The following is a 72,089-nucleotide window of genomic DNA, read 5'->3' on the forward strand; positions in this document are numbered from 1 at the left end:
GACTCGCCGCAGCCACATCACACCCCACCTGAGAGACCTGCACTGGCTCCCCGTCAGCAAGAAAATAACATTAAACCTCCTCACCCACGCACACAAGGCACTCCACAACACCGGACCAGCGTACCTCAACAGACGACTCAGCTTCTACACCCCCACCCGCCAGCTCCGCTCTGCCGGCCTCGCCTTCGCCACAGTCCCCCGCATCCGAAGAGCGACCTCCGGCGGCAGATCGTTCTCCCACCTCGCCGCCCCCACCCACCTACGGCAGACCCAAGACCTGCTGACATTCAGAGGACTCCTCAAGACCTGGCTTTTCAAGCAGTAGCATTCCTCACCCCCCAGCGCCTTGATACCCTCACGGGTAAGTAGTGCGCTTTACAAATGTTATGATTGATTGATTGATTGATTGAGGTGGGGGTGATGGGGGTCCATTTGGGCAGGTCCAGGATGCCCATTGGGGCCTTCAGCAATGTTTGATTAGTGTCCAGTGAGTATCCACTCATTCTATAAATTGGAATCAGATACTATGACCTTCTCTACTATAACACTATATTTTCTGTGCTCTCTTTCTTTCTTCTATTTTTCTTGGACTTGGTGTATTTTTAACTCCTGATGATGATGATCCTTCTATCTGTCTAAAGGATTTAAATGTTGTTGAGTAGTTCTACAGACCCAATTTGGTTGTACATAGAATAAAATAGGTTGTCGCTGCAGGCATGACTCGCGGGTAGGGCGAGGGGGTAGTGCGAGGAGGGGATCGCATGGGGGGGGCGTTAATTTAAATTTTGAAAAACATTAAAACTTACCTTAGCCTCCGGTCCCGCGTAACGTCTACTCTCTCTACTCCTCACAGGAAGCAGGCAACCTCCCTCTCCTCCCCTAAGCCAATCACAAGGCTGCAATGGCAGCGTTGTGATTGGCTGGGATGCCGACCGCACAGGCGTCTATGGGGAGGCTGTTTTCTCTATGCAGGCTGCATGCAGCCTGCATGTTGAAAACGGGAGAGTGCGTATTGGCTGGTTCGGTCGACCCTGGGGCCGACCAAACAGTCAGCGCCCACAATAGTGGGCAAGCCACTCCTCTACTGCATGGAGCAGTGCCGTGCACCCACCCGCCCCCATCCAAACCCTTCTGATTTCCTGCAGTGCGAGAAGCAGAAACATAAAATGGTATTCATAATACCATATTATCTTTCTGCTTCTCGCACTGCGAGAAAACAGTGGGACGATGCTCCTCCACCCACATGGAAGAGCCGCCCCTGGTTATTAGGATAGGATAGGATGTGTGTTTGTAAAGCGCTCGTATGCCGTGGCGTCTTGGCGCTATGGGGAGAGTACCTATGTTAAAAGCCCATAACAGTCGTCTATGTTATAGCAATCAGCCAGGTCTTTAAGGCCTTCCTGAAAACGAATCTGTCTGGTTGGAGACGCATGGCAGTAGGCAGTGAGTTCCATAACTTGGCTGCACAATGGGAGAAAGCTCTACCACCCCATCTTGCCTTCTTGACCCTGTCCAGATGGAGAAGACCCAATGTACTAGACCTTAATGATCGAGTAGGGATATAAGGTCTAAACAAAATACGCATAGCCTTAGCGCCTCCTCCGTGAAAGGCTTTATGGACCAGACATAGGGCCTGGAAATCGACTCGACGCTGAATTGGGAGCCAGTGCAGAGTTCGAATACCAGCAGAAGTAGATTTTCCCCTGGGTATGTCAAGGAGCAATCTGGCAGCAGCGTTCTGTAGTGATTGAAGCCTACTCATTTGGGCCTTATTTATTCCCAATAATAGACCATTACAGTAGTCTAACTTGGAAAGTACAAGAGCCACTACCACTGACTTCTGTAATTCCTTCTTAATGAAAGGAAAAATCTTCTTCAAGGTTTTAATTAAAAAGAAACAAGAGGAGGTGATACTGTTAACTTGGACAGAAAAAGTTAAATTACAGTCAAAAATGACCCCTAGATTTCTGATCTGAGATGCCGGGGTGGGACATTCCCCAGCTGTCGTTGGCCACCAAGATGCAACCCATCGAGGTTGCCCCTGGACAAATTCCATGACTTCTGTCTTGTCAGTATTTATCTTTAGGAAGCTATGGTTCATCCATTATTCTTGCTTAATAGACAATCTTGATCATGTATTGTCACATGTGTGTATCACTTGTATGAGGGCACCTAGCACATTTCTCACCAGACAGCCACTGATCTGTCAGATTGTTTTCAATGTTTTTATACACAATAAAATTGATCATTTGATGTATTTTTACACTGATTGGGATATCTATGGTCTTTGGACCACTGTTGTTCACGTATAAACTTACCCAAGGTCCCTGAAGACACCCGGGTTCCCTTGTTACCTATAACGTAGTCACCTTTGTGCACAGCATTTCACACTCCAGTCAAGTCCTGTGCTAAGGGCATGGCACTGCCTTTGGAGATGGCATACACTGGCATAGAGTGCTTCTCTTCCCTGTGCTGATTCATCCCACTGAAACAATGGATAATGAATGTTGTCTGATCTATGGATGAATGATACAGTCCTCAATGTCTGAGGCGGTGACCTTTTGGTATTGGTATATGGTGTGGAGTGTGTATGACCGCCAGCGCTTCCTCCAATCACAGCCACAAAGGCAAGCACTGGATGCAGGGCTTTCAGTACAAAGGACCGAGGTCTGGAATACCCCACCCGGCTTCGCTATCACAAACTCACAATTCAAAACACTAGAGGAGATCCACTACAAAATGTCCTATTCACAAAGATCTTTTTTAAACTCGTTCTCACAAAGCCCTGGACACATGTTAATATTTGGAGGAAAATTCTAACAAGTTTGGTGGGAAATTCAGAAAGGTTTGTAGGAATGCTCCTGGGAAGTTGTGGCTGTCACGGTTTTCCATGACTACTTCTGAAATTATATTGTGTATTCCAAGTCACTCACAGATTTTAAATTGCTGAAATATACAGGGTGCATTCTGCATAAATACCTCGCAACAGTGCAGTGGCACATAAAAGTATGTGTTTTCACTCAAACAACATTTTTCCCAGTAATACATTTTTTTTTACCGTGTGCCCATAAAAATTCAGAAATTTCCATTCCCCATTCCTTCCCTGGATATGGATTTACGCCCTCTCTCGAAAGCAGCAGCTTTCTGACTGTAACGCAAGAGTCTGGACCATGAGAAGGTTTGTGAAGCCCTCAATAATATGTTTGTTTCCAAACCACTCCTGCCCTGGAAACCCACTCCTTGCTCCTAAAAGCACAATTACTCACACAGGGCAGTGCTTATTGGTACCTTTCATACCCCTTTTCCTTTTTTTTTTTTTTTTAAATTTATTGAGCAGATTCAAGAAATACAAAAGAGAGATATAGTGCTGGACACCACAGCAGGGGGTAGCACAAAAAACGAAAAAAAAAAAAGCAATAATAATCGAAACTTTGGGGTGGCAGGACAGATAACAAGTACTAGGCAGTTAAATAATAAAGTCAGCATAAATAAGATTCCAATTACATTTCTTGGAAAAAAGAAAAAGAAAAAGAAAAGAAAGCCGATTTTAAAGATGAAAATAACATTGAAAGAGCGAAGTTCTCTTGAAATACAATAGGGCATTTAAGATGAAGGAAACCTTCATATGTACGTATGTCCGTGTGTTTAACAGGAGAATCGAATTAGTCCCTCAGCTGCTCATACCAATTAGCTATTGGTGACCAAACTTGTTCCCCATAAAGTCGAGACTTTTTCCCTCTGGCTCCATAGATTGCTATTTCTTGCTTGTATATTGCTAATAGTCTATTTAGCCATCCCTGGAAAGTTGGTGCTTCGGGATCTTTCCATCTTGTTGCTAAAGTTATTCTATAGACCGCAGTACCTATGTAAATAGCAGGAATTTCTAGGTTGGTGAGGCCAAGAGAATCATCGTAACCTAACAGAAACAGAGTGGTTGATGTTTTTATCTCGTGCCCAAAAATTTCGGCCCAATACTTAATGATGGCATTTTTAAGCTGTTCTAGTTTAGGGCAGTCCGAAAGCATGTGTATAAGGTCAGCAGGACCTAGAGTACATCTGGGACACTTATCATGTTCTGTCTTACCCCAGGAGAACAGTTTGAAGGGCGTGTAATATAAATTGAATGTAGTTTTATAAATTTGGGCCTTTAAATTAGAGGCAAGTAGGACTTTAGAAGACAGGTATAGAGTCATATCTATATCTACATTAACATTATTCAATTTATAAGCCCAGCTGGTTTCTATATATTCAAGGTCATCGGGGTGATTTCTTATGAAGATGTCATATAAATTACTTATTCTGGTAGAATATTTTCCTATGAGGTCTAGAAGTGGTATGGGTTTTAGTTCTATGTCAGATTTAATTTGTCTAAGACTTGTGTAAATTTGAATAAATTTTAAGTAGTCTGTGGGTTGGATATGATATTTCACGTATAATTCATCAAATGTTGTTTTGCCCTCACTATCCAAGAAATCCCCAATGGTTATGATGCCCAGCTTCGCCCACCGCCTTGTTATATTATCATTGAGGTATTGCGGTATGACTGCACTGTACCATAATGGTGTATATTTGGTATATTTTGAAATTGAAAGCATTTTAGTAATTCTATTCCAGGTTTTACGGGCATCTATAAAGGTCTTAAATTTAATTTTTTTAAAGTAAGAAGGTTCTACTTGTCTCAGTAGCAGACCTCTTGCTTTACTGCCCAGCATCAGCTCATAAATTGAGGGTATATGTTGATCATGATTGTTGTTAATGTTGGTGCCGGGTATAAGCAGAACCATCATTTGTTGTAGGAAAGCGGCCCATAAATAGTAAGTTAAATTTGAATTGCTAAGCCACCTCTAGAAGATGATAATGTTAGTTTTGCTAGGGCTCTCCTTGTCTTCCCATAGCTCCAGATAAAGGATGATATTGCACGATCTAGTATTTTGATTGTGTCATTACTAGCAAGAAGGGGAATAGCTCGAAATAAATATAGAATCTTTGGGAATACCACCATTTTAACGTAATTTCCTCTGCCAATTATGGAAAGATGAAGGTTATTTATTCTGAGTAAATCTGCTTTTATTTTTTTAATTAGAGGGTCATAGTTTATTTCATTAATTTCACTAATTTTTGGCGAAATATTCACTCCAAGGTATTTTGCCGTATTGACTCTATATGGACTTATGAAGGGAGTATTGGCAGTAGATAGCACCATTGTTTTATCTTGGTTCAATGAGTATCCAGAATATAGACCAAAAGTTCGGGTGATTTCTTCAATATCAGTTAAGGCCTCGGTGGGATTAGTTGTTAAAACCGCAACGTCATCGGCGTAGGCAAGAACTTTAGTGCTATAAATGCCAACATTGATAGGTCTGATCAATGGTGATGTTAATAATTTGAGAATTAAAGGGTTAATATATAAAGCGAACAATAATGGAGAGCACGGGCAGCCTTGTCGTGTACCCCTTTGGATATTAATAATTGCAGACTCACAACCGCCCGTCATTACTTTTGCCTTGGGGTCAGCATAGAGGGCTTTAATAGATTTTATGAAGACCGGGCCAATGTTGTTAATGGCTAATATTTCCCAAAGAAACTGCCAGGAGACCCGGTCAAAGGCTTTCTCAGCATCAAGCAAGATCATCGACATCCGGCCCCCCCCTACTCCCATGATGTCAAAGAGGGAGATCACTCTACGTGTATGATCTGTAGTACTCTTACCAGGTATGAAACCATGCTGCCAGGGAGAGACCAGACGTTCGACAATCCTGCTCAAGCGATTAGCAAACATTTTAGCATATGTTTTTGAGTCTGAATTGATCAGGGATATTGGCCGGTATGATGTTGTTAATTCTGGTGGTTTGTCTTTTTTAATAAAGATGACTATGTTCGTTTGCTTCCAGGATTGGGGAGGTTTACCATGCCATTGTATCCCAAGAAAAAGATCATGCAAGAATGGGATGATTAAGTTGCCCAATATTTTATAAAGATCAGTAGGTATTTTGTCTGGACCCGCCGCCTTTCCTGCGGCTAATTCGGCTAAGGCAAGTTCTACTTCAGTTCTGGATATGTCTTTATCGAGCTCATCTTTTGTATCATCATCAATGCTATTAGTCAGATTAGTCTCTTCCAACCAGTTCTCTAGGAAATCCTTAGTATCCTTAGTATCAGCTGCTGAACGCTGATCTTCATTTTGATACAGTTTTTGATAATAATCATGAAAGCATGTAGCTATGTCCTCTTGAGTGGTATATTCCATTCCCCCATATTTGATACTCTGGATGGAGTTACGAGACTGTGATTGCCGAGTTCTAAGGGCAAGATATCTCCCTACATTCTCTCCGGTCTTATAGATCTTACTCCAATTCGCTTGGAGAATTTCGGCCGCCTTACGAGTTAGGTCGTTGTTAATCTCGGCTTTAAGCACTAAGATTTTACTTAGAGTGTCCTCGGCCGGAATCCCCAAATGTAGCTGATTAGCATGTAAGTACTCTAATTCTATAAGTCTATTAGTCAATTGAATTTGCAGTTTTTCCCGCTCTTTTTTTCGACTGGCGACAAAGGTAGCGGTCTCACCCCTTAATGCAGCCTTGAAGCAGTCCCAAACATTAAGCCGAGAGGCACTATATTGATTAATATCAAAGAATTCTTGAGTCCATTGCCTGATATGAGTGATGTATTCTTGATTAACAAGGAGTGTGCGGTCGAATGTCCATTGTGGGTAGGCCCTCTTAAAGTTGGGGACGTCACATATTAAACAGAGTGCGTTGTGATCCGATATTGTCTTTGGAGCTCTAGCAATAAAAGCATTGGAAGCAATATCGGTGGTCGTGTATATGTAATCTATACGTACATATTTCCTATGAGGATAGGAAAAATATGTGTATCCAGGATCCCCACTATTCTTTAAGGACCATATGTCTCGAAGATTATAACTATGAATCAAGTTTTGTACTGCCCTGAACACTCTTGGTTTTCGACCCATATAAGTATGTTGGTTTTGATTATATTGTAGTTGGTCTATTGTTGAATTAAAATCACCACATAAGATTAGAGAGCCTGTCCATGATGCTAATTCTAACTCTAGCTCAATAAATAGTGTAGGGTCATCAATGTTGGGGCCATAAATAGAACATATGACGATTCCTATATTAAGTTGGGCAATGGCCCATCTACCATAAGTGTCAGCCTTTTTGCGTGTTGGAGTACCAAGTCCTGTTCTTGCAAAAATAGTGACCCCCCTGTTTGTGTGGTTGCAACCAATAGGTTAAAGCCCGGAATGATTAACTTATCAATCTCACCTATCGGAATATGGGTTTCCTGTATACATATAATATCCCATGAGTTTTGATTCACTAATTGATTAAATTGAGCCCTCTTTCCTTTGTCGTTAAGTCCTGCCACGTTCCAACAACCTATTTTTAGCTTCCCCGTTTTATTGTTTTATTTTTTAAACAATGCACATGAAACGTAAATAGTGATTTAATGTTCATACATATTCTTTTAGTATTCTCAGATCTGCTCATTTTACAGCACATTTCCCCCCCCCCACCCCTCCCAACCAAAAACCCACCCAGAACCCTCCCCTGCACACCCCCCCTAACCCACCCCAGCACCCCAAAAAAAAGGCAACAAGACTCCATAAGAGTCTATTGTGATGGGTTAGCAATAACTGACCGACACCGGGAAAAACATACAACCCCGAATAAAGAAACAGAAAAAAAACAAACAAGCAGAAAAGGAAAGAAGAAAAGGAAAGAGGAGAGAGAGAAAAGGGAAAACGGAGAGAGAAAGCAAAGCAAAGCCAAAAAAAAAAATTGAGGAGAGAAGAGTGACCAGAAATTAATTGTCCTTTTCTTTACAATATTGTAGAGCAATTAAATAGTCGTGAATCGCCGTGGATCGCCATCTCTCTAAATTTTGCATAACAATTGAGGTGAGGTAGTCCGATAATTCTGAAAGGATAAAGCTTATTAAAGTGGTTTAAGCATTTACTTTAAGCTGTCTAGGTACTCTTTAGCCTTAATCTCGGATGTAAAAAACTTAATTTGCCCACCATTAATCACTTTTAGTTTAGCCGGATTGTTAAGATATACCGTTGCATTCTTTTCTTGAAAGGGCTTAATTAGCTGTCTTAATCTCCACCTCCGTTCAACTGTGTAATGACAAAAGTCAGGGCGCACAAAATAGGAGATGGAATCTTTGCTGCGAGGTTTATCAGGCGTAACTTTATCGGATATGGCTTGTCGAAGCATAAAGTTTCCAAAATAAACTAAAATCGCTCGTGGGTATTTCCCGACTGCAGCTGTAGATTTTAAGGTTAAGGGGACTCTGTGTGCTCGCTGTACCTCGTAGCTCCAATCCCAGGCAGTAAGTTCAGGTAGTGTGTCACGCAGCAATTGTATGATGAAGGATCGACAATCTTCCCCCTCGATTTTCTCTGGGACACCAAGAACGCGGAGGTTATTTCTGCGAAGCCTATTTTCGTAGTCCTCCAGTTTCCATCTAGTATCCTTAAGTTCTGCCTCATGTGCTTCAAGTCGATCATTTACTCTGGTAGCTTCGGTTTCATTCTGAACGATCCGTTCTTCTATGTCGTGCAGCCTTTCTGTAAAAGCGCCCATCGTTTTTGATAGTTTTCGTACAACCCCTTGGACCTTCTGTAATGCTGCTCTTGCTTTGCGACTGTCTCTTGAGGTCTCTTCACGATGGGAAGCAATGGCATGTAACACTGTTTCCATGACTTGTGACAATGTCGCCCCAGTTACACCAGAGACACCAGTTTGTTGACCAGTTTGTTGACTATTTACAGTTTGGTTTAAATTTGATGCCTGTGGCGTAACAGTGAAGTTCTGATTTTGACTTGAATTCAAGACAGTCGGAGTGTAATCCCAGGTTAATTCATTTGTTCCATGACAGCCTGCTTTCATCTTTTTAAATACTGTCCGTTTTTTATCACGTAGTTCCTTTGGAGGGTTAAAATCTGAGTCTGTACTGGTGTACGAGTCAGAATCATTCTCAACTTCATCAACTTCATCCTCTGTGTCGCCTGATAAACTAAAGTCTTCTGATAATGAATAGAAGTCAGTTATATCTTTGTCTTTATCCTTGTCCGTCTCAGTTACCTCAGTATGGTCAGTTTGGTGGTCAATTGTCTCGCTGTTGATTGTTTTAACTATTTTAAGTTCTCCATTCCGAATTAACCTTAGTTCAGCAGTCTCTTCCCTCTCAGTTGTTGGCTGGACCATAGTATAGGGTGATTGAGTGGCAGGATCGATCGAAACTCCCCTGGCCGGCTCTAATGGACAATTACTGCCACTGTCGATAGAGGGATTAAGACTAGGACTATCCGGCCCTACGATCATAGCGAGGGTAACTAGAGTCTTTGGCTGAGCGACTGAGAGATCTAATGTCTCTAAAGTCTCGCAGGTAAGTGCGGAGGTATCTCGACCATTGGTGATGTTAGTAATATTAGAAGCAGAAGCAGGAAGAATCACTAGATGTTCGCAGTATCAGACCCCTCAGAGGTGGGCAGAGCATCTTGTCCTCCACTGCATCTTTTGTTATGCTCGGGTGTATCGAAATCAGGAATCTTCTTCATCTGCTTGATGACGGGCACCGAGCCGTCAATATTCTCGATATCGATATCAGTTCCAACAACTGCTGAGGCATCCGCTCCTGCCCTGGAAACCCACTCCTTGCTCCTAAAAGCACAATTACTCACACAGGGCAGTGCTTATTTTTTTAAACTGATTCTCACAAAGCCCTGGACACATGTTAATATTTGGAGGAAAATTCTAACAAGTTTGGTGGGAAATTCAGAAAGGTTTGTAGGAATGCTCCTGGGAAGTTGTGGCTGTCACGGTTTTCCATGACTACTTCTGAAATTATATTGTGTATTCCAAGTCACTCACAGATTTTAAATTGCTGAAATATACAGGGTGCATTCTGCATAAATACCTCGCAACAGTGCAGTGGCACATAAAAGTATGTGTTTTCACTCAAACAACATTTTTCCCAGTAATACATTTTTTTTTACCGTGTGCCCATAAAAATTCAGAAATTTCCATTCCCCATTCCTTCCCTGGATATGGATTTACGCCCTCTCTCGAAAGCAGCAGCTTTCTGACTGTAACGCAAGAGTCTGGACCATGAGAAGGTTTGTGAAGCCCTCAATAATATGTTTGTTTCCAAACCACTCCTGCCCTGGAAACCCACTCCTTGCTCCTAAAAGCACAATTACTCACACAGAGCAGTGCTTATTGGTACCTTTCATACCCCTTTTCCTAGGCAGAAATTCCGCATGATATTCCCTTTTCCATGATGATTAGCAATCCCGCACTACAAATGGCAGGGAGGGGTGGTGGTGTGGGATGGGGTGTGGGAGGGGTGGGGGTGTAGGAGGGGTGGTGGTGCAGCATGGTGTCTGGGAGGGGAGGTGTGTGGGAGGGGAGGTGGTGGTCCAATGGGGTCTGGGATGTGTGGTGGTGCGGGATAGGGTCTGGGATGGGTGGTGGTGTGGGAGGGGAAGTGGGGGTGGGATGGGTGGTGGTGTGGGATGGGCGGTTGTGCGGGATGGGGTTTGGGGTGGGTGGTGGTGTGGGATGGGGTGTGGGATTGGTGGTCCAAGCTTTATTTTTGCATTCTGGGAGTTGTAGTCTTCTTTGTCCCATTATAAAATTAGCCCTACAGTCCCAGAACTCATGCTAACCGTATTTAAGGTAAGAAGCTGGTTTTCTTCTATAGGACTTCAGGACACCGGCCGGCCTTCAGTCTGAAACCAAATACCCGCCCAAGGCTCTCCCTCGTGACTGGAGGCCAGGCACTCTAGGGGGGTGGGGGGTGCACGGAAGGATTCCATCTGTCCATCACAGAGGGGGGTCGTTACTCCCAGAGAAGAAGAGATTAATGCATTTCTTTGATAAGCAAACAGAACTAGTAAGTACCAGAAAAACAAGCAAAAGTCCCACAGCACACCCACGGGTTGCTCTTTGTCTTTTAAGGCGTGGTCGAGAAATTCCATCCTCGGGTGATAACGGATAGGTCGACAAACTGCCCACACCATTCCAAAAACAATGTGAGATCACAAAGAGGTCATTGAAATGTGTAGTTTTTATTTTTACTGTTTGTTCAAACATGTTCGGTTTCAAACAGGCAGGGCCACTTTTACCTGGAGTAAAAAGGGAGGGGCTGGGAGGGCTTTAAATAGTCCTGCAGGACATCGCAATTTACCTCCTTCCAGAGCCAGCCGCCTGCGCCTTCTTCCTCCGGCTCGTGGGTGAGGTAAGGTTCATGCGCAGTTGTCCGGACTCTCTGCTTGGCGCCCATTACAAGGAGGCTGGGTGCGTGGGGGGCGCCTTGTGGCTGGAAATGCTGTTTATGGCCAGATTTCACATAAGACTGGCTTATACCCGTATCTGTGGCGGGAATAGGGAATGAGATTCGGACCAGTATTTACAATCAGTGCGCGGCATCCTCATTCCGGAACAAACCTGCTGAAGGCGGGAAGAGCACGAGGGCACCGCAGACGCCGTGGGCTGGCAGGAGCCGGCATTCTGGGCTCCCCTCATGCCATGCAGAGACATGGCCAAAATGGGCCCTCGCTCGGCTTCCCCGCCTTGCAAAGGCCCCTGTGAGCGTGAACCTCTCTTTCTTCCAGGCCTGGCTCTAGAGTGTTTTCTTTGGGTGAGCCATGAAGATGAGTGGGTGCTGGCAAAAACCAACAAAGCATTTGATCCATCTGACGTTTTTGGTATTGGCACCAGCGGCATTTGACATTTTAACACATTAATCAGCACCCAAAGAGCTGCTTTCTTTCTGCTTCCGGCTTTGGGGAAATGGAGGGACACTGCTTGTTAAATCTTTAAGATGCAGCACTTTAAGACTGGGGAAATGGAGGGACGCTGCTTGTTAAATCTTTAAGGTACAGAATTTTAAGACTGGGGAAATGGAGGGACGCTGCTAGTTAAATCTTTAAGATGCAGCACTTTAAGACTGGGGAAATGGAGGGACGCTACTTGTTAAATCTTTATAATGCAGCACTTTAAGACTGGGGAAATGGAGGGACGCTGCTTGTTAAATCTTTCAGATGCAGCATTTTAAGACTGGGGAAATGGAGAGACGCTGCTAGTTAAATCTTTCAGATGCAGCATTTTAAGACTGGGGAAATGCAGGGACGCTGCTTGTTAAATCTTTAAGATGCAGGAAATGGAGGGACGCTGCTTGTTAAATCTTTAAGATGCAGGAAATGGAGGGACGCTGCTTGTTAATCTTAAAGATGCAGCACTTTAAGACTGGGTAAATGGAGGGACGCTGCTCGTTACATCTTAAAGATGCAGCACTTTAAGACTGGGACAGAACAGACCCCAAAGGTTCCAGTTAGAAGTAGGGCTCCCCGTTTTATGGTAATTATTCTTTTTGCATTTCTGTCTGTATTTATCCATATTTATTTTGTGCCCACTTTATCTGTATTTATCCATATTTATTTTTTGGATAAATTAAGTTCTAAAACGGTACATTTCCATATTTATTTAACTGATAGACGCGCACTCATACTTTGATGTCAGTTTGTTTTAGCAATTTCAGCTGACAAATATTATATAACAAAACTCCGCTAGTTAATATTAGCATTATACTACAAATGTATGTTGACACGTGGCATTATTTAATGAAATTTAATCCTGTTTTTCTAATTTCCCATGCTGTCCTTCTGCTCAGCTGTTGGCCTATAATTCTTGAAAGACAGCACAGAGCACCTTAAAAGAAGCAGATTTTTCTGTATTTATCCACTTTTAAAAATAAATGCAGACAAAAAAACACTTTGTTTTCTGTCTGTCTTTATCTGTAAAAATCCATCAAAACTGATTTTTTAACTCGAATTCCAGTCTGATCAAGGCTTGTGGAATATGGCGCGGAAATAAAAAATAGATTCTTAAAGAGGCTCGTTTGAGCAGTATTTAGAATTGTTGCATCCTTTGTGTTTAGAAGTTCAGAACCATACGTGATTGATGGCAAAAATGTTGCCGCCACAACTGTTATTAGATGTGTTGTTGAAATGTCGCTCAGTTTTTTTTGCAAAATTTTAAATACGAATAATAGCTGTTTTCCTTTGACCTTCCCTAGTTCTACATGTTCCTTGAAACTCAGGCGTTGATCTAATAGTCCCACAGATATTTGTTTGTTCCCACCTGGTCCAGGGGGTCACTGTTTAACGTCCAGGTAAATTTTGGTTGTTTTTTATGTGAGTTTGAAAAACACATAACCTCTGTTTTCCGGAAATTTATGATTAGTTGAACTGAAGCTGTATATAGTGCTAATTGATTTATCAAGTGCTGTAGACCTCTGGGCATTTGAGATAGCAGCACTATGTCGTCAGCATATTGCAGGCTTGTTGTTCGAACATTGCCCAGTTTTGGGGGGTCCCCTTGTGCTAGGTGAAGGTTATTGTCCAGGTCGGCTGTGTAGATGTTGAATAAGCAGGGGGCCAAAACACACCCCTGTTTTAAGCCATTTACGGTCGAGATTTTATTAGTTAAACTTTGACCATCCCCCATTTTTATTTGGACCCATGTTTGTGAGTATAGATTAATGATTGCGTCTAACAGTTTCGTTGGGGCTCCCCAAGACTTCATTTTAGCCCATAGCAAGGATCTAGGGACCTTATCAAAGGCTGCTTTGATGTCTACAAAGCAGGTATACAACATTTTTGAATTAACTATTGCTTGGTTGGCCAAGAGCGTGTCAGCTGATAAGTTTGTTAGGGTGCCCATCCCTGCTCGAAAACCTGTTTGCGTGTTAGGGGTCAGTTTTGTGTGATTGACCCAGTCCTCTGGATCTTTCAGCAGATTAGTTGCGTAGATTTTAGCCTCAACATCAATAAGAGCAATTAATCTGTAGTTGGAAGGATCAGTATTGGTTGCAGGACACTTCCTCGCCATGAATCTGGAATGGAGCCGGTCTCTAGTGTGTATGCAAACAGCGAGGTTAAGCGCACAGACCAGAATGCTGGGTCTTAAATAAAGCGTTGGGTAGTCCAGGTAGGTATTGTATAAAGTACACTTAAGCTCCTGGAAATATTACACATCTTTTGATTAGTTAGGAAGCCTTCACCACCAGTATTGGGATAGGCATGTGTGTGGGCATTTGATTTTGATTTGGTAAATATTTTATTTCTACCTTTTAGCATCATTGTAACATTACTATTTCACCATATAACAATTGGGAATGCTACAGGGTCAACATAGCTGGCAAGCAAAAGACTGCTTTATAATTCTTGGTTTAGAACAGTTGCAGATAATGGACCGCCAGGGTGATGGGGGACCCTTTTCCAGTTGAGCTCCAAAGGATTGTATAGGGATGTAATCTTCCATAATGCTAGTGTTTGAGGGGTTTCTTGGAGAGAAACGTTTGTTGTACTGTCTGCCCTGGGGATGCAACGGGCCATTGTGCCTGTAGCATGTGCTTCTGGGGCACTGTAATGTTACAGAAGAGGCCGCAAATTATTGGACAGACCTTTCTTTAACATGGACTGTGCCAGGTTAAAATGTATGCTGGAGCAACCCCAAGCAGACAATCCCTTTGTTATATGGGGACGTGATCCCTGAAAAGACAGTGAACTTTTGCTGCTGTGCCCAGGCCGTATAACAGATGAAGGCTCAATGGCAAACACGGCTTCTGGAAGTGGCGCCCACTTTGTGTGCCCCCCCCAAGACAACCCATAGAAAGAGGGCACAGAGTTCTCATGGCCTCAAGGCATTCCCCACAGACAGTGTCAGTTACACACTGCACCCACCAGCTGGGGGATCTCTTTCCCCTCTTGAAAATGGGGGAGGGGCTGCTTCTATTCTACTGCGTATCTGTGTCCTTCATAACTAGTTGCTCAGTATTTTATTGATTTGTTTTGGACACACCCATCAATGTCGATCCTGGTTATTGAAGACCTCAAAAGAAATGAACAAGGCAAGAACAGCCACCTCTATAATGGACCGCTCACGACTATAACCATGTTACCTTCATCAGGGTTAAAGGACCCTGAAGAATCCACACTGATTCACATTAGTTTGAAATTTGACTTTACGGCAGCCCCAAGAGCAGAGGACCACTGGCTCCAGGATAACCAACCACCAGCAGCTCACAGCTCTCTCTGGTCTCTAACGCTGAGATTTAAGCAGCACACGGCTATCTATTCCTGGAAGGAACTTGGAATACAGAATTAACAACACAACACTCCCAGGACAAGAGCTTGCTTGCATACGTCTCTTCCAAAACCCCTTCTAACGTATCCATTTTCCAGTTAATGTTGCTAAACCAAATGTTACTCATCTGGTCCACCTTGAAGAAACTCAACTTGGAGGCATTGCATCTGGTGTACTGACGTCTGATCTGCAGTAGGTGCTGTGGGAGAGTGGGTTGTGTCAAACAGCAGATATGTGATCCACTCAGAGTCAGACCTAACAATGGAGAGAGCAAGATCACACAAAGACAGTCAATCTAGGAGGAGGCAGATGAGATGGAACTACAGATTGTCGGTGCAAGATCGATTTTGCACATGACATTTTTATCCAAATGTAATCTTGTGTTTTGTGTCGTGGGCATGTTACATGTTTAACTCAGTGGCTGGTAATTCAAGCAGGTTGACAGGTGGGCCACACCTGCACAGACATACTCAAACCCGCTTGCATGCCCACTCACTCATACCCATCCATTCACAAGCAAACACACATACAGCCACCGCTCACAAGCACATACCCACACCCATTCACAGCACACACACACACACAAATACACATACATTTATGCATACAACCATACATGCATGCACCGAACATTAAAAAAAAAACTTGCCTGGAGCGGTGATCTCAGGTCGTGAGAGGGAGCGCTTGGTGGGTCCTGGAGAATTAGGACTGCCGTCTCATCATTGAGTGACCTTGTTATGGGTCAGCCAATGAGAGAAGGCAGCAGTCCTTTACTTGTCACACAGTGGGATGGGGTAAGCAAGATTGCTCACCCCACCCAACTCTGTGACGAGGAGTCACTGATGGACAGTTGGCCCTGGGCACTTCAGGGCTTAAAACTAAACAGACCAGGTCTGAGTATTGCTGTGATGCACCCCCTCGACATGAGGGTAAGAACCTCCAGGCTCTTTGCTGGCCACAACAGCAGTCCAGAGACATTTTAAGACACTTGTAAAGTGGGAAATTGCCCAGGGGCCCCCATCCTCCAAAGGGGCCCCTAGGAAAGTGATCTTTCTCTCTTTTACCTCTGTCTAGTATACTTTCTTTATCTAAACATCTCTCTATCTGCCTACCTCTAACGTTGTCTCTGCCTCTATACCCTGTGTCATCTTAAGGGTTTTGGGGGTCCCAGGAAAGACATATTTCAACTGTTTTTGTGCCTACAGGAGCCCCTAAAATATGTCTTGCCCGGGGCCCCCCAATTTCTTAACATGACACTGAGGAGGTCACGCCCACAGGGCTGTGACATCTTCAGCTCTGCAAATTTCAGCTGAGGCAGCCAGGCACCAGCACATTTACCACATGTAAAGTGCCTGGCTGCCTGACCTGTCCTGGCATGAAGAATGTCTGTCAGACTGATCTTTGCTCAGACTGACAGACACTCTTCATATCTGCAAATAAGGTAGGTGGGTGGGGCCCTTCTGCGTTTATGCACGGGCCGCTACTGCTTCGGAGAAGCCCACATGAAGAACCATATCGTACAGGAAATAAAACGAAAGGACTTTGCTTGACACTGACAAACAGACGTAGGCAGAAGCTGTCCTTCACACTAGGGAAGCAAAACTGCCTAATTCTCTTTTTGCTATAATTTCCAATGCAAAATTTGCAAAATAACGATTTAAATTAATGAGAGGATTGTCTGTGTCTTGCGTGACTTTTTAAACAAACCAGTCTTGTATGATCCAGACAGGAAACCTGGTCATGCAGAAAACCCTGCTAGTATATTTTTTGTGCAAACCAGTCTCCTTCCAGCAAAACTTAATGAAATTTCACGTAACACGCAATATGTCAATTTCACCGAAGTAATTACATTTTCGGCAAGGCCTATTTGGAGCGCACCAGTCATCAAGAGGAGTTATAGAGTTATATTTTGGGCTGGACCAGAGGATGAGAGGGGACTGTAGGTAGTTCCCCCCTTAATGGTCTGTGGTTCATTACTGCTTGATAAAGACACTATTCGCCATTTTAAAGACTAAACACTGACTGTGGTACTACTTTCCTTACAGATCGAAGCACCAGTTATAATGACTCTGGAAAAGCACTGTGAGATCATGCTCGAGACCTTCAAAAAATACTCTGGAGCAGATGGCAAGAGTGGCGAACTCAACCAGGCCCAGTTGCAGCTTCTTGTGAAGACTGAGTTCCCATCTTTATGTGTGAGTACATTGTGGAATGAAGATTGGCTATAGTAGGAAGTTTGTTACCCCTTTTCATAGATGCGACATTTACAACCAATTTCTACTTTTTTTCGCCCAAAGCTTTTTGCAATCATCCACCAGGCAGATGCCCACTGGGTCCTCTTAATGTCCTAGGTTTAGTGCTGCCTTAGGGATTTTATGCCACTCTTTGCCAATTTAGTGATGCTGTATTGACCTCTCCACTGTCTACCCAGGACGGTTGTGTATGCAAACTTTAGAAAAAAGGTTTCCTTGAAAGAATGCGGCTGATGGTGTTGGTACCAGTGTCACTGTAGAGATTTTCTTGTGCTTGGTCCCCCGCCTAATGCTCTCCTTTTCAACATGTAGCACTACTTCAACCCGAATTTCATCATGAAGATGAATTGCATCTACCAACATCCCTTGTGGTTTAAGAATAGTACAGATGTTACGCCTCACAGCTGGACAGAAATGACCATGGTCTCCTTTAGAAATAACATTCAACATCTAGCTCTTTTACCATGCCTACAGAGCAGCCCAAGGGTCAGGTCCTAAATTTCTCCATTAGGAGTGTCTTTGGAAACCACATGTGTTGTAGACACCCTGAGCATATGCGCAAATTCACAGAAAGAAGGAAGTAGGAAGAAAAGCCCCCAAGTCATTTACTCCTGAATCAGTCCTAAAAGTAGAGAAATCCTTTCTCAAGGATATATGGGCACCATCCATCCAAATGGAGTGTTCAAACAAGCAACATTGTGGTATAGTCTTCACAACCTGGAGCAGGGTATGTACTTCCACCACTGATCTTGTATTGGCGCAGCACAGGCTTGTTGCTGGACCTCGTCATTTCCCAGCAGATTCAGCATGAGTTGTATGGTGTCTTGGAACTTTCGACTGGTGCCCTTGGATGAGGCGAAGGCTCATGGAGGTTATAAAGAACCAAGGAAGCTAAAAGGGGAGAGGGGTCCCCTTAATTAACAAAGCTGGTTCTTGTGCAGGAATGGAAGCTTGCCAGGTAATGCCCGTAGTTCAGGATTAATCCACCTTCACATTGTCTTTGAAGCTCTTACTCTCTCTAGTGAGGGATTCCGAAAGCTTCAATACACTCAGTGCAGTGCTCTTGTCTGCTTCAGCTGAGCAGGTTCTCCTTTAAGGCTGCTGGTGACTGATAGCAGCAACCCCAAGGACAGAGCTTCAGGCTTGATCCCTGCCTAGGAGAAAATGAGTTGAACTGCTCGATGGAGCAATTTTTAGATGCCTCGAAAGAGCAACCACCTAGAAGGCAGAGTGGGTAAATCAACTCAGAGATTTGAAATGCGTCCACAGAATCTGCCAGGGTATGGGGATTGAGCAATCAGTGCTATTGGACTCCTCACATTTTAGGGGCTGTCCTGCCAGGTCAAAACTAATACCTGGGTCTCCAGGGGCAGGACTTCTCTGTGCCCTGAATATATTGATGTCTGAGGGTGAGGGCACATCTTCCAATCCTTGCTTACAGTGAAGGAGTAGGACATGCTTCAAGAATGTATTGTACTTCAATTGCATAGAACTTCCTACTGATTGTTGCCACCCCATCTCTTCTGCAGGCCTCAGGGAGAGACGAGAATGCGGTGGAAGAAGTTATGAAAATGATGGACATGGATGGTGACAAGAAGGTTACCTACCAGGAGTTTGCCATGTTTCTGGCCATACTGAGTATGATAATGGAAGAAGTAGAATCCTCTTAAAATGGTGGTCTAAGTTGAATAAAAAACATGTTATTCGTACATTTTGTTTATATTTTATTGTTTTAAAAAGTGCCTCTCTTTGCAAGTGAGGTTGCTACATAGTCAACAGTTAAGGGGAGATATCCTGAAGTATTCTTGTTTCCATAGAGTGAGATGAAGTGGAAACTACAGTAACACAAGGCAAACAAATTGGAGCCCAAGAGTTCCCTGGTATACTCTGCTGTTTTGGGGCCTTACCAAAGATGGGTTTTGATGTATGGGAGAGCTCATGTAACCAAAACTTTAAAAATTGAATATAAGAAGTGCTGAAGAGGGAGCGGCTGCCCTGACCTGTTCAGACATTGGCTCAAATGTATTTGTAATGGTTTGCCATTGCTTGGATGAGCTCTCAATCAATCCCATGGCGTTTTAGGGAAGGTTATGGTGTCCCATTACTATTCCCTTTAGGTTATGGTCATGGGGCAAGGTAAAGTAATCATAGATATCTCTGTCCCTTGTTCTAAGTCATTGTACCTCAGCACTCTTACTTTGCCTTTGTCAATGTGTATTTATGTTCTTTTGTTTGCTCTACTTGCTGCTCTCACACCATGCTTTTACTTTTCCCTCTCTTGCTTTTCTTTTCTCCCCACCTTCACACACTCCCAGCTTTACTTGAATCCAGTGCTATCTCTTACCAAGTAGTTTCATGTATTGCTCCCGTCATTCCATTCCAGCAGCACATGTTCTTCCATGGTAACTAGGATGATGTCCTCACGGCAGACAATATATGCAGTCCTGAACATTTCACAACAAAACATTTAATTCTGGTGTGTTAGTCTAATTAGTTCAATGAAAGCAAAACTCAGAGGTCATTAGGCTTTCACACAGAAGTCCACAGCTGAAACAGTGTCCATAAAGACCTGGACAGAGATGGTCACTTTAATCTTAATACCTGCCCTTCGCCGGCTACCCTACGGAATGCTCTGACACTCGTACAGACACATCTGCATTGTCAGTTCTTCTGTGGCCTTGTGGTGGCTCTTCACCTGTGCTCAGAGTCACTGACTCTGAATGTTTTGATGGGGTGTGAGTGTCCGAACAGGCCTGTCATCTGAGCCCTCTGCTGTCCCCATTCTCTACCGGAGATGGGCAATGTCCCTTACACTGTGCTGCCACTGGGATTCAGGGGAGAGAAGATGGCTGTGGCAGGAGGTTGGCTGCTTATGGCCGCCCCACCCAGCCATTTCCTGATCCATATCTGTCTTGCTTCGCACTCCCAAATAAGAGAAAATTCAGCTCTCCCACACTAAGGCACACACAGGGCGAAAAAAGAAAATACCTGGAAAGGGATTTCACTCTCATAAAATGAGGCACATCAAAAGACAGTTTTCAGAATAAAGCATGTTTTGTTTTTTGGCAACACTCTACAACAGAAAGGCTTTCCCAGATGTTAAATTCAACAACAAATAAATGTATATACCTACATATGTACAAGCAATGATAACACACTTAAAAGTAAGCAAATGCAAATATTAAATGCATGGAATAAAATACATTGAATAAAATACGAGCAGATAACGATACTGGACATCCTCTGCAAGAAATAAACACTGTTGAATGCAAGTAATCAGATACAATGAACCAAAGGAAACCACGAAAAGATATAAAGATATTTACATTAAATACATCAGATGATTATAACCTCTGGAGACTTGAATGTGCACACAGACACACTCGCACATCACAATGCCAATAATCAAAGAAAATACATCACCGGCTGTAATAACTTCATCTTAGCCCACTCCAGACTAAGGGATTCACAGTCGGGGCCAAGAGACTCAGCAAGCTGGGAATTCCTACACTGAACAAGACGCGTCCTTTTAGGTCCAAAATCCCGCTTTCCAAGTCAACAAACTCCTGTTTTATAATTTCAATGCACTAGAAGTTTTCGGGAAGACCTCCTCTGCGCCAAGGATTTTACTGCAGTTGGCCAAAGTCCCAAAAGCATTCCAAAGGCACAGAAGTTAGCATGTATTCTTCTGCGCTCCGACACGTTCCAGCCCCTTATCTTAGCAAAGCTTGAGAAAGTAGAAAACATCTTCAAAAGTACAGAAAAAATCTCCAAAAGTACAGAAAACACTCTTGAACATGGATAGCCTAAACAACGTGGATGATCTGGGGGCCGGGTTGTGTGCGCAAAGTTCAAGCTAGACAGAGTCAGTATTCAAGATGGCACGAGGGCATGTCAACGTCGATAGTAAAAACTTCATAGAACTTCCCAATGTGCAACACAATGCACATTTGTTCACCGCTGCCTATAGCACTACACACTTCAATTCCCAATGCCCAAAATAATGCACATTTGGGCAACACTGCCTATAAAACTAAACTCCGAGACAGAGAAGTACATCACACACATTTCTTTCTCTTGCTTTCAAACGTACATCCCACACATTCTGTTCCTGGTAAGGCTGTTACACTTCCACTCTGAAGCTACAAGGAGACATAAAATGCAAGTGCAAAGTGAAAATAAAACATGTACATTAAATTAAAACAATTGTAGTCAAAGGTCATCATGTGGTCCCAATACATGGGAGTGCTTCTGGTACTACAATGTCACAGGAAGGTAGGTGCCTGTAACCCTTCACTCAATAATGCGATGCATTATTGGGGCTGGTGGCACCAGATTAGTTATGGCACCACATCGCTTGGGCACACACATTCTCTGTAAAGAGATTTTTTGGTGGGGTAGGAGGGTAAGAAAACGCGATATACAAGGGTCCAAAGGGAACTAGTTTAACGACTAAAGTACCTTTATTCCCCAAGCAACACTGAAAACAACTAGAACAAGCATTTACAATGCAATGGTCTCGGCATTGTCAAAGTTAGAGCTATTGGTATTGCTCATGACATTGGCCTACTGCTCTCTCCTCTTAAATGTCAGTGCTTGGAGATATGTTCCCAAAGTGGCAGCTTTGATTAAGGGCAGAAGTGGTAACACAAAGGCGGGAGGGATGGAGAGAGGGAGGCAGGGAGGGATGGAGTGAGGGAGGGACGGAGGGAAGGACGGAGAGAGTGAGGGACGCAGAGAGGGAGGGAGGGAGAGCGGGATGGACAGAGAGGGAAAGAGAGAGGAAAGGCGGGAGGGAGGAAGGGACAGAGAGAGGGAGGAAGAGAGAAAGGGAGGGAGGAACAGAGAGAGGAAGGGGAGGAAAGAGGAAGGGAGGAGAGAGGGAAGGAGGGAGAGAGGAAAGGAAGGAGAGAGGGATGAAGAGAAGGAGGGACGGAGAAAGGCAGGGAGGGAGAGAGGGAGGGGCGGAAAGAGGGAGGGATGGAGAGAGGGAGGGATGGGGGAGGGAGGAAGAAAGGGAGGGAGGTGGAGAGAGAGGGAGGAACGGAGTGAGGAAGGGAAGGAAAGCAGAAGGGAGCGTGAGAGGGAAGGAGGGAGGGAGCGAGAGACGAAGGGAGGGAGTGAGGAAAGGAGGTAGAGAGTGAGGGAGGGAAAGAAGAAGGGACATAGAGAGGGAAGGAGGAATAGAGGAAGGAAGAGAGGGAGAGAGGAAGAGAGGTAGAGAGGGACGGAGGGAAGGAGGGAGGGATGGGGAGAGGGAGAGGGAGGGAAGGAGGGAGGGAGGGACGGAGAAAGGGAGGGACGGAGAAAGGGATGAGGGAGGAACAGAGAGAGGGAGGAACAGAGAGAGGGAGGGACGAGAGAGGAAGGGAGGGAGGGAGAGAGGAAGGGAGGGAGGGAGAGCGTAAGGGACGGAGAGAGAAAGGGAGGGAGAGAGGTACTGAGGGAGAGAGGGAGGGAGGAACAGTGAGGGGGGAAGAAAAGAGGGAAGGAGAGAGGGAGGCACTGAGGCAGGGAGGAAAGGAGGTAGAGAGGGAGGGAGAGATGGAGGAAGGGAGGGAGGGACAGAGAAAAGGAGGGAGAGAGGGAGGGACAGAGAGAGGGAGGGACCGAGAGAGGGAGGGATGGAGAGAGGAAGGGACGGAGAGAGGAAGGGAGAGAGGGAGGGAGAGAGGAAGAGAGGGAGAGCGGGATGGACAGAGAGGCAGGGAGGGAAAGAGAGAGGAAAGGCGGGAGGGAGGAAGGGACAGAGAGAGGGAGGAAGAGAGAAAGGGAGGGAGGAACAGAGAGGGAGGAACAGAGAGAGGAAGGGAAGGAAAGAGGAAGGGAGGAGAGAGGGAAGGAGGGAGAGAGGAAAGGAAGGAGAGAGGGATGAAGAGAAGGAGGGACGGAGAAAGGCAGGGACGGAGAAAGGCAGGGAGAGAGGGAGGGGCGGAAAGAGGGAGGGATGGAGAGAGGGAGGGACGGGGGAGGGAGGGAGGAAGAAAGGGAGGGAGCGAGAGACAGGAAGGGAGGAGTGAGGAAAGGAGGTAGAGAGTGAGGGAGGGAAAAAAGAAGGTGCACAGAGAGGGAAGGAGGGATAGAGGAAGGAAGAGAGGGAGAGAGGAAGAGAGGGAGAGAGGAAGATAGGGAGAGAGGAGGGGAGGGAGGGAGAGAGAGAGGAAAGGAGGGAGAGAGAGAAGGACGGTGAGAGGGAGGGACAATGGGAGGCAGGGAGGGAGAGAGGGAGGAATGGAGAGAGGAAAGGAGGGAGCGAGGGAGAGAGGAAGGGACGGTGAGAGGGAGGAAGAGAGGAAGGAAGGAAAGAGGAAGGGTGAGAGAGAAGGAGAGAGAGACAGGGATGGAGGGAGGGAGGAAAGGTGGTAAGGAGGGGGGGAGAAAGGAAGGGACAGAGAGAGGGAAGGAGGGAGAGAGTAAAGGAGAGAGGGAGAGAGGAAGAGGAAGAGAGGGTGAGAGGATGAGAGGAAGTGAGGGAGAGAGGATGAGAGGGAGGGAGAGAGGAAGGGACAGAGCGAGAGTAAGAAAAAGAAAGAAGGAGAAATAGCAATGAAGTGAGAGGGGAGGTAAAGAGAGAACGAAAAAAAGAGAACAAGAGCTAAAGAGAGAGGAGAGAAAGCAGAAGGGAAAGGGAGCAGAGGAAGAGAGAGCCACACATCTAGAGCTGGAGCGAGACAATGTGAAAGAGAGAAAGAGTGACCGAAAGAGAGGGAGCACGAAAGCAAGCGGGAAACAGGAGAGTAAGAGAGATGAACAGCTAGAGAGGGAGGGAAGCGATTGAGAGAGAGGGGCGTAAACTCTGTGTACCTTGTGAGTGAGAGGGGCAAGTAGACGTCACCGGTAGCAGAGCTGACGCTGTCCTTCTAGGTCGGTACGCACTCACACAGGTCAGTGTAAGAGGCACAGCCTTGCAAGCGCTATGTTACGCAGTCTAACTAAATACGAAACAAAGCGCTATGTTACACAGTCTAAATACAAAACAAAGCGCTATGCTACACAGTCTAACTAAATACGAAACAAAGCGCTATGTTACAGTCTAAATACAAAACAAAACGCTATGCTACACAGTCGAACTAAACACAAAACAAAGCGCTCTGTTAATACAAAACAAAGCGCTTTGTTACACAGTCTAACTAAATACAAAACAAAGTGCTATGTTACACAGTCTAACTAAATTCAAAACAAATTGTTTAAGCAAAACGAATCTGACATTAAAATCAACCGTCAAAAAGAAAAACGAACAAGCATTTGCAATGCAATAGGTCTCGCAATTATGCAAGTTTGAGCTATTGGCACTGTAAATGACAATGCCTCTTATTTATGTTTTTGTTTGTAAAACATAAATAAAACGCATTGTCAATTACAATGCCAATAGCTCAAACTCCCGTAAATGCGAGACCTATTGCATTGCAAATGCTTGTTTAATTTCCCTCTGTGACAACCCTCTCTTCGTGCCTATTTCCTCCTTAATTTCTGGGGTTGGGCACACACTGAAACACAAGGCAAACATGAGCAGGAAACAAAGAAAGGACACGCACCGACATGGGAGGAGGTGGAAGAGATGAATGCTTTAATAAACTGCTCCAAATCTGAATGTATCCGCACACAGATTTTGAACGGATCTCGGAGACCAGCCAATCCTAAACATTGATACGAATGATTTACGGGGAATCAAAGGCCAATAGGGGTACAGAAAGGCCAAAATAATGCCTGCAGCGATGAGTGCCACAAAGGAGATTCACGATGCCTTTGCGCTGCCACGAGGAAGATCCTCTCCTGGCCCCACCCACATGGTGGCAGTGTTCAGTAAGAAAGACTGTCTTTTTAATCAATTTCACGCTCTTTGGTGTTGATTAGAGCGAGATACTCTTGGGAGAAGGGACCGAAAACAACAGACTGAACACCTAGAGATAAGTGTTTGCTTAATATGGATGTGGCCACAACGCTTCATTCTTTTGATGGAAGTGCTGGCAACAGTAGAGGCCTGATGCGCTCGTAACAAAGGCAGAGCGATAAATGAGAGACACGCTCGTGAGGAGACGCGAAGTCTCTGATAGTAGCACAGTGTAGGCACGAGAAGAATGGCACGGGCAAATGCGCAATAGAAGGTGGCGCGAGTTCTGAGATGAGCTGTGAGGAGTGCGCGGTCTTCGAAGACAATGCAGAGCGTGGCAGACGGCAGGCACAAGCACTCATAAGGCAGTTGGTGGCATACGCGCGAGGCGAGCGTAACCGGCAGCTTGCTTGGACTAATAAAAAAAAATAATAATAATAAAAAAAAAATGCAAAACAGCAGCAAGGCAAAGTGGAGGTTAAGCAGGGCAGCAGAGAAATGGCAAACGGCAGGCACGAACAGTTGAAAGGCAGTTCAATCAGCGCATGGCAAACGTGTGAGACAAGTGTAATGGGCAGCTTGCTCTAATTAAAACAAGACAAGCCCGGCGGAGCGTGGCGCGCGCGCTTGGCGGGGGCGGGGGAGCGCATTCCAGGTGGGGGAGCGGACCCTTTGAAGTGCGATGCCAAACAAATTGCATGGCGGCACGATGCGCGTGATTGTGCGCGTGCTCGCCATGCAATCCGCTTTTGGGAGCACTTTTAAATCCCCCTTACAATAGTCTCGCTTTGCGATCGCTTACGCGATAGCAAGGCGAGACCTAAAAACAGTACGGGACAGCAAACACTTATGCCTGGGAGTGGGCTGCATGCAGTTGTTTGAAGTGGGCATGCAACCCACTGAGTTATTTTACAAGGATTACTCAAGAATCTTTGCAACAAGCACAATCAGCGACTGAGCTACTATGCTTACAAATAATGCTCCACAGCAGGCACATTAACCCTCTAATTTTTTTTTTTGTGATAGGAACCTATCACCACAGATTATACACACAGATTACTCCAGTAAATGCAGTAACACCTGACCTACGGTACCAGTATCATACCCACAAACCGTCGGAATCTTTCTAGCAGGTTCTCTGACCCTCTAACACATCTAAAAAGTCAATCAATCTGTGATCATTTTAGAAAGCCAGAACAGATACGCCATCACCTTTTGATTTGTAATTTATTTGCAAAAAGAATGTTTGATTTCCACCTGCGCTTCCCTTGGCCCTCATAATGAACCCCTAAGGTGGTGATTTATGACCTGAAGTAAGAATTGCACTGACTTTTTGTGAAAGGAATAGTATTTTTAGAACCAATCCAAATCGCAATCCTACTTGTCGCATCAATATTCAAGAAGTCGTTTGTAAAGGGTGCCTCATTACACCTGAATGCCATAACAGGAATGGTGACCTGCTGGGGTCATCAGACCACAATGTTGTGTCCACATTTTAATAAAGAAAACTTTTTTTTAATGTAGACCATTTTCCTTAAAGGAAATGGGACTACATTTAAAAATAAACATTTAGTATGGGTTTCTTTTAATTCAAAAAGGGAAAGGGGTCCAAAGGGGATCACGGGCAATTCTCAAATAAACTTACAAAAAATAATAAACTTTTCTTTTTAAATTCAGTCATCCATTGACCCTGTTGTTCTTGCTAGGATCGATAAACAGAAGAACATACTAGCGATGGGTGGGTGGGTGGGTGGATGGATAGATGGATGGATGAGCGGACAGACGGGTAGGTGGGTGACTGGATGGATGGACCGGCGGACAGACGAATGGACGGACTGACAAACATGTGGGTAAGTGGATGGATGGATGGATGGACAGACGGATGGATGGACAGACGGATGGACGGACAAGCGTATAGGTAGGTGGGTGGGTGGATGGATGGATGGATTGATGGACGGACAGACAGACGGATGGACAGACGAGCATACGGGTAGGTGGGTGGGTGGATGGATGGATGAATGGAGGGACGGACAGAAGGATGGGCGATTGGGTACATAGATCACCAAATGCAGGTAGGTATATAGGTAAGAGGCAGACAGGCAAATAAACTGCCATGCAGAGAGACAGACAGCAATCCCATCCATGGAGGGGGGACCGAAGAGGGGCCTGCAGGGGACGTGTCTGATCATAGGAACGCACAACTCAACGCTGAGCTGGGTGAGGGGCGCGCATCGCGGAGTGACACGGGAGGGGGCTGAGACCTGTTCTGAACAGACCGCTCCTTTGAAAAGGATGAAAAGACACAGAGCTAATAAAGGGCACACACAGTAATTGAGAGAAATGGGAAAGTGGCGGAGCCCCGGGTCTGGCAGAGATCCCATAATGAGAACCGTATGTCTTCGACCCCCGCATGTGACCCCAGGGTCCCTGAGGGCCGAGGCTGCGAGCACACCGAGTCCCAGGGATGAAAGAGCCTGTATCCCGGCCTTCCTCCCTGCCCCTGGACAGCTCTGGCGAACGCAAACAGGTGTGGGCTAAACAAATGACAAATGACGAGGCCGAGGCTGGCCTGAAGCACAGAGGCGTTTCTATCAGCGGCGGCTGGCAGCGGAGGGAGGGGTGCTGCGGGGACCTAGGCACCGCACGGAGAGGTGTCAAAGACGGGTCTCAGTCATACGGTGAATTCAGGCACAGGGAAATGCAATGCTCTGTTAAAGGTTAAGGAGAATGTGGCCTAACAACCAGAGCTGCCGACTTTAGAACTGGGGAACTGGTTTCGAGTCTCGGCGTCCCCTCAACATCCTGTGATTCTCGGCAAATCACTTATCTCCCAGAGCCTACAAACATGAATGTGCCGTTGTGTAATGTAATTGGTGCGCATGCAAAGCGCTCCAACACCTTCAGGTCGAGTTAGCGCTACAAATCTGCAAAAAAAAGATTACACCGTTGTTAGGACCTGGGAATGCTGGTGTGAGAGCAGTCATTTACTGTTCCAGCCAGGAAGGAAGCCATCGGAGGGCTACAGCTGCAGAAAACAGTCCCCGAAACACATCTGTCCACCAGAGCCACGGCGCGAGGGTGGGTTTCACTGGCACGCTTTTGATTCTCGGCAAATCACTTATCTCCCAGAGCCTACAAACATGAATGTGCCGTTGTGTAATGTAATTGGTGCGCATGAATGTGCCGTTGTGTAATGTAATTGGTGCGCATGCAAAGCGCTCCAACACCTTCAGGTCGAGTTAGCGCTACAAATCTGCAAAAAAAAGATTACACCGTTGTTAGGACCTGGGAATGCTGGTGTGAGAGCAGTCATTTACTGTTCCAGCCATGAAGGAAGCCATCGGAGGGCTACAGCTGCAGAAAACAGTCCCCGAAACACATCTGTCCACCAGAGCCACGGCGCGAGGGTGGGTTTCACTGGCACGCTTTTGATTCTCGGCAAATCACTTATCTCCCAGAGCCTACAAACATGAATGTGCCGTTGTGTAATGTAATTGGTGCGCATGCAAAGCGCTCCAACACCTTCAGGTCGAGTTAGCGCTACAAATCTGCAAAAAAAAGATTACACCGTTGTTAGGACCTGGGAATGCTGGTGTGAGAGCAGTCATTTACTGTTCCAGCCAGGAAGGAAGCCATCGGAGGGCTACAGCTGCAGAAAACAGTCCCCGAAACACATCTGTCCACCAGAGCCACGGCGCGAGGGTGGGTTTCACTGGCACGCTTTTGATTCTCGGCAAATCACTTATCTCCCAGAGCCTACAAACATGAATGTGCCGTTGTGTAATGTAATTGGTGCGCATGAATGTGCCGTTGTGTAATGTAATTGGTGCGCATGCAAAGCGCTCCAACACCTTCAGGTCGAGTTAGCGCTACAAATCTGCAAAAAAAAGATTACACCGTTGTTAGGACCTGGGAATGCTGGTGTGAGAGCAGTCATTTACTGTTCCAGCCAGGAAGGAAGCCATCGGAGGGCTACAGCTGCAGAAAACAGTCCCCGAAACACATCTGTCCACCAGAGCCACGGCGCGAGGGTGGGTTTCACTGGCACGCTTTAGGCAGCAGTGCACCAACTGCGATTTTTAGCCCGGTGCATGCAATAGAAAAGAAAAACTAAAAGTCCTGACATGCCCCTGCGTGGTTAGTGCTGGAGGCTGACAAACTAGGTCTGCTGAGTGACGCGGCCGCGAAAGTGAAAGTGATCCGGAGGGCGCGCGTGCACGTTCACGTGCACTGTAGCTTTAGGCCACGGCAGCACTTTGAAAAAGTCTGTTTACAAAATGTCTCGGCCAGATCAGCGCAAGCGCTGAATCAGACGAGACCTAATGATAATAGAAAAACGAATGATAAGAAAAGGTCCGATCCGAATTGCAGTTTAAGCTGGACCCCCCATGAAGCACCGACCTTTCACAGTCGCACTGACTGGGTGTCGTGTTAGGATCCAAAGAAAATTATGAGTTGAGCCATCAAATGCACAGGAGGGTGGGGCAGGGGGGCATGTCTGGTGATGGTATGTGGGTGCCGCATAATTCACGGGGTCAAAAACTAATGCTGCTCCCTTGCTCACCACTGACGCCCACTGACCCAGCTGTGGAATTTAAAGAATCTTTAATTTTAGAAAGAAAGAGATCTCCGATGGAACGAGAAATAAACATTTGATTTTTTTCGTGAAGAAAAATAATTAAACGAACACTTTATCAATACCACTACAGAGAGGCAAGTTATCAGAAGGGGGCGGAGGGGGCCATTGATGTTAAATTGACAATGGCAGCGCCTACTGTACCACCGGATCTTCACTGAGAGTCATAAACGTTAGATAGATGCCGGATGAAAGCGTGGCAGTGGTAAAAGGGCACCTGGGTGCAGCGCACAGCGCCGGTTCAAACACCCCTTCTGTTTCGTGCTCCCCTCGACACCCCCAGACCCAGGCGTCGACTTTAAAGACGCGTTTCAAGTTCTGCGCTTCCAGCGCGAGAAGAAAGCGGTCTCCGGCGGCATCAGAACTGGGCACTTTTTTTGTTTTGAAGAAAACCATAAAAAAAACTCATCAATGGCATGGAGGCATAATTGGCAAAACAAGAGAAGGCAGGCTATCAGAAGGGGCCGGCGGGGTCCCTTCCACGTCCAACTGACAGTGGGGTGCGTTTACTCACCTTCAAACGGCCTCACATCCATCCCGGAGCCCTTCGCGCCTTGTTCCCTAACAAGGCCGCCATCAAAAGGAACAAGGAGAAACGGACTTCATGCAGATTTATGGGCAGGAGCAGTATTTGCAAACAAATCTATAAAACGCTAATCTTAAACATACACCGCTAGGGGGCATTCCATTTCTGAAGGTGTAAGCACAAATGGCATGTTCTACAACAAAAGGGGAAAAAACAAATGCGTCCGGACGCCGGGACACCACCGCCTTTCTCCGAGGCCAAGCAGAAATGCCTCGGAGAAATGCAGCCTCGGTTTCGGATTCGGGGGCGTGTTTCTTTTTCTCTCCTCTTGCCATTGGCTGGAGGAGAGAAAAACATGCCCTGCGAAAAGCAACGAAAAAACACGCCCCCCGATCCGAAAAGGACGGGGCTTCAACGGAGTGACTGGACCTCTTCTCCAGTGGCTGGCCAGCATTTAAGAGGCCAGCCAATGGAGAACAGGAGAGAAGAGGGGCGGGTGCAAGCCCCTCTTCTCAAAGACATTAAATCTCCGGACTTCCGGTCTGCCGACCAGATGGTCCCGAGACCTAAAAAGGTACTCAGTCCAACAACATAGAACAAAGGGCCACTCAAAGGCTATAAACAAAATGGGGACCTCACCGAGTATTGAATACAACACTGTGTCAAAAGTTGAGAGTCCATCAGCCCACCCTCATTAGCGGAGCTTCGTCATCTGAGACTCAGAAGGGTTATTGTTTGGGCCCATACTGTTGAACCAGCCGGCTCTGCTGGGTGCCAAACCTGCTTGTCCCTGCGTATAGAGACTCCTGACACAGTGTGTAATTCAGACTCAAAATTAAAGCTGAAATGTGTGTGCAGTGCTATGTGGTGAAAAGTGTGCTAAAAATGACTACGTGGGCAAAAAGTATGTTTATTAGAGATTGACCATGTGTCATATTTAAAAATACCAAATAGTCTTGAAAGGATAGACTATTTCCTGATTGGTTTCATAAGGTCGACATGTTTCAGCCGAAACGGTCAACTGACCCGGCTTTCTTCAGGACCTAAATAGATGGAAAAATTGGGCTACTGCAGGAATAACACATCTAGTGAATAATTAAGTGAAAAATGAAAAACACATAAAATCTTGTGTGGCAACAGCCACCCTACCAGGCAAGCAACCTTTTTGCTTGGTTTATAAGAACTCGATCTTCTTTCCTAAAAGGTAGGGAAAAATCCAGCCATAAGAGAGGTACACCATCAAATCGCGTACAGCCCTAGTGACCATTGTTCAACAGTGACTGTTTTGACACTGCATTATTCATCAAAGAAACCAGAACATGGTAACCATTAAAGGGAAAATATATATAATTAAAATTATAAATTCAACTCACCCAGCTTTCTGTGGGAGGACAGCCTCACCTCACCCGGCTGACTGCTCGGAGAAGGAGGCACCGCTCTGTTAATGAGTAAGGAAAACAAGGACAAGTTGTGCATAGATACTTGTCTCTCTATACCCCTTACTCTGCATTTAACAACATCACACCTCTAAAAAACAAGACTCTAAGAAAGTCGCTCTGAAAGCGAAACTAGCCGTATGTAAGGGAGAGCACCTGTATTCTATTCATAGACCAACCAGACAAACTCATCCCGGTATGTAAACGGATGGAGGAATGCACCAATGTGGAGACTACAGGCGGTGCATTCAAACGTAAAACCAACCTTGTTCAGAATCTCGAAACATAACCTTACTCTGTATATTTGCTGCTATCAATTCAACGTAGGATTACTACACCTCTGTTAGTTCTTTGGTATCAGGTTGTACTCACTACTATCCTTGCTACAAACATCAGAATGCAGACATGCACCAAATGTCTATTTAAGCTCTTATCACAATTTCAAATTGCTTCCACCCTTACCTGTCCGTCGGTACCTCGATCTGGACTCCGCGTAGTCTGGGAGGTGACGGCAGGAGGGGGAGGGCTCTTTAAATACCCGCGCTGATTGGAACGATCATCGGCTCCAAGCGCAGGTGCGGGTAATCATAGTCTAAGAGGGGCCGCCTATTTGTGGTGTACATGTGCCGGACGCGAGACACATGTCTCTAACGCATGCGCAATCCTGGGCATAGCGCAAGAGAAGGAGCAGCGTCTTTCTGCTGTTCAGCGTTCCACTGCTCTCTAGCACATGCTCGTTCCTCTATCTAGCGCGAGAGTGTGCACAACGTACATCTCCTGCTCATGGCTGTGTTTAGATATGGACGAGTTAATACAAGCACCTCCTGTTCCAACCTACTTAGTATAGAGATCCCTACGGTGTTCTTTATCTGGTTAGGGAATAGATAGGGCTAGTGGTCCCAGGCCCTCTCCCCAAACATACATCTAGTAGTCCATCATCACCGTGAACGCTCCCTTGACATAGCGAGCTACATCATTAATGAGGATGTGTGACCGTGGTGGCTTGCACACGAATAGTATATGGGATTTGCCACTCGAGCATTGGTGTATGGGGTTTGGCACATAAAATGACTCTGAGCTGACATCATGATAGCATCGACAGTTCGCTTGTCCAGTTGGCCCTTATATGATTTGAGCAACCCATGTGTTTATAGTCCTGAACTGGTTCGTGTGGACTGTGCCTGATCCCTCTGCAGTATCTGAGAAGGACTGGTGTTTTGTTAGTGTCTGACGTTCCTATTTAGTAACTGTTGTTTCCTACTTAAGTTAAACACAGCCATGAGCAGGAGATGTACGTTGTGCACACTCTCGCGCTAGATAGAGGAACGCGCATGTGCTAGAGAGCAGTGGAACGCTGAACAGCAGAGAGACGCTGCTCCTTCTCTTGCGCTATGCCCAGGATTGCGCATGCGTTAGAGACATGTGTCTCGCGTCCGGCACATGTACACCACAAATAGGCGGCCCCTCTTAGACTATGATTACCCGCACCTGCGCTTGGAGCCGATGATCGTTCCAATCAGCGCGGGTATTTAAAGAGCCCTCCCCCTCCTGCCGTCACCTCCCAGACTACGCGGAGTCCAGATCGAGGTATCGACGGACAGGTAAGGGTGGAAGCAATTTGAAATTGTGATAAGAGCTTAAATAGACATTTGGTGCATGTCTGCATTCTGATGTTTGTAGCAAGGATAGTAGTGAGTACAACCTGATACCAAAGAACTAACAGAGGTGTAGTAATCCTACGTTGAATTGATAGCAGCAAATATACAGAGTAAGGTTATGTTTCGAGAATCTGAACAAGGTTGGTTTTACGTTTGAATGCACCGCCTGTAGTCTCCACATTGGTGCATTCCTCCATCCGTTTACATACTGGGATGAGTTTGTCTGGTTGGTCTATGAATAGAATACAGGTGCTCTCCCTTACATACGGCTAGTTTCGCTTTCAGAGTCTTGTTTTTTAGAGGTGTGATGTTGTTAAATGCAGAGTAAGGGGTATAGAGAGACAAGTATCTATGCACAACTTGTCCTTGTTTTCCTTACTCATTAACAGAGCGGTGCCTCCTTTTCCGAGCAGTCAGCCGGGTGAGGTGAGGCTGTCCTCCCACAGAAAGCTGGGTGAGTTGAATTTATAATTTTAATTATATATATTTTCCCTTTAATGGTTACCATGTTCTGGTTTCTTTGATGAATAACGCAGTGTCAAAACAGTCACTGTTGAACAATGGTCACTAGGGCTGTACGCGATTTGATGGTGTACCTCTCTTATGGCTGGATTTTTCCCTACCTTTTAGGAAAGAAGATCGAGTTCTTATAAACCAAGCAAAAAGGTTGCTTGCCTGGTAGGGTGGCTGTTGCCACACAAGATTTTATGTGTTTTTCATTTTTCACTTAATTATTCACTAGATGTGTTATTCCTGCAGTAGCCCAATTTTTCCATCTATTTAGGTCCTGAAGAAAGCCGGGTCAGTTGACCGTTTCGGCTGAAACATGTCGACCTTATGAAACCAATCAGGAAATAGTCTATCCTTTCAAGACTATTTGGTATTTTTAAATATGACACATGGTCAATCTCTAATAAACATACTTTTTGCCCACGTAGTCATTTTTAGCACACTTTTCACCACATAGCACTGCACACACATTTCAGCTTTAATTTTGAGTCTGAATTACACACTGTGTCAGGAGTCTCTATACGCAAGGACAAGCAGGTTTGGCACCCAGCAGAGCCGGCTGGTTCAACAGTATGGGCCCAAACAATAACCCTTCTGAGTCTCAGATGACGAAGCTCCGCCAATGAGGGTGGGCTGATGGACTCTCAACTTTTGACACAGTGTTGTATTCAATACTCGGTGAGGTCCCCATTTTGTTTATAGCCTTTGAGTGGCCCTTTGTTCTATGTTGTTGAACTGAGTACCTTTTTCTAGTTGTTTTCGGGGGTAGGAGGGTGCCAGATTGGGAGAGGGGTGTTCTGCCAGAAGATGGGATAGTTCTGTTCCGACATGGGAAAAGGTGCTGCTAGTTATATGCACAGAGCACAGCAGTGTTTCTCAAGGAGCAAAGCCCCTCCTCAAGGCAACCTCACAATGCAGAGCAGGGCTGTGGCAGAAGGCATGGACATCCATGCAGGGGCAATGACTGTGATGTTCCTTTCAAATCCCATGGAAATGTGGGTAATCACATAATATTTTAAATTCCAATGGTAGTGGGTAGTATGCCAAGGCATTGGCACTTTAAAAGGCCATGATGCTTACTTAGGTAGTGAAGCCAAAAAGCTCCTTGTCTGACTTGATGGACCACTGGTACTAGCCTTAGGTACTTCCACTTTTCATAATCCCAAGGCAATAAGGTTGCCAAAATTGTTTAAAAAAAAAAAAGCTATACATATTAGCTTTGCTCATGCTTTGTTTTCATAGGATTAGCAATGGAGCACAGTTATCGCAAAGGCTGCTAAGCTTGCACTTTAAAAATTGTGACTTATTAACAGGTGTTTACTTAATTGCATGCCAATACTCAAATATGCAGAACAAGAAACAAGGGAGCTCTTATAGTCAGAAGGGACCAAGGGTAGTAGTAATTTTTAAGAGACAGCGGTCTATGGGATCATCATCAGGACTAAGCAGTAAAGCAAATGCCTGGGAAGTTGCTCTGAAGAGGCTTGGAGGAGTGGGTCCTGTGTAAGTGCAAGAAGACGTGAAATCACGGAATGGCAGCAGTGTGGAAAAACTGGCGGCCGGAGAAAGGATGTGGTCCGTGGTCGGGCCGAGCCTACGAATTGCCTGAAGGAATCCTTAGGTAGGGAAGGAGACCGCGCAAATCCTGCGGGGTAGTTATCAATGGGGTCCCGTCGCTGTAAAAACAGTGGTAGTATACCCGGAGTAACCTTATTGAACTACTACGGAACTCGCCATCGAGCCCAATTCCCTGCGGCCCGTGATCCGGCATCATGCCTTCGCTGGCCCTCCCAGCCTAATTAAGGTCTGGATTACTCTCCGGGTATACTCCCACTGTTTTTACCGTGAGGACCCACTCCGCCAAGCCTCTTCAGAGCAACTTCCCAGTCATTTGCTTTACTGCTTAGTCCTGATGATGATCTCCTAACCTTGTTGGGGATCGAAACGTCGTCAACACTGCATCTTAAACTCTAAACTGTAAATTAAGAATTTTATGGAGTCCAAGATGTTTTTGTAATTGTGACTTCAGCTTACTTGCATTCCCACCGTATAAGTCACTAAGTCACCTGCCTGCGGTAAGGAAATTTGCTGATTCCCCAATACCCTTTCACGTCCTGCTCACTTAATGGTTATGGATTGTTGTGCTTTAATTATATGTTAATTAAAATCTTAACCTGTCTATCTAGACATGAATAGACCCAATCTTAATTGTAATTTTGTGGCTACTTATATTGACTCACCTTGTAAGGGACAGCAGTCTCTTAAAAATTAATACTCAAATATGCACCAGGCCGGCACACTAACCTCAAAGATGGCATACCATAATATGCCCATTGGAATTAATGAATTGTTTGGCACTGCTGCCAATTAAATTCTTAGAAATGGCACTGTATAGCATGATTTGCAGAAAACTCCAAGCCAAGAAAGGCCAATGGAAGACTTTTGCTGGCTCGCAGTGCGTATTCTGATCTAATTAAGACTGTAATGCTTATATGCAGGGAAATAGGCCACACCCATTTCTGAGCCTCAGGCTCCTAACCCTGCACCTCCTCCTTATATACGACATAGTGCATCCTCTCATCCATACATTCTGAAATGCCAAATAGGAACTGGATTCAGATTAGAGCACCTTTTGACTTCAATAGGGTATTAGAAGCTAAAAAAGATCTTCAGTACAATATGCAATCTGCCTGAGAGGCCTAATTAGTTTGACTGGTCTGGGGGTGCTTGTGTTTCTCATTTGATGGTGCCTGGCAGTTTAAACCAGTCTGTTCCTATTGGAGCAGGGCCATGGCTGATTTGCATATGGCTAGGCCCTGTCTGAAGTGGCAAAATAGGTTTGAATGATCCACTGGAATTTGGATCTGGGTGACTGTCAGCGGCTTAGACTTTTCAAGCATTCCACTCATCACCTTTTCCTGTTTTATTGGGATGCCCTATGTGTGATGAGTATGACCAGACCTTGGTACTGTGCTCACTGTGTCATTGGATCTAATGTACACCTCCATGGTGAGGTCCAACTAGTCTAAAACTAGTCTTTGGATGCTTGTGTTCCATTCAGAGGGGATGTGTCCTGGCAGGTCGGGTTAGCTGCTCCTACTGGACCACAGCCAAAACTGATTTGCATATAGATGACACTTGTCGGGAGTGGACCAATGGCTAATAAGTAATTGACTGGAATGTGGCCTAAGCGACTACTAGCGGCTGATTAATTTTCAAGCATTCACTTTGCGTTGTACCCACTGTGGAAAGTCTTTTTCTCATCCTGCACCCATGTGTTAAGTGGCTGCTTTGGTGAGAAAATGTGGTGGTGTAGCTTCACATGGCATTGGTGTGGTAGCACAAATCCACTAATAAATGCTGAAACTCCAGTTCTGGGAAGCCCTTTTGGGTCTGACAGTGGATGTCATCTTTCACATGGGTCTTACCTGTCCTATCCATGGTGTTTGCTCAGGATGTTGAGAAAACCTCCTCAGAACACTAAAAAAGAAGCCATAATGCTTGGTTTGCCCTAGCAACTCTGAGTTTCTTTAGTTTTGTGCCTGCTCACATGGACTGAGTAACTCAGAGGCAGAGCTCCTGGAGTACCAATGCTGAGGTTCAGAGCACACATCTAGGCCCTGCAGATAGTGGAAAAGAAGACATGATATGGTGTGAGGTCCCTAAATTCTATCAGAGTAGGAAGGGAAGGAGTTCAGGTTTGTGGGCCAGCATAATAAGACATTTAGGCTAATAAACTGAGAAATAAAGAGAGTCTGAGTACATGGCTTTGATAGCTTGCACCATTTTAGGGCCAAAGCCCCTTCGATCCAATATCCCCCACAGATACAGATACTTCCATGTAACGCGATCAAAAGCCTTTTCTGCATCTAGGAGGATCATGGCCATCCGTCCCCCCGTGACAGCCTGCACATCAAACAAAGTAATAGCCCGCCTGATGTGATCTGTTGTTCCTCGACCTGGGATAAATCCATGCTGCCACGGGGAAACCAGACTACCAATGACCCTCCCAAGCCTTTTAGCCAGGACCTTGGCGTAGATCTTAGTGTCCGCATTTATGAGGGATATTGGTCGATAAGACCCAGGATTTTCTTTAGGCTTACCTTTCTTATGGAATACCACAATATTAGTTTCTTTCCAGGACTCTGGGATTACCCCAGAGATAATTATGCCAATAAATAAATCCAGCAGTAGAGGAGCTATCACATCCTGTAAGCATTTATATAGCTCAAGCGGGATACTATCCGGCCCTGCGGCTTTCCCTGTTGATAATTCCTGCAGTGCTTCGACCACTTCCCCTATTGCCAAATCCTTCTCCAACATTACTATATCGTCATTAACTAACTGTGGGCCTATGTCCTCGAACTCTAGACTAGAGATATCTGTTCTACTCACCTCGCTATATAAATTTTGATAATAATTTTTAAATACCTTAAGAATGTCTTCTGGCTCGGAGTAATCCTGATCCCCCTCTCGAAATTTGGTTATCACATTCCTACTCTGCCCCTGCCTAATCCTAAGTGCTAGAAGTTTACCTGCCTGCTCTCCTGTCTCATACATCTTACCCCTGAAGATCTGATATTCCTCCGCAGTTTTCAGAGCTATCCATTTATGTAATTCAGCTTTAATGATTAAAATTTTCTGTTGGCTTTCCTCGGCCTCCCTCCTATGAATTATATCCATCATATGTACTTCTTCTGCTTCTGTCAAGCGAACCACTAATCTCTCATTTTCTTCCCTTGCCACTTTCCTTACCCTGGCTGAGTAGCTAATAATTTCACCTCTCAAAGCAGATTTAAAAGAGTCCCAGACCATATTTCTAGATGTACTATATCGATTCATATCAAAAAAAATTTGAGACCAAATCCTTATATACTCAACAAATTTAGGGTCTGCTAAAAATCTCCTCTCGAAAGTCCAACTCGAATGGCCCTTACTAAAGATGTCTATATAATACTCCATAATTAACGGATTATGATCGGAAATCACTTTTGGTAGTTTTTTTATACTCACTCTATTCAGTTCGGTTGATGAAATAAGAAAATAATCCAATTTAGTATATCTCTTAAAGGGAAATGAGAAATATGTAAATCCTGGGTTGCTCGGTACTTTAGCCCCCCAGACGTCCGATAGCCCATGTGATGTAATTAGGGAACTCAATGCTCGAAATACCTTGGGCTTACGACCCGTATATCAGACATTATTACCTACATCAGTAAAGTCTGCGGAGATATTAAAATCCCCACAGACCACAACAGGGCCAGGCCAGTTCGCCAATTCTATCTCCAGTTGATCAAATAGCTCGGGCTCATCCTGATTGGAGCCATAAATTGTACATATTGTGAATCCCATCTCGAGTTCCGCCAGTGCCCACCTACCTAAAGCATCTGACTGAAGGCGTCTAGCCCCTCCCATCATTGATTTAGCCAATATTGCCACACCTCTCGTGGTTGATGTCTGTGCGGAGCAAACCAACGAATCAAAGCCTCTTATACTTAATATATGTTTCCTGGCCCAGGGTATATGAGTCTCCTGAAGACAAATTAAGTCTATCTGGTTTGATCTGACAAATTGTCCAAGCCTTTGTCTCTTATTCCAATCATTCAAACCACCGATATTAACTGAGCAGATCTTAAGCTTCCCCATTAATATTTGCTGAATAAAACAATCTTCTTTGTCTGAATCCAATCAAATATTTTACGCTAAGAAACATACACCATAAAATTTTTTAAAAAAACATAGCACCAGGTATTTTCCTTTTTCAATTTTCCCGCCCCCGTTTTTCCCCCATCCTGACCCCTCCAGGACTCCCCCAAGGGGCCTCCCTCCCTACCCCCCTGCCCTGACATCGTCCCACCACCCAATTGAGGCGCTCAGACCTTAGTCTGTGCATATGATGCGCACAGCGCCAGAGGCCCAGGTCCTATAAAGCCCAACATCAAAAATTAACATTTCACCCATACATACTCAAGTATCCTAAATCCAGAACCGCCAAATATGAAGTACCAAAAGATGCCACACCTTTCCCCCTACAACCTGATAGTTTTTCTTGTTCCCCCCCACCATAAACTATTCCACTCCGTTAACCATTATTAAATATACCAGAACCCCTTTATTTGTCCAAAGATTCCAAATATTCCTTAGCTTTTATTTCGGAAGTGAAATATCGCGTGAGCCCCTGGTTAATGACCTTAAGTTGAGCAGGGTTAACAAGATAGGCCTGGAGATTGATTTCCTGAAAAGGTTTTATGAGTTGTCTCAGTCTCCAGCGCCTTTCTACCGTTGAATGGCAAAAGTCTGGCCGCACAAAAAATGAGACCCCCCCGCTTGATCTTTTCGCATCTGGCCTGGCTTTATCTGAGATTGTTTGGCAGAGGAGGAAGTTACCGAAAAATACTAATATGGCACGTGGTCTGTCCCCCTCTTTTGCTGGCACACGTAGTTTAAACAGGGTGCGATGCGCTCTTTGAATTTCTGCTGCCAAGTTCCACTCGGATAATTCGGGGAATGCAGCCCTAAAAAGATCAATTATGTATGCCCTGACATCGGACACCTCCAAACCTTCCTGTACCCCCAGCACCCCCAGGTTATTCCTTCTTTGCCTATTTTCGAAATCTTCCAGCTTCCACTGGATATCTTGAATCTGTGATCCTTGAGCCATCACCAGGGCCGTGGTGCTTGCGGTTTCCGATTCTGTTGCAACAATTCTGTCTTCAAGGTTTGTGACTCTTTCTCCTGTATTGAAACAGGTTTTAGTGAGCTTTCTGACGACCCCCTGCATTTTCCTCATTGTTGCCTGAGTTTTCCGGCTATCTTGACGTGTTTCCTCCCTATGCGCCAAAATAGCTTGATAGATTGTGTCCAGGGTAGGTGAGGTATCACTAATCCCATTAATCCCATTCGACACTACTGGTGATGTGTCCACTGGTGTGCCAGAAAAAGGGGCATCTGCTGAGTAGTCCCATTTCAAATCTTTCTTCCCCCTACTTTGTGTAGCATTTTTTATAGAAGATTTTTTTTTTTGCAGTCAGGGGGTGATCGACATCGCTATCTGCAGAATCTGATTCCAAGCTACTAGCCCCTGGTGACGTGCTCAGGGCGTCGTCTGAACATTCTGCCCCCTCTGAGACCGAAAAGAAACAGTCGCTGGTTTCCTTGTCTTGCTCACCTCTGACCTTATCTAATGATTCTGTTGACTTAGTCACTTCATTCATCTCCGGAATAGATGACGTAATTTTGCCTCTTTTTTGGCTATCATAATTCTGTGCCCTTCCTGTTTTACCTTCTTTTTCATTTTTTTTCCCACTGCCATCATCGCCATTATTGCCATCCAAGTACCCTCCTTTGCCTATTTTAGATATTGACTCTACAATCTTTACAGCCTCTAACCCCACTGATCCTTCAGGGGGGGCTGTGGGCAAGTTATCTATTCCATCAGCAGCAGAGACAGCACGTTTCTCTTCAAGTGCATCTACTCCGGCAGTCTCTCCTCCTCCGATTTCAGCTGAGGTGGTGGGGGGTATCTCTTTCTCAGTCTCCCCCTCATAAACACATGTTAGAATACTGTCGTCTGTGCCAGGGGTATCCTACACCATCGCCCGAGCATCTGCCCGACTCACCTCCCCATTCTGCCCCCAGGCGCCATCGTGGTCTCCAGCCGCTGTTCCTGCTGCAGCCCCAGCCGCTGCTCCAACCCGCGTCTCCTTTGTGCGCCGAAAGAGCTCCACCACAGTCGAGCCTGCGGGGTGGCACTTGTTGCTGGCTCCGCCTCCTCGCTTTGATGCGGACGGGTCAGGCGAGAGGATCGACCGCAGCCTGCCGGAAGAGTTCACCGAAGCCGCCGGGTCCGCCAAGAATCACCCCGTGCTTTTCGAGCGGCCGCCGCCGCTCTAACAGCAACGGAGCTTGCCGCAACTTTGGGAGCCATCGCACAGCTGCCACCCAGCTTCTGGAACAGCAGCACAGTAATATACTCTTCTATCGATCGCCTAACCAAGCACACGATTCTTGAGCAAAATAATAGAAAAAGGTTTTTTCGGGGGTATCGCATGGGGGAATAGAGAGGGAGGGAGGAATTCAATAATCAAATCGGGTGGTCTTCTCCGTTATTTTCAGTCTCTGAATAGTCGTATAGATGTAGATTCGTAGCCTCAACCCGCCATGGCCTGCTAGCGCTGCTACCGGCCTCCTAGGCGGCCGCCATCTTGCCTCCAGCCAAGTTTCCTCAGTCTCTCTAGAAACCAAGGGGCAGTAGCCATGTACTCAGACCCCAAGGCCAGAATTAAGATGATGGGAGAAAGCTCGAAAAAAATTGATATCTCACGTGGAACACGGCAGGGATGCCCATGTTCACCAATCCTCTTTGCCCTGTATATCGATCCACTTGTACGTAGAATACTAAGGTGTGATGATATTAAGCCAATAGTCTGTAACAGGTACGAAACCAAACTACTGGCTTATGCAGACGATTTGGCCATAATTACCCCAGATCCAGTGGCGTCTTTGATCGCTATTACAGGTATAGCGCTGGAATTTGGACAGTGCTCAGGGTACCTGCTTAATGAAAATAAAACCCAGATAATATGTACTAATAATATAGCCTGATCAAAGATATTCAGATTCAGCGGTCTATTTGGGGGTTAGGATAAGCTCCGCAATTGATAGAATTATCAAAGACAATTTTACCCTGCTAATTATATCAATCGCGACAGATCTAAAAAGAATAGATGCCATACATCTGTCTTTAACCCCTTCAGCGCTGCGCGGATTCCTCCGCGGTGCTGAAGGGTTCGAGCGCGGGCGGGGCCATGACGGAACGGTTCCGTCATGAGCACAGCTCAACCGATGCTCATGACGGAACCGTTCCGTCATGAGCATGGAAGGGGTTAATAGGGAGAGCTAATGTCCTTGAAATGACAATGCTACCTAAAGTACTGTATCTCTTCCGCTCTATTCCGTACACGATTGGAGAGGATATGCTAAAATCTCTTGAAGCGCTATTTAGTAACTTTATGTGGCAACATGGCAAAATTAGGCGGTCTATTAAATATTTGCCCCTCCCATATGAAAGGGGAGGATTGTCAATCCCTAACATTAGATTTTATCAATGGGCTTGTCTAATTAGTCAGATGGCAATACTATTTGATTCTGCCACAAATTTGACGGATACTCCTTTTGGCAACGTGAATCCGCCGTCTATTTTTGAATTATTATTGGGGAGTGAAGCCTTGGGGTTGCTTTTACGTAAGACTGACAGACGTTATTATAATAAAAAACGATATAAGGTTTTAGATAGTGTGTGGGGAGTCTGGAAATCAGTCCAGAGAATAATGGCAATTCCTAGAATTAATTATTATACACCTCTCTGGAACTCTAGTATTTTTCCGCATTTTAGTAATGATAGGATGGGAAGAATATGGCTACAGCAAGGAGTCAGAAGAATGGGTGATTTATTTGTAGGGGACAATCTGTTGAGCTTTGATGATATCCAACGTAAATATGAAATATCGGATAATCAAGGGTATAAATTTGTACAGATACATCTAACCTTGAAAGGTATCAGACCACGGTTATCTCCAGGGGGGAAAATTAATATCATTGAGTATTTATTAGGAGGTGGAACTAAAATTTAAATGATTTACAGAACTCTATTATCTACAATACCAGATGATTTGGACAAATTTGAGTCCTCCTGGATGTCGAAACTACAAAACCCTGAAGTTGACTTAGATAAAGCATTGCAATTAGCTGGGAAACTGTTTCGCTCCACGAATCTGAGAGCCCAACATTACAAAACATTGTTCAATCTGTATTTTACACCAGCTAAATTATATGATTGGGGTAAAAGAGGCGATGATACATGCCCAAGGTGTTTGGAAGGGCCCGCCAACCTTATACATATGTTTCATCAATGTGATAAATTAATTGGAATCCGGGGAGAGATAGAGAAGTTTTGGGAGGGGCTGTTAGATGTTAAGATTAATTTATCCCCCACTCTCATGATATTAGGAGTCGATAGTAAACTGGGTCTCAGTAAGGAGGATGAAGCTTTTGTTTTTATATCTGTGGCTGTTCTCCGGATATTATTAGCGGCAGGCTGGAAGGATACTGTAGCACCAACCTTCCAGTTGTGGCTGGCTAGACTCCTGGGGATTCATAACATCGAATCCTCCTTATATACTAGGAAGGGCAGGAAGCTGAACAAGCTGGGGATTAGCATTTGGGCCCCTCTCAAGAGCTGGAGAGATTCTCGATTATAAATTGTTTATGGTGATATATTTCACATTATGATGAATTTGTCCCCTTAATTCTTCAGCTGTTTGTCATTTTTTTTCTTTTTGAACATTTTTTCGAATCTTTGTAAAGAAAGTTGGATTTTAGTTGGAACTTTGTATAAATTGAAGTATAAAATGTAATGTTTACTGATTGTACCAGGTATATAATAAAAAATAAAAAAAAGAGAAATAAAGAGAGTCACTGGGTACATAGCAAACACCCTGCCATTTCGAACGGGAATCCTGTTATGGCACACTTACAGGTTTAATAAATTATTGAAATTAAAAAGAACATGCAAAGCAGCTGTTAGTGCTTTGCAACAGAGAGCAAAAGAAGTTGCTCAAATTATGCAGGAAATAAGTACTACCGATCAAAAAAAGTGACAGGTTGCAAAACTCTTAGAAATATACATTTGGCCATGTCAATATTAACACAATCAGTCCATCATGAAAGTCCTTTGCATGTGAACGTCTTGAAGTGGCTCGAATTATGGAGGCGCAAAACTAGACACAGGAGCAAATATGGACAAATAGGTGATGAAAACAACTATTTTGGGCCTATCACTTCATCAAAGTCTATTTTGCTTTTGGTTACCTAGAAAATGTTACCATTAATATATTGTTGTCTGCATTTCTCATTCATCCTGGAGAAGAGACTGAAAATTCTGCATGACTCTACCTCAAGGGAGAGAGAGAAGCAGTTTTTTAGCTGTGCTGTTTCTACAATGCTTTTTCAGGTGGTGGGGTAGATCTAATGATGGCACAGGAGAGTTTTTGTGAGGTGGAAAAATATTCCTAGTATGGCAAAGGTACTTGCAGCTTTCTTCTCCTTACTCCCCCGCATATGACATCGCCACCAACAAAAAAAGTTGTACAAAAACTATGACAAGATAAGCATTGCAAAGGAAAAGGTTGGCTGCCAACCCTAGATCCATTGTCTTTGAAAATGCTTGTGTTGATTTCGGTGCACTACAGTGCTTGTTGGAAAATCTAAGACTCACACCACCTAAATACCACGGATTAAGTTACGCCTTAGGGAAAAAGACTACTTAATTTGTTGCACACTCTAAATTTGGCTGGGTGAGCAGGGAAGGCACTGCCTTCACCACCCTAGATCTACAGCCTTCTAATACCTAAATACCCCTGTGTCAAATAAATCTCCCATTTTATACCCCTGGATTTTTTGCATTTGGGCTACCCAGTTTTGGACTCATACTGAGAGTGAGGGGTTCTCACTCACTGTAAATTCTGTGGAAGTTTTTATTGCCACCTTTCAAGATAAGGTCTGCTGCTGCTGAGCAGGTAGGGTAAGAGGCTCCTGGCAGGTTGCCCATGAGCATGCGTGTGCACACATGTGCCAGCTGAATATGTAACATTACTGTTTATCTCAGCCTGGTATGTGAGCACCTCTAACTTGTCGCATATGGGTCCCTTGAAGGTGCTGACCTGGTATAGGCCTGATAATCTGAAGGGCACTCATAATGTACATCTGCAGTGACTACTAAAAAGTCTGTGTGCTTCAATAATTAATACATTATGGGTGAAATCTCCACCAAAGTACAGTTTTGCCCTACTTAGGCCTGAAAGGAAGGCGTAGGGATGCAATCAGCATGTGCTAAATGCCTTTTATTCTGCACCTGGCCTAAGAAGGCGCACTTCCACAGAAATGAAGAGGGACAGCCAGACTTCTGGAGCCAAACACAGCAGTGGCTCCTCTTTGAAATTGTTGAGGGAAGAGATAAGGCTGCTGTGGCAGTTGGGGGAGTGGCTGAGACTACCAGAGGTCTTTCAACAGCTGCTTCAGGTCACCATGTTGAAATGTCCAAGACAACAGTGAAGGAGGGTTGGGGCAAGGGTGAAGTGATGATGTGTCATCCTGGAGATGGGCAGAGGCGCCAACATTCTAGAACTTTCCAACCCCACATAAAACCCCCTGCAGAACAGAAAGACGGTTGAGAAATATCCATACCAGGGGAGTGCTGTGGTCAAAGGAAAACCCAGTTTAAGGAGAAGCCACCTGACTCCAAGAAAACAATGAACTTAAGGGCTTTTGGACTGAAGCAGGCACTCAAGGACTAAGAGAGTTTCTCCTGGGCCAGTTGAGCTGGCCCTCCTATGACCTCTGAGGGATAGTAGAGGGATATACCTGCTGAAGAAGGCCCTGGAGTGTTCCCCTGAATCTTCTGTGGGATGGTCCTTGAGGTGTGTGACCTCCATCAGAATGAGACCACTAACTCAGCTGCTGACACATGGGTGCCCTGCAAGACTGCAAAAGCCATAGGACCTGGGGAATGCGATAGGGTGGCTGCTTAGGAAGCCCCCGGGTAAAGGCAGGTGCTGGGAGCCCTAACTGAGGCCAGTTACACTACCAGGAGCTAAAAGGCAGATGGGCAGGCCCTTAGTTTTCCCAAACTGAAGGAAGAGCAGTGTAAAAACCAAGCTCCACAGGAAATAATAAACTTGAAGGCCTGAAGAGAAAACTCCTGGTGGCTAGGGCTAGCCACCAGGAGTAAAATTATCATGGGAATTGGCCCAACGGGGCCAAATAAAGGGACTGGGAAATTCAGTCCTGTGCTGCAATTTTCACCTTATCCCTGGGGAGGGCCCAGGGGTCAGGATGCAAACAAATTGCTCCCCTCTGTTTACCACTCCAGATGCCCAGAGGTCCCATGTCTCCAGGGATCAACTAAAGCAAGCTTGGTGATGCACGGCTTCCCGGGGGCCTCAAACTCCACCGGGGACCAAAGAAACAGAGAGCTCGGAGGCTCCTGTGGCAGGGAACAGCTCCAGCAGCGGGGTGGTTTGTCTCCTCGGCCCCCTTTCCCATTTCTGGGAGGAAGGTAAAGCACTACACAGCAACAGCCTGCTCTCACATAAGCAAGCAGGAGGATGAAGAAAATGGCTCCCGTGTTCTGTGTTAGCCAAGCGGGGGCCTACAGGGCCACATGTGAGTGGGCTCCCAACACAGCCCTGGGCAGCCAGGGACCAGGGATCTCCATGGAGGAGCTGGGGCACCCAGGCCAAAGGAAGAAATAAAAGGATCAACACCCATTTTCAATAGCGCAAGTCTGCATGGTAAAAACAAACAAGCATTGGCATAGCCAATAGGTCTCGCCTTTGGGACCTTATAAGTGTTTAGCCATGCAACAGTTGCATAACTAAATACTTATAAGGTCCCAAAAGCGAGACCTATTGGCTAAGCAAAGCGGCCTTGCGGTGCGAAAGTTAAAGTGATAGCGATCACAATGAAACATCAAAGCAGCCGTGTGGTCGCGAAAGTGAAAGTAATGGCGGTAAAGCGCGGCGAGCGCGCCCGCACACATGCACTGTAGCTCTAGGCTGGCCTGGTAGCACTTTTTGGAGCCCTCTCAAAAAGTCTCGCCAGACCAGCGCATGCGCTGGGTCAGGCGAGACCTAAAAAGGAAGTGGCAGTGCCAGGCTACTTCTAAAAGAATCACCGCCTCAACAAAGTTGTTTCCTAGAATCCTCTGGAACGCACGGCCCATGTGCCTAGTTTATTTCTCTGGTGTAGTAATGGGTGCTATGGGGGCTTTCAGACGTTCAGCAGCCCCAAAATAATAACCCCAAAAGAGCACCAAAAGTCGTTCTGATAGGACATTACATCTGAATGACAATTATGAATAGGCAACTCACCGACTTTGCCTCACAAAATGTCTTATCCTTTTTTTTTCTTTCCTTCGCCCATTCTCACTCTTTATTTTTTTTTAATTGTGCATTCATCAAAGCCACAATTTATGAGAATGTTCAGAAAAACTAAATAGTGAACATTAAGTCATCGACAGACGAATGCATCCAGTGAAAAACGTTCAAGGACAAACACTGGCAAAACAAATTTGTCTGGCTATTTGATCAGTGAAAGTGTATCATTGCCTTAAGTTTTTGAATGTGAATGGGGTCGTTTGTGAAAACTAACCAATGTCAACAGATGGATGAGTGAGTGACTAAGTGAAGTGATAATAAATGGGTCAATACATTGGCAAGGGAGTAGTTCAAAAGCTTTCTACATAAATGTATGGCCAGTTGGGTACATAAACGCTTGCATGCAGGCTGTACTGGTCTTAAAGGCTAAACCCTTGGACATAAGTACTTAAAATGATACAAACATGCCAAAGATCCCAAATGTTCCATGGAAACAGTACTTGAGGGCTGCAAACCCTGGTGGCAATAATGTACACAATATAGAAATAAGCATTGATAGAGCCAATTGTTCTCGCCTATGTGAAAGACATTGCCTTTCTCGATGTATTATAGCTATGTTGTACAGAGTGAAGCTGCTGTGGAACACAGCAAAACATTAAAAAAATAGGAGCTGTGATGTGACCAATGCTGGGAAAATCATAGCACTTTTTTTGGGTGGGATGGAGGGGTGGTGGTCAAACGACGACGGGAGGGCAAGCAACAATGACAGTAGGTGGGAGGGTGTGTACACAACAAAGATAGGAGGGCATGTAGCAACTAAAGAAGTAGGAGGGAGGCAAGCAACAATGGTGTAATGGGGGACCCGGCATCTCTACTATTGAAGCTGGACCTTAATATTCAATTCCCAGACTGTACCCTGGTCATTTGGAGGCTAGTTATGGCTTTGCTGCTTTCAGATCCAGGTAACCATTTCTCTGGATAGTACTCACAAAGCATTACTATCTTTTGCATACTTATATATCCCTGTCAATGGTACCATGTCTTGTTGAATTATGAGGGACACTAAACAGTCCATCACACATGGAGGGTTCTATACTGCATGGCTTCCACCATTCCGTGCTTTCAAAATTACCTTAGAGTGCTTCTTCCTTCTCTACCTTACTTCCCCTTCTCCTCATACTGTCTCTTGTGAGTCTGCCATTCGATACTGTTCTGACTGAAAGGGGTCAAAGAAGCAGCAGCCACACAGGACCCTAAGTCCCAGGACTCATCGGTTCGGGCAGAGGAGGCACGCACAATGCCCCTGGTGTCCCACATTAGAGCTATAAAGCACCTCCAGTAGTCCCTCCATGCAGGGGGTCAAAGGAGCGGCAGCCACTAGGGACTCTATGTCCCAGGACTCATCAGGCTGGGCAGAGGAGGCCCAGGCAACACGTCAGCTGCCTGTGCCTCATTAGCACTATAATGCGCCTCCATGAATCCTGTGGCATGGGCCACGCCGGGGCAAAGCCTGTGACAAGTGTGGGACTATCATGTGCCCATCAACGCCAGGAAGAGGCAGGGCAGGGCCAACCCCCCTTGACCTGTTTGCCTTTTGTGTTTTGGATACTGTTTGGCCATTGCTTGCTGCGTTAACGGAAGACCACCATACTTCTTTATTTCCACATGCCCTCAGTTATTGTGGAAGTTTCCACGAAGGAACAGTGTATTATTTTCTGAAGTTTGTACTGTGTGTTTGCATAGTGTTTTGACCTGAGGGGATTCTGTTGTAGTATTGTTTTTTGTGCCACTTTCCGATGAGGCTAACCAGTCATCGGAACACCTGAACACTTAAATACCGGCTGATATGGGGAAACGTAACATATCTGCACCAACTAAGCTCAGCTCCTCGTCTTCATCGCTAGACGGATTCATTATATGTGCTTTGGGGGTCTTGAATATAGAAATTGAGCATGTGGAATGTCGCCTCTTGGGCTCACTGGTGACAGGTATCACTCGTCATATGCCTCTCACTATGTGAGGCTTTGCCCAATTTGGCACAGGTTCAAGGACTCAAGTTAATACCAGCCACTCCCCTCACCATTGATTTCTCTGCTGCTGAGCCGGGATTGATCCCAGGACTGGATACTACCCCTTCCGGTAATAATGGCCCCTTGTTCTGTTTACTCACACCACCTAGTTTTGACTGTACTTATGGGATATATTGTTCTACTCATTCCTTACAAGGTTTTCATATTTATCTACAAGGACCCACTTGTCCTCACCCAAAGCTTTGAGAGGAAATCTGGTTACCCTTACCACCATATGGATGAACACATCGCTCATGGTGGGTACAACATTATCTTGTTTATGTATTCACCCCATCTGGCCTGATGGGACACAGTGTCTATAAGCACCAGGTTTTTGGATACCTATTTTCATTTTTTTATCATGTTTCTATTACTTCCGTTAACTATCTTCATCTTGTCATCACGGTCTCTTCTGCTCTTTCTTTTTTCGAACCACACTTTTTGGAGATAGTTCACTGGGTTTAAATTCCCTAATTCTCTATTTGGTCTCACCAGAGATGGACATCTGAGAAGGACATCAAACATATTGAATTAATTCACGTTCAAATTTTGTACAAGTGTTTAGATGGTTTTTGTGTGTACTTTCTGTATCTCGTCTTGGTGGGTTGCTCACGTTTAAAGTTAACAGGACTCTACCACATTTAAGAATGTTTTAATTAAAGAATGTATACAGGTATCATTATGACACATGACTATGTCTCTTGTCATGTTGTCAGTCATGTTATTTAAATGTATTTATATAAGTGTATATCTGTTACTCTACAGCCCTGAAGATGTCCAAGTTACTGTACGAAACGCGTTGGCTGTCCTTCACTACATAACGCATGTCACGTCTGAACTATTTGCGAATAAAAAGGAAGACTTAGATAACACATTTCTGAAACTGATTTTGTTCCTGATTTATTACTGTTTATTACTGTTTAATATGCAAGCATTTATTGGTTGCATTGTTGACTCTGATTGCAAAAATGATTTGAGGCACACTTCTAGAGAACAGCAGAAAATATATTGCCGGTTCCTGCTGTTCCACATTAATAAGTTATTGATTATATTTCTAATAGTAGTTCCAATAAATGACTATACTACTGCTATTCATCTTACTGTAAATGCGTGTTCTACTTTATACCCTAGATTAAGGTATAATAAAGATATCTATCATTATGGTTTTCTCAGGACTTTTAGAAGCAACATAGGGAACCCCACTAATATAAATTACCCTGTAATAGTTGCCAGGAGGCTAAAAGCAGTCTCAGTATTGGCAAGGTCCTGCAATTTAGCCCATGGTTTGTCAGAGAAACACCTGCTGACTTTCCCTGGTGTGAGGTGCTTTCGGCTGTGCACAAGTCCAACAGTTATAAGAAATATAATGGGTAGTGGAGGCAACATTTCTTCATAAATATTCAAATGCATATAGCAGTTCTCCATAAAGCGAATGAATGTTAAACAGAAAAATGCTGCTCACGGCTCAAAGGTTCAACACAATTCCATCATAATACATCACACATTCCTGTTTTCAGATCATGGAATAAGTAATCGTAAGATTACAGCCAGTCTATATACTAGTACTCATAATTAGTCTGAGTCCAGGTCTTCCTTCTCACTATGGATACTGTGTGAGAACTCCCTCAATCTTACTTGTTGCATTCCTTAGTTACTAAGGTGTGTCTTCCATATGTAGAGACTCTTATAAGGAAGAAAGATGAACTGGTAACGGTGGCTGGGTAAGTTGGCTAAAACCTCGCCAATATCCACATGCCAAGAATAGGGAATGACCTTGTCTCACATATGCCCCACCTATAAACTACCTTTGGGATTCTGGAAACTCCTCAACTCCTCAAAGTCTCCCTACTAATGGTCTGCATCAACCAAACTGAACCAACTGAGATGAACATTTGGCACATATGTATAAACACATAATAGGTGCTGGAATTTGAAATGTACATGCAAAGTTGAGCAATGTGAGGAAACATTGCACTTCCCAAAGGTGGGTTTTTCTAACACTGCTGAGATCAGCCAATGAAAAGTTTAAGATCTTCAGTAGAGATTTCCTCCAATCAAGCATTCCTCCAAAGAAGTGAGGGACATCAGGCTGCAGGATACTTTATAATGAAAGCAGGGCAACTTGGTTTGGGGCCACCTATGGCTCTTGGTACCATCTGTGAAGGTTAAAGAGTTATGAGTGTAGGACCATGGGTATTACACAAGCTAACCTCAAATAACTTTAAACTTCGGTTTGCATAAAAATTGCCTAAAATCATAAATTCATGAACAGGAAGCAGTAAATGAAATATAACCAAGGGTTCCGCAACCATGCCAATCAAAAGGCTCACTATGGCTGCAGCGTCATAATACTCAACAATTACTTCATATTCTCTTTGGGTCTCGCCACACACTGAGGGTATTCTTATTAGATTTATAATTAATAATTGTGAGTTATAGAGATGCACTGCTCATAGGGAAAATCATATTATACTTATCATGGTCCCATCAATGGTTATAATTTTCTTTAAATGTTATTGGTCACAGCAAACTGGACATGATTGCCCAAGTCAACACCATCGCTGCCTCATGCTTCCTTTCATACCCTGAATATGTGGAGGAAAGTTTTCAAATGGCTCCCAATGATCACTTGAAAAGTTGTCGCAGATGCACTGGTCACAAGCAAGCTGGTCTACGAGAACATCCTATATGCTGGGTACAACAAAACACTCACTCTACACCTTCTACACTGCACTCACCTCACACCACACCAGAATGATCTCCACTGGCTCCCCATATACGAACAAGCATATTTCACACTCCTTACCCACACTTGCAAGGCAATACATATCACAGGCCCAGCATACCTCAACAATTGCATCTGCTTTCACAAACCTTCCAGACACCTCCGCTCTTCTGGACTCCTACGAGCATACATCCAACGCATACAGAAAATAAGATTTGGTGCTCTACCTTCTCCTACATCGCTCTTAAAGTAAAGAACGGCTGCCAAAACACATAAGAGCTTTCTCCTCACTTCTTGAATTCTGCAAGAAGCTGAAGACCTGGCTTTCTTAGTAGTCCAACTGGGCCCCAGGTTTCTTTATACTCTATTTCTATTTCTATTTAGGAGGTTTTATAAAGCGCTTGGTGACCCTACTGTTCAAATAGTGCAGTTTTAAGCTTGGCTCTAGATTGATTCTGATGGTTCTAGTCGCAATGCTGTAGGTAGTGTGTTCCATCTAGAAGCTGCAAGGTACCTGAAAGATCTTCCGCCCATCCGTGCTCTGGACACCTTCGGGATAGCCAGGAGTCCTGAGCCGGAAGATCTCAGGGAGCGGGACGGCTCATAAGGCGTCAGCAGTCCTTTCAAAGGGAGAGGAGACCTCCCGTTGATGATCCGATGGCATGTGCATAGTGCTTTAAATTCTACCCTGCTTCTAATCGGGAGCCAATGCAAAGACCGGAGGGCCACTGAGGATGCGGCTCTCCTAGGTAATCTGAGCACTAGTCGGGCAGCGGCGTTCTGTAGGACCTGTAGGCAGCTCAAGTTCTTCTCCAAAGTCCCTAAATAGAGAAGATTGCCATAGTCCATCTTCGATGTGACTAGTGCATGCACCAGGGTTTGACGAGCTCCTACAGGTAAAAACTTCAGTGCCTTCCTAAGACTTTTGAGGGTCCCGAAGCATGAACCGACCACCCGATTGATCTGGGGGCCAAAGGTCAGGTCAGTATCGAACCGGATGCCCAAGTTCTTTGCTTTCTGGCACGGGATAGGTGTTGGACCTAGGCATGGTGGCCACCATGCCGACGTCCATGCCGATCGGCCTCCCCCCACAACCAGCACCTCGGTCTTGCCTCCGTTAAGCTTGAGACAATTGGCGGACATCCAGGCGGCTAGATCCTGCATGCAAGCTCTGAAGATGTCCGCCGAAAGATCGGGTGCACGCGACAGGGAGATCACCAACTGCGTGTCGTCGGCGTAAGACACCATTTGGAGGCCGTGATTCTCTACTAGGGTGGCAATCGGGGCAACATAGAGGTTAAAAAGTGTAGGACTCAGGGACGAGCCCTGTGGCACCCCCTGGTCCAAAGCAATACGCTCAGAGTAATGATCACCTTGCCTCACTTGGAAGCCTCGACCTGCAAGAAATGAATAAATCCATTTCAACGCTGCCCCTCTCACTCCACCTTTGTTCAGACACTGTAGCAAGATGGAATGTGCTACAGTGTCGAACGCCGCGCTGAGGTCTAAGAGGATCAAAGCCATGGTTTGTCCCTCGTCAGCACCCTGCCTGAGGGTTTCAGTTGCCCTAAGAAGGGCAGACTCCGTAGAATGACGGGGCCGAAACCCTAATTGGGTGGGGTGAAGAAGGTTGCTTTCCTCCATATATTTCATTAGCTGCTTGTTTACCACCTTCTCCGCTACCTTAGAAAAATAAGGCAGCAGAGAAATGGGGCGTAGATTGTCTAGCTTCTCGGAGCCAATGTTGGGCTTCTTGCGGAGGGGGAGCACCACAGCCTGCTTCCAGTCCTCAGGTATAGAACTGGATCGAAAGGAGACATCTAGCAGATGCCTGATGTAGGGTTCAAGTGTCTCCAGACTGTCACTCAGCCTTTTTGGGGATGCAGGATCTCGAGGGGAGCCAGATTTGACAGATCTGCAAATTTTAACTAAATCCTCCGGTAAGGGAGTAGTAAAACGGAGTAGCAGATTTTGATCTGCTTCCTCTCCTACTGAGTCTGCAGGCTCTTCCACTACCGGTGGTATATCGGGAAAAGCAGAGTAGATCTTAGACACTTTGTCTCCAAAGTAGTTGGCAATGCGATTGCATGCTGCTACTGAGTGGTCTTCGTCTTGAGTTAGGGTCTTTGGGGTAGACAGGGACTTATATATGCTGAACAATTCCCTAGCGGAGTTTTCTGCCCCATGGATTCTGTCTGCATAGTATGTGGCTTTCTCTATCCGGATTTTATTATGATAGGTTCGTCTCTTTATGAGATAGGCCTCTTTCATCCGGTCCTCATATGCCACTCTCCACTGTCTTTCTGCTCGTTTGCAGTCCTTTTTGGCGCAGCGCAACACCGCACTGAACCAGGGAGCAGTTCTTTGTCTGTGGGCACCTTTAGTTGACCGGCCCAATGGGGCTGTGCAGTCCAGAGCAGCCATGATGCGGTCATTGAGCAATTTATTAGCCATTGCCACGTCATTGCCTCCTGGGGGACCTTCTGCAATAAGGGCCTTATTAAACTCTCGCAAGGAGAATCTTGCCCACCTGCGACGAGGGTAATTGAGAGGGGTGGGAGCGCTAGCTTTCTGTTTGGGCAAATTAATAATAAATGGAACAAAAAAGTGATCAGTCCAGGGCAGAGGCACTGGGGGAGCAACTGAGACGTCCTCCCAATTGGCAAATATAGGGTCTAGCAGTTGCCCACGGTTGTGTGTTGGAAGCTGCCCCTTTAGCTCTAGCTTTAGGGTGTGAAGTTCTTCCCGGAACTCCACCGCTCCTTTATCTAGTGAGTCTTGCAGGTGTATATTTAAATCTCCCAGCAACAGAAACTTGTCCCTCCTTATCACTGTTTCTGTGACCCACTCTAAAAGATTGCCTTTAAATCTGGCCATGGGTCCTGGTGAGCGGTAAACTAGCAGGCCCTTTACTGTCATGCTCCCATCGATTATTATGGTAAAAACACCCGCCTCACATCCTGCCAAATTAACTAGCTCTAGTTTACAAGCCCATTGTTGTTTAAAGGCGATCGCAATTCCGCCTCCTCTGCCTATAGGTCTGTCCAGGCGCACCATCTGATAGTCATCTGGTTAGGCCTGAATGATATCGGGGTCAGAGTTGGCATCGAGCCACGTTTCTGTAATGAACAACAGATCAGGATGTTTGTCGATGAGCAGGTCATATACATCGTGTTTATGACAGCTAAGCGACCTCACATTAATGAGGCCGCATGACAACGAGGAATTGGTAACCCTAGTGTCATTTAGCGCTGTGCTAAAGCAGAATTGGCAGTGACTACACCCTCCATTCTCCCCTACCCTTACGCTGTGGCGACCGGGAGAGCACAAAATAGAGGAAAAACTTACCAGTTCACTCCTGCACCAGGTAACTCTACTTTCCGGGCCAGGGGTTGGGGCCCTGGGCCGTGTTCGGTCGCGGACGGGCGCAGACGGGCTTGGCTTAGGCGCGGCTTCGGCGCGCATCCGGCGCGCCCGCTGCGCCAGCCCGCTGCGCCGTCTGGCCGGAATACACATAATGTAGGATGTGAGGAGGGTGGGAGGGCGGCGAGACTAGAGCGCACCCCCAGCCCTACCTAAAATGGCACCCACCGCCGCCAACAGCAAATCACACAAGACGGCTGGGCGAGGCAGAGAAAAGTAGAATAAGCGTGTTGGAGAGATGTCAGTGTGCCTAAATAAATTCCCCAATTAAAAATTCAATTTAGAAGCCCCCAAGTAAGATTCCTAAAAAGGATCTCTAGGCAGCTTTTAAACACAGTTTCACAAGTAAATATGCCAGCAAGTAGGTTCCAAATAAAAACGCTCGCAGCCCTAGTATCTCTCACTAGGGAGAGGACACTGTGTTTCGCTCTAATTAGAGCTCTTCAGAGAGGTATAGCTTTATCTTCTCAGCACCAGGACACCCTCCTGGGTGATAGCGACCTCTACAAATCTGAATTAACATAACATAACATTATATCACCATCCTATTCAATCACCTCTGACCTTTAATACCTCAAACTGGCCTGGGGTTTTCTTATTAGCTTCACCTCATCCTTAACTGTATATTAAAAACACTTGAGCTATAGGATAATTGGTAATTGTATGTTTCTTTTCTTTAGTACTTTATTCAGTTTGACTTAATATTGACTGTTGCACCTTCCTCCTAGATTTTGAGGACTCCATTTAATGTTTTGGTGTTGGAGACTAAATACCAAAACAAACCACCAGCATAACTATAATATTCCTGTAACCTTTGTTTTTTTAGTGAATTACTAAGGTTTTTTAAATGCTGATTCCTAACTATGTTGCTCATGTAACCTTTGGTTTTTTCAATGAATTTCTATGGTTTTTTAAGTAGCAATCGCGTTTGCAGAGTGGTGGTGAAAGGTTGCGGGTTCTCTGACCAACTCCCAGGAATCCCACTGTGTAGGATTTACAGAAAGTACAAGGAGGGCTTTTTGGTACCCACGGTCTCTTAGAATCCAAGAGAACTTAATTCCACAACCAGTAGTGTGCCAGGAGACGCGTTTGCAGAGTAGTGCGGAACGGGGGTGTGGCCTCTGAACACCTCTTAGCAAACTAACTGTGTGGGACTTGCTGGAGGTACCAGGAGGGATAGTTGCCCCCAACGACCCTCATTAGCCTACGGTACTTCATCCCTCAACTAGTAGTGTGCCAAGAAGCATGTTTGCAGAGTGGTGGAGAAAGGACGTCCTTGATGATTGCACTAGTGCCTGTGTGATTCTAAGAGCGCAATTACCAAGGACACACAGCGAATACTGGGTGATTTGACAAAAAGTAAAACACATATATAGACCTATTTTACATAAAGTTTCAGTGTAGCTATTTAGTAAGATACTAATTTATCTTTACCTTTTGTATTCATTTGTCCACACAAGTACACCAAAATGCATTTTCCTTCTTCACAACACCACTGGAGGTCACAATGACCTCAGTAGTCACAAATACAAATGAGAAAATGTAAAACAGACATATAAACATATTTTACACAAAGTTTGAGTCTAGCTGTTTAGTAACATAATTCTTCCTTTATTTTAACAACATATTTAACAAAAACAACAATTTCAGAAAATAACTTTCAATATTTGAACTCACGAATAGAACATAACTACAAAACAACCAGCAAACTACCCATTCTTATCCAAACTCAACAGTAATGAAATATTGTTCCAAAAGTAGTGCAATTCACACTCTGTGAAAAGACCCACTCTAGAGGGACAAACAAAAGTTATTTGTGTGGGGTGACATTCAGGTTCTATCATCTTAAAACTTAACATAGAAAACGTCTCCAACCATAAAATCAACACATTATTTTTCAACTTTACAAAACAACAACAAAAAAATCAAAAACAAAACAGAAAATCAAGTTACAGGGAAAAAATTTATATTATTGGATAATACACTTTTCAACTAAAGCGATAAGAAGGACATTCCCACGTATCTATCTATCTTGAATTTTTTTTAGAGCAGTTCATAGTGAGCAGATTTGACCAATGCACAATATGTCACAAGACGTTGTCAAGGGGTACAAATAAGTAATATTTTTCGGGACTACATCCATGCTTTACCATCTAAAAACATACCAAAGCTATAGTGTAAAAGCAGCAAGAAGACACCGCAAGGCTGAAGGACCTTGAACTTCAATACCAGCCCCAACAAGAGAGTCCCATTAAGAGGCCCAATGTCAACTTCCAGGCTTGGCTCCACAGTTGTCTCGGACGGCATCATACTGCATGGATTGCAGAGTTCTAGTGAGTGCCGGAGAGCAGTCCATAACAGCCCTTCGCAATGCTGCAAAGAATCAAAAATGTTGATTTGTAAAATATTTTGGCAGTTCATATTTTTTCTACATTAGCGGGCATTTTATTATCTTACAAACACTACTTACATATAACTTGCTGTATGGACAAGTCAAAGCGTTCCTCTACAAATAAATACAGAGCTAACATTTGCCAGTTTTCAATATTTACTTTTTCATTTTTTAAACACAAGTCAACAGTCTGTGTTTAAATCTTCTACCGAGTGTGTCGACAACATATACATACATACTCTGTTTTTTGAGACTACACTGAGTTAAAGGTTTAATCTCTGCAAAACTATCAACTGTAATATCTGTGTCCTGTTCTACAACTCCTCCTCTTTCATTTTCCCTAGAATCCTACTGAGGACCAAAGAAACAAAACTGCACATCTTCACAAACCTTTTCTACCCCTGCCACAGTTTGGAAGCTATGTGGGTGATTAGAAGAAAAGTTCTTTCTCCCCCTGTAGTTGTTTGACATTGCTTGTACTATTTATCAGGTATTATCTTGTTGTGTGACTCGTGCACTTGTTCCTGTAAATTCAGTGATTTAATATTATTTTGAATTGTTTTAAACTGAGTCAGTGTCTGTAACAATGTTTTTATATTTTTGTTTATTTATTATTGTTTGTTTTAACTTGTTTGTACTTTTATGGCACTGGGGGCCAAAATAAAGTGATTTGAACTGAGTTAACTTTAGATAATTGAGCTGTGTTGTACAATTTATCATTTGTTTTCCAGTTTGGTTTAATTGTACATTATTGTAAAGAACATAAAATTAATGTATTTGTATTTTACTAAACTTTGATGTCACCCTGTGGTTCATTAAAACATAGACTGTTTACTATGTTTTTTATGGTGTGATTTGTTTCATTATATATTCTCTAAAGGCGATTGAACCCGCACTTGACAAAGATTGTAAAGCACAAACATGTTGTCCCTGACATCACAGTAAACTTGTTATTATCAACGTAAGAAATGTCTCCAACTACTTTTCTTCATAATTCAAATATACAGTTGCCAGTAGGTAGGTGTAGTTAAGACATAGTTTCCATAGGAAAAGCATTGTTTGATTGGCTATAACTTTGGCGTCGTTTAACCAATCTTCATGAAATGTTCCCAAAAAAGTGTCAAAGTAGGTTCTGGTTGACATTTAAAGTTTGGGGGTGATCTGTGCAGTAAGGACTGAGAAATAGGGGCTCAAAAAAAGGGTGCATTTGTAATATTAATTCCCAGAGGAACATGCTGTCGAACCTACAGCACGAACCGCTGGACGGAATTACATCAAATTTGGCAGAAAGGTAGATGTTGCTACACAGATTGTGCTTTTTGTTATTTGGTGCAAATCCGTCCAGTAGTCTTTGAGAAATTTAAGCTGAAAAATTATAGATATATCTATGGTCGCGGATGTTTCATGGTGGTCACGTGATTAATCGCGGATGTGCACGCTAACAGGAATATTCTGATTGGCTGGGTGCAACCTGAACAGAAAGCTGTATATGACTTGTTTTCATCCAGGAACAGTTCCTGAGCTGCAAATTTGTGGGAAAGCTAATATAAGGGTTTTGGGTGGCGATACCCTTACCCCATGTTTGAGAAATAGGTGTGATTGTGACACAAGTTATGTGCCCAAAATAGATTTTTTTGATCGAGCACGATATTTGTGATGACAACGCTATCACCAGGGCAGCTCCCCGTATACCATTGTGGGGTTGTCTCGAATTATCGGGACGTCCTCGCAAATATTGATAGAAACATAAAAAATATATTACTGAATCATTAATACACATTATTATTGAGATATTGTGATAAGTGTTTTTATAGAGTTATTTTGATGGTGAGTTATCTAGTGTGATGGTTAGAATAAATTATATAATTATGAAATTGAATTTGGTGGTGGCTACTGAATTCCTGCTTTTGCTTTCCGCTTGTGCAGAGTTACCGCGGGGATCGCGATGGCCAACATTTCGCGATCTCCAGCCTCACTGTGAAAAGGGAAAATAAGTAGAACATTATCTTGCACCTACTGTATTAACCGGGAGATACAATTGCCACCCTTACAGTGTCATAGTGGTTTTCCCGTTGTTTGGCAGTATACAGAACCACAATACTACAGCATGCAAGATATGCACCCCATCAGATAGCCTACCTTACCAGTCGTGCATGCACACCCAGATTGTTAAGCACAGAACACCGGTGTGTGTTGCACAAATGCTGGCTAAACGGTTGGCATTAATGAATTGATCGACTCACAGAGTGCTAAATCACCATAGACACTGATAAGTCAAAGAAGGTGGCATAAAAAACGGAGTAAGAGATTGTAATTCATGCTGTATGTCTTTTATTTTCTCCTTCTTTTGTCTTACAGGTTTTTAAATTTTACCAGTGGGTCCGTATGTACGTAGACACCACTGCATGCACAGCACACCTTAGAGTGTGTGCCGTAATAAACATATACACGTGGCATATTTTTGCCACAATATCATCTTTTTCACATAGTCTGGTCCTGAAGAAAGCCTCCAAACTCATTTTTTAAGAAACTGAAACATGTTGACCATATGGATAACTAAGACCAATTAATCTTTATGTTGACCTTATTCTGTTTTCTTTTAACCTTGTCCTGGGCCTATGGGAATAAAAAATCAGTCAGTAAGGATCCCCAGAGACATTTTTAAACTGCACCAATTTTTCCACCCCGCTCCCTATCAGACACCCTATCATCCAATGGGGACATGAGTGGGATTTGGTGATGGTAAAGATGATGAAGCATGGAGTGGAACAGCCATCCCCCTAAGTCAATGAAATTAACAAGTGCTGTGCATGGTATCTAATCAGAACTTTGGACAGACACAGGGTACTTAAGTTGGATCCTGAATAACTGGGGGGGGAGGCTTTTCCTCACATCGAGGCCCACTAGATTATCAACCATAGCCTTAGTCGTAAGAGTCAGTTTTATCATGTCAAAGTTGGTATAAAGCCAACTATCATTTTGGCACTGATAATGTCATCATGAATAAGTGAATGACAGCCCCTAACGTGGCATATCCAGAGGCTCACTTTATTCTTTATGGATTCCTCCCCTTCATAACTAGCCTCTGGGGTCAACTTAGGGACTTTAATTATCATGATAGATACAGGTCCAGAAAATTTTATTTTGATGTGACACAGAGAGGTGTTAGATGTATGACCGAGAAAAGTGCCAGCGGGAGAAGAAGGAGAAGAACCAGTCAGAGCAATGTGCCCACCTTGTAGGGACTGAGGACTGGGAGTGATAGAAGTTGCCCCGTATTGGTCAAGGGTCCGTAGAACCACGTATCTGGAGGAACAATGGTTGTGGTTAATAGTGGGTACACAGCGCGATGGAAAGAAGGAACCTGTATTCCCAGGAATCCCCATTTGATTGGATAGGGCAGCAGATGGTCTAGGAATGACAGCAGCTGAGGTGCTTTGCACACTAGCCACATTCTCTTTGCTAAGGTGCTAAAAGCTGATTCAAAGAGTTGACCAACGATGAAACCATAGATTGAAGATCCCCACTTCAGATTTCAAAACTGAGATGAGAACAATGTAATAGGCCTGGCCAAGGGAAGTGAAAATAGAAGCATTAGGTGCCATGGGTGAAGAATCAGTATCACTATCAAGGACCGGATCATTCATGTTATGTTATGTTATGTTATCTGAGTTTATATAGCGCACAGCTGCCTCAGCAAAGAGGCGTCCCGGCGCTGCCAGAGTCAGAAGGATCAGGGCTAAGAAACAGAGCAGGTAGGCGCAAGGAACATACAGAAGGGCAGGAAATGACTAGGCAGAGGGAAAAAGAAAAGTTTTGATTGCTTTCCTAAAGTCCAGCAGGCGATCCATGCTACGGATCTGGGGAGGCAAGGAATTCCATAGCTTGGCTGACAAGCAACGAAAGGATCGACCCGCAGCCCGAAGGTGCTTCACAAGGGGGACTCTAACCAGATGCTGCCCCAGGGAGCGCAGCTGGCGAGTAGGGACATACGGGGCTAGCAGGTTAACTAGGAGGCTGGACGATGCAAGCTTCAAGATCTTGAAAGATAGGCAGAGAGCCTTAAATTGGATCTGCTTGGCCATGGGTAGCCAATGTAGCCTCCGGATGGCACCAGTAGAGGGACAATTACGCGGGAGCCCCAACAGGGCTCTGGTGGCAGCATTTTGGACACGCTGCAGTCACATTACCTCAGCCTGATTAACCCCCAGAAGGAGCGAACCAGCATAGTTTAGTCTAGATAGAATGGCTGATTGAACAATCAGCTGGCGCGTAGGCGGGTCAAAGAACCTCAATAGAGGCCTAAGTCCCCGAAGGAGGCCAAAACAAGTACCAGCAACTTTCTTAGTATGATCTTGAAAACTGAGGGTAGAATCCATCCATACCCCCAGGTTCTTGACCACCAACTTAGGGGTGGGGATACTACCAAGAGCGTTAGGCCACCATTGCTCACTCCAGAAGATCCTGTCCTTACCCACCAGCAAAACCTCAGTTTTATTAGCGTTCAACTGAAGGCAGTTTATGGTCATCCACTCCGCAACAGCGGCCAAGCCGCTCCTAAACCTAAAAGCATTCTGTGTGGAACCATCAGAGAGGGCCACCACCAGCTGTGTATCATCTGCATATGAGACCATGGTGAGGCCCATATTCCTGGCCACCGTTGCAAGAGGCTGAACATATAGATTAAACAATACGGGGCTCAGTGCAGAGCCCTGAGGCACCCGCTGACCGATGGAATGAGCCTGGAAAAGAAACGGGGGGGCCGACACTCGGAATGATCTCTCTGTCAGAAACGATCTGAACCATTCTAGTGCTAGGCACACAACACCGGCTTCCTCCAGATGCTGGAGCAGAACCCCACGTGAAACCGTGTCAAATGCGGCACTCAGATTAAGCAGGATCAGTGCCGCCATGTGACCGGAATCGAGGATGGTCTGCAGATGTTCTGTCACAGCCAGGAGAGCAGTCTCCGTGCTGTGACCGGAGCGGAAACCATTCTGAGAGGGATCCAGATGTTATTGGTATTCAAGAATCTCATTAATATGTTATTAACATGAGCCTCTGCGATCTTAGCTACCCAAGGAAGGAGGGATATTTGCCGAAGGTTTTCCAGTTTTGCCGGGTCAAGCAAAGGTTTTTTAAGTATAGGAGATACCCTCGCCTGTTTCCATGGCACAGGGACCACAGCTGTAGAAAAAGAAGTATTAACAACCTGGCACAGAGCGGCCAGGAAGAGAGAAAGTGAGTCCCTGAACTGGACGGGTTTTAAAGGATCGGCTGGAGAGCCGGATTTAACTTTCCTACTCAGTAGGGTAAACTCTTCCTGCGTGATACTGGGAATAGCTGCCAGAGAATGCAGTGGAGGAGATTCGCAAAGAGCAACAGGAGGAGGAGACCCTTGCGGAAAGGACCGATAGATAGTGTCCACTTGGTCAACAACAAAAAGTAGCCAGGTCCTCACACTGTTGCTCAGTTGTAATCACGGAAACAGAGGAGTTTTTCCTTACTCTTTGGTCCTTGAGAGTCTTAAAAATACATTTGGCCGGATTAGGGCTTAGCTTTATTTCGTTGGCATAATAGGCCGCTCGGACAGTACAAATGATTCTATGATAGTTTTTAATAGCGGCCAAATAGCATTTTTTAGCCGCAGGGTCATATTCCTTTCTCCACGCGCGCTCCAATCCATCAGTTCAGACAGAGAGGCAAACCAATTACTACAAGGTAAAATGTTGTCAAGTGGGGCCTGTGATGACTGAACAGGTGTGGAATGCACTGATACTGCTGTTAATAGTGTGTCAGCTTTATCCACAGTGTATGGCTCCAGGGCACAGTGCTGAATTTCTTAAGCATATCTGGAATTCGTTTTTGCTTACCTAGGCGACCCAAGGGTGGGGGGCTAGTGGAAGGAGGAAGTAAGGCATTAGGAGCTAGAACGAGTAACTCCTCACAGTCGCTCAGCTGATTATCAATTATCTCTGGCACACAATTCCCACCACCATCTTTTTTTCTTTTCTTTTTTCTAATCCACCCCCCCCCCAACTAGCCTTCCTTTTCCCCATTTGTGAATAGCAATAGGCCAGCAACAGAGGTGCCAGTAAAACTGGAGAACGGTGAAATGGAAATGTCTTATAAAACAAGGTGTTAGAATCAAAAACAGCATGCCAATAGAAACTAACCCAATCTTACAGCTTGTAAATGCTATGTACAGTTTGTTACAGAGGTTTAGGAAACAACAGTACCTTGGGAAGACTAAATAAACATTGGGGGGTGGTGGCCTAGCCCAATCCCGGTTCTGACGGGCATGGACGGGCCCACCCTTGGCTCGGACATGTCAAATTGGCAACAGGTGTTAGACCAGCGTGGGGTTGTGGGCCTTGTGGTCCCCAGCAATGGTGGCAAAAAGCAGAAACAGCTCTCCCAGAAATAATGTTAGAACTAAAGGTGTCAGCTCAACAAGCCTGAGTGAATATTTGCATGATAATCTGAAATACGATGATATATATACATTTTTTTTCTTCTAGTTACCTGAGAATGTATGCACTGAATTCTTCTTAATTTTTCACTTTGCACCATTGTATAACGTTATGGGGATACTAGGCTCTCTCTACCCAATTCGGACTGATAAATGTTTCACTTTTAAATCAGTTACCAGCTATTATTGTGTTGTTATTGATAAGATAATAATCGATTTATAATCACGTACCAGTATGTTGCTCTTTAGAGATAATCAAAAAACAATCGCTACACAATGATGTTTCAGCATGTCTCCATGTTTATCAGAAATGTGTCTATTTTTATGGGGAGTTGAGCACATTCATGTAACTTGATAAAGGCTTCGGTGAAGCTGAAACGTGTCGTTAACTCATCTACAAATAAATCGGTGTGCTCATTTGCTGTACCGCTTCCTTTCCTTGCCACATTGGATTTGTAGAGGCCACGAGCAATTCTCAGGCACCGACACCACCAAGCTGATTGACAGTGAGATTGTGGCATGTTTGGGGAAAGCACAAGTAAAATAAATACACATTTATATAGGTTATATGTGGCTTCTATAGGAAGCCTTGACCGTGAACAACTAGATCAAAATCTGGTTATTCACTGCAGTGACATCAAAACAGTGGGTAAAGGTATTACCCACTGCTATGACATCACAAGGGGAAGCATTTGCTCCCCTTTTGTACTGCGGCTTCCTTTTTTTAGCCTCTTCTAGGTCTCCACAGATCCATCAAAGTGGGAGAATGGGCTCAGCACTGTGCATGAGTCAACCGCCTCTCACAGAGCCGCCGTCAGAACGCTGCTGGAGAGCGCGGCCTTGGTTACGCCGGTCCACTGAATGTCAAATAATGTTTTCAGGTGAGTAGAAGGAGTAGAAGGAGGCCACATATTTACTCTTTGTTTTTTTATGCAGAGGGCTGTGGCAGGTTGATGACTGGGGAAATATGGGTTTTATTAACAGAATGACAGCCACCAAACCACTCTGGAGCCTTACCACTTTTGGGGCTACTAGGATTATGTGGCATGGAGGAACAAATTATGCAGCAAGGTTATCTAAATTATGCTCAACCTGCAAATTATGCAGCACATTCTCTGTAATTATTATTTTAATCCATTTTAGCCACAAACAACTGGCCCGATTCACAAAGGTAAACTGAGACGAAAATCTAACTTTACGACTTTCGGTCTTCACGAAGGGCATTTTTGAGTAATAAAGAAAGACTTTTGTTTCAGTTTAATTTAAGTTTTTTGTCTCAGCTAGACTTAAGGCTAAAACTGAAGTTAATCTGAGACAAAAGTCTAGCTCTATGACTTTTGGTATTCACAAAGGGCATTTACGAGTAGTAAAGTTAGACTTTTGCCTCAGTTTAACTTAAGTTTGCACTCAGTTAGACTTAAGACCAAAACTTAAGTTAAACTGAGACAAAAGTCCAACTTTACTACTCATCAATGCCCTTTGTGAATACTAAAAGTCGTAAAATTAGACTTCCGTGTCAGTTTACCTTTGCAAATCGAGCCCAACATTGTTTGCGAAATGTGTAAATTTTGCTGTAAGTTATGTGGCAAATGCGGTAAAAGCACTATTTGGTAAATGCTGTGGCCACAGAATTACATAGGTCCACTGTCCCTCATAACTGTCCATAAGGGGCTCTTACAAACTAGTCAGTCTCATGGTTTATGGCGTACATATTCGTTGAAAAAAATCAAAGGTTAAAGTGGCGTTATAGTTATATTGACATTTCAGTTAAAAAGAAACATTTTAAACTAAAAAAACACTGACATTCACTATTGATGGTTTACTGAGCCCAGTGTTCTCATCAATGATGTCATTTGAGTTATTATCAGTGATGTTATTAATGATGCCATTGAACAGGTCATAGTTGATGCAGTCTAGAGGTCATAAGCAGAGCACTGTTGGGGCACAGATGCTAGTTAGCTCATTAAACTGTAATTGGTGAATTTCAGTAGTTTTTTTGTTTAAAATATTACGTTTCCAGTTACATTTTCACTTAACTATAATGTCACTTTAACATGTTTTTTTTTCAGTAAATTTCATAGTTTTTTTATGCAAAGTAAGATATTATTTTTATACCTACCTAAAATTTCACCTTAACCTTTTTTTCCAGTCAATTTCAAGTTTTCACCTTTCATTTAGATCTTATTACTATACCCACAATCAACTGGCGGTGAATCCCCCACCATGCACAGCTCCCAGTTCCAACTCCTGCATCCCCCCTCGCCCTCCCCGCGGATAGCCAACACCCCCCCGCCAAAGGCTCAGGCAGCATGTAGTTGGGTGCAGGGGATGTCCTGTAGCTAGGCCCTCCACCCTAATTTTTATGCAGCGGTGGCAACAATTTTTAAAAAAGATTTTAGCCCCAGGAGTGGTGCCAAGGGCTAAGGGCTCTGGGTATCCCACCCATTCCTCCAATCAGACCGCTCACTCCAAATAGCCCCTGCTGCCAAGCAGAATGCTTGAATTTTGAATTAAAGCCCAACAATAAAGCAGAACAAGGTGGATGCACAAACTCTAGTTAGCTCAGTAAACTATAACTGGCGAAAAAAGCCCTTCCTATTGAAAGTCTGACTTCACAATAAGTAGACAGTGGTGAACCACCACTCTTATGTATAGATTACACAGTGGCAGTCGCCACTGTGTAGTTATACATGAGTCAGAGTTTCCAAAGGAGAGTGTTTTTTCCTTCGCTAATAACTTTGGAGCCGTTTGACAAATCCTCACAAAACTTTACAAAACAGGTTCATCCATCTCAGCTCTTTCCTGGAAAGTTTAGAGATGGTCTGTCAAGGGGGTTAGTGGCAGGAAAAAGGAGGGCACAAAACCCTTTTTTCCCATCCATTTGCATTAAATATATTAGACAATGATATAGCCAAAATGGCAGAACAGAAGTACACCAAATTTGGCAGGAAACTAGATCTTTCTCCAGAAAGAGTGCTTTTTGTAATTTGGTGTAAAACTGTTCATCAATTTTTTGGGAAATTAAGGTTAAAAACATAGATCCATCTATTGCTGTGGTACTCCTGCGGGAGTCTGGCAGTACTGGACTACAAAATAAAGCATTCTGAGTGGCTTGTCCTGTGTGATTGAACGGGTCCCATGGGACAGAGAGCTCTAATTTGCTGCCTGCACCATGAAGAGAAATGTTGCAGCCGCCATCACAAGACTCAGGGACTCAGTCCTTGAGTCCTAAAAAGTATATAAGGCGGCAGAGCAGGGATACCCAGACCCTCAAGCCCTTGAAGGGGGTCCTAAAGGGACTTGATACTCCTACAGGAGACAATATTTGCCCTGTTTATGGCCCTGTAAAAGTATCTAGGGAAGGGGCGTGGCTTGGACGCCGTGACAACATGGCGGTTTTAACGTGAGCTCCGTCTGGACGTGGAGCTTCATCGCTTCAAGATTGCCTCTGGACGCAGAATTTCCGAGCTTCAAAGGGCGTTCCGCTTCCGTAATGTATTGGTGAGTCGGCATGCCGCGAATGGCTTCCCCAGCATTGTTCTTGGACCCAGGAGCCGCGGCGGTGAGCTGAAGGCTGTGACTCCCTCTCAGTTTATCGCTCCTTTGGAGTGCCTGAATTGCTCTACACTATCTATAATATAGACTGCTCCCACCTCATTATTGCGTACTGAATGAGTCTTTCATCTTTGAGAATCAGCTGGTGAGGTGCACTGTATTTCGGCGGATACTGGTCGCTTTATGATGTTGGTGATTCTTTTCCTCATTGGGGTGCATATTAACGGCCTAATCTTCAGTGACTAATATACTTTACTTCTGCTCTCCTATTTTGTTCCCAGTCTGATTACCTCCTTTTAGTTGTTCATTGTTCCCGCCTTCTTCTCTGTTGGTGTATGGGCCGGATCCGTCCTTTTCTATTTGTTGCTCAGCATCCTCATCAGCATTCTAAGATGGCGAGTGACCCTCACACCACTTCTAAACCATCCTCTTCAGGCGCAAAGCCAAAAAGGCACAAAAATTATCCGCCTTCTCCTATTCTCTCCTCAAAACAAACCAGGTCTTGACTCTATTTTAGATGAGGTACGTGGTCTTCAACCTTTTATGTCCAATACCAATGAAAAATTAAAACAAATAGAAGACCGATGGATTGTCATGGAGGGAAAGGTGTTAGAACTTGAACAACATGTGGGAGACCTTCAAGATATTTCTACAACAATTCCTGTACTAGGGCAAGAAATCCACAAGCTGAAACTCCACAACAAGGGATGCTCTTTCGACGATCCTGAGAAACTGAAGCTCTTCCTCCAACAGTATTTCCTCTCGGATCATGTACACTAATGCTTAATTTTTCTTTTAATTAACTGGTTGTTATTGTTCTTCTAACAGGAAAACTAGCGCTTAATTTTTTTTTCTCAGTTAATTGGTTGATATTGTTCTTCTAATATGTATCGATCTTGTTTCTCCATTACTCACTCTTTTCTTCTTTTTTTCTATTTCTCTTGTGCTCATTTACCCTTTAGTCTTTTTATGTCTTATATTACTTAAATTATTCTTATTCCTTTGCTTTTTTTCTTCATTCTTTACATTCTATTTTTTGTTATTTCTTTACTTTTTAAGAGGCTTTTCATTGCCTATTCATTCCTACCGCCGTCCTTGTTTTTGGCGTTACCATGCTCCTCTCATACCTGTTGCTTATCTCTCTTCAGGTCTGGATTATTTTCCTTGATCTGTCTTCTGATACTGTTTCTCTATCTTTTCCTCCTTTTCCTCTCTCTCTCTTCACCTCTCTTTTTGTATCTGGGTTATTTCCCCATACAGTTCGTTTTACCTCTTTGGGTGTCTTTCTTTCATCATTTGATAAATGTTGATTCTTTTTCTTTTTCGTTGGTCTTGCAGCGTATTGTTCCTGTTTCCATATGTTCTCCCTCACCCATCAACATGTTTAAAGTTGCCTTGTGGAATGTGCGTGGTCTATGTCATCCTGTCAAGCGTCAAAAGGTATTGTCTCACTTATCCAAACTTAATACTCATGTTGCTTTTTTACAGGGAACTCATTGTAATGATGTGGAATCTCTTAAGCTTAAAAGTCAATGGGTCAATCAAATAGTTTTTTCTCCTGCTCTTGATCGTCATGGTGATGTTGCTATTTTATTCATAAATCAATTAATGCACAAATAATATCAACAGAATGTGATTCCAATGGTCGTTGGGTTTTGGTTGATGCTATTATTTGTAAAACACAGGTCACTTTCCTTAATATTTATGGTCCTGTGAAAACTGATCCACAATTCTGGCATTGTATTAAATGTAAACTATCCTCTATCTCTAACCCCAATATAATTGTTGGTGGCGACTTTAATAATTGGCTGGATCCCTTCTCTGATAGAAAATCTAAATGTAAATTTAAGCCTGATAAGACTCACAAATCATTTCAGTCTGCCATCATCTCTCATCCTTTGTTTGATGTATGGAAACCATGTAATCTAAATACTTCAGAATTTACTTTCTTTTCACCTGTCCACCATACTATGTCCCGTATTGATTATATTCTGACTTCTAAATCATTACTCCCCTGTATCCATTCCTCTGAAATTGGGTCTATTTTATTTCTGACCATGCTCCCATGTCTGCTTCTTTTGATTTGTCCCTTACTACTTGCAAACAAGGCCGTTGGCGTTTTAACAATCACCTTCTTTCAGACCGAACTTTTATAACAGAAGCGACCTCTTTTATTAATGAATTTTTTCATTTCAATAAACCCTCAGACACCTCAGTCCATAACAACTGGGATGCTTTTAAAGCATCATTTAGAGCCTTTACTATTGCTTATTCTTCAAAGAAGAAAACATTTATGAATGCTAAATATCGGGAAACTCTTCAACAAATTAAAAACCTGGGGCATCATTTTTTTCCCTCTAAATCTTCCTCTACTTTACAAGAATTGATTGCAGCCAAATATACCCTGAATTAAATTGCCACTTTGGATGCCTGTAACATTCTTCTTAAGATTAAATCAAAATTTCATGGTGGCCAAAATAAAGCAGGGAAAATGTTAGCAAATTATTTAAAAATCAAGTCAGAACATATTGGACCTATCCACTCAGAAACAACGAATAAGCTTCTTTCCCCTGATTCAGACATTGTAGACACATTTCAGTCCAATTATAATCTTTTATACACAGAGGATAACAATCCTTCTGAAGGGGATTTTGAAACTTTTTTCCATGTTATCCCCAACTCATTCTCTCCCTGATACTTTTTTACCTCTTGAAAATTATATTTCTCTTCACGAGATAATCAATGCTTTCAAATCTTTAAAAAAGGCCAAAGCACCGGGACCAGATGGCTTCTCAGTTGAACTAATTTTAGCTTTTTCCTCAATTTTTGCACAAAAATTATTAGCTCTTTTTAATTAATTCCTTTCCAATTCTAAAGCTTGTGCTTCTTCTTTAGAAGTCTTTATTATTGTCATCCCCAAACCAGATAAAGATTCTTCCTTTTGTAAACATTTTCGACCCATCTCCCTAATCAATTATGATTGTAAAATGTGTGCAAAGATTTTGGCTTCCAAAGATTATCCCTCTTCTCATCAAACCAGATCAGGCTGGATTTGTTAAAGGCCAACTTGCCTGCGACAATGCCAGAATGTTCTCAAATATTCTTCCTCTTGGAAAGAAGTGCTCTTCTCCTCTAGATGCCCTATCACTTGATGCTAAAAAAGCTTTTGACCGAAAAAAATGGCAATACATACTTCACACTCTTCAATGGTTTGGTTTTGGTCAAAAGTTTATTTCATATATTAAATTACTCTATACTGCCCCAAACGCTTGTGTATTTGCTAATAGCCTCTTTTCCTCATATTTCCATCTGCAAAAAGGTACCCGTCAGGGCTGCCCCCTTTCTCCATTACTTTTCCTCCTCTGTTTAGAACCCTTTCTCAAACGAATTACACATAACTCTAATATTTCTGGTTTTAAACCTCACTCACACCAAATTAAACTTTCTGCCTATGCAGACGATATCATTATTTACATGTCCAATCCTTG

General features: G+C 44.3%; 1 protein-coding gene across 2 annotated transcripts; it reads left to right on the forward strand.

Moving 5' to 3' along the window:
* Window positions 1–11,215: 11,215 nt before the first annotated feature.
* Window positions 11,216–19,143, forward strand: LOC146772828 (protein S100-A4-like). 2 transcript variants are annotated; one of them, XM_085636959.1, is made up of 3 exons: window positions 11,216–11,271; window positions 17,228–17,377; window positions 18,964–19,143. In XM_085636959.1, the coding sequence occupies exons 2-3, from the start codon at window positions 17,246–17,248 to the stop codon at window positions 19,102–19,104; spliced, it is 273 nt and encodes a 90-aa protein (XP_085493085.1). In that variant the 5' UTR covers window positions 11,216–11,271; window positions 17,228–17,245; the 3' UTR covers window positions 19,105–19,143. The 2 variants fall into 2 exon arrangements, with proteins under 2 accessions (XP_085493085.1, XP_085493086.1); XM_085636960.1 differs by lacking the exon at window positions 11,216–11,271 and adding an exon at window positions 13,130–13,206.
* The last annotated feature ends 52,946 nt before the right edge of the window (window positions 19,144–72,089 follow it).

Source organism: Triturus cristatus, chromosome 12, assembly GCF_964204655.1.
Source record: "Triturus cristatus chromosome 12, aTriCri1.1, whole genome shotgun sequence".
Classification (NCBI taxonomy): domain Eukaryota; kingdom Metazoa; phylum Chordata; class Amphibia; order Caudata; family Salamandridae; genus Triturus; species Triturus cristatus.

Coding starts and splice junctions, on each gene's coding strand:
- LOC146772828 (XM_085636959.1), top strand. CDS start 17,246: ATGACTCTGGAAAAGCACTGTGAGATCATGCTCGAGACCTTCAAAAAA. Junction 17,378..18,963: donor CTGAGTTCCCATCTTTATGT/GTGAGTACATTG, acceptor TCTCTTCTGCAG/GCCTCAGGGAGAGACGAGAA.